Source organism: Vitis riparia, chromosome 10 (assembly GCF_004353265.1).
Source record: "Vitis riparia cultivar Riparia Gloire de Montpellier isolate 1030 chromosome 10, EGFV_Vit.rip_1.0, whole genome shotgun sequence".
Classification (NCBI taxonomy): Eukaryota; Viridiplantae; Streptophyta; class Magnoliopsida; order Vitales; family Vitaceae; genus Vitis; species Vitis riparia.
In genome coordinates this window covers 9842117-9914205 of record NC_048440.1, presented here as the reverse complement: position 1 = coordinate 9914205, position 72089 = coordinate 9842117, and the positions used below count along the sequence as shown (strand labels likewise).

General features: G+C 32.2%; 8 protein-coding genes across 8 annotated transcripts; 4 read left to right on the top strand and 4 right to left on the bottom strand.

Moving 5' to 3' along the window:
- The first annotated feature begins 8723 nt into the window (after positions 1–8723).
- On the top strand, positions 8724–13572 carry LOC117923395. The gene is made up of 5 exons (XM_034841656.1): positions 8724–9040; positions 9971–10183; positions 10731–10879; positions 10955–11023; positions 11113–13572. Exons 1-5 carry the CDS (start codon positions 8843–8845, stop codon positions 13328–13330), a joined length of 2847 nt encoding a protein of 948 aa, XP_034697547.1. The 5' UTR covers positions 8724–8842; the 3' UTR covers positions 13331–13572.
- A 3276-nt stretch (positions 13573–16848) lies between these two features.
- On the top strand, positions 16849–19448 carry LOC117923076 (probable protein phosphatase 2C 28). The gene is given in 6 exon segments (XM_034841324.1): positions 16849–16864; positions 17410–17624; positions 17702–17975; positions 18900–18937; positions 18940–19056; positions 19311–19448. Coding segments are annotated over 6 exon segments (798 nt in total).
- Positions 19449–19565: 117 nt separating this feature from the next.
- LOC117924104 (putative germin-like protein 2-1) lies at positions 19566–20855 on the bottom strand. Its single transcript, XM_034842663.1, has 2 exons — positions 20739–20855; positions 19566–20389 (listed from the first exon to the last, which is right to left on the bottom strand). Exons 1-2 carry the CDS (start codon positions 20848–20850, stop codon positions 19854–19856), a joined length of 648 nt encoding a protein of 215 aa, XP_034698554.1. The 5' UTR covers positions 20851–20855; the 3' UTR covers positions 19566–19853.
- A 3550-nt stretch (positions 20856–24405) lies between these two features.
- On the bottom strand, positions 24406–25753 carry LOC117924049 (putative germin-like protein 2-1). Its single transcript, XM_034842600.1, has 2 exons — positions 25546–25753; positions 24406–25263 (listed from the first exon to the last, which is right to left on the bottom strand). Exons 1-2 carry the CDS (start codon positions 25658–25660, stop codon positions 24728–24730), a joined length of 651 nt encoding a protein of 216 aa, XP_034698491.1. The 5' UTR covers positions 25661–25753; the 3' UTR covers positions 24406–24727.
- Positions 25754–32420: 6667 nt separating this feature from the next.
- Positions 32421–32834, top strand: LOC117923075 (uncharacterized mitochondrial protein AtMg00820-like). Its single transcript, XM_034841323.1, has one exon. It carries the CDS (start codon positions 32421–32423, stop codon positions 32832–32834), a length of 414 nt encoding a protein of 137 aa, XP_034697214.1.
- Positions 32835–43270: 10436 nt separating this feature from the next.
- Positions 43271–44180, top strand: LOC117924300 (putative germin-like protein 2-2). Its single transcript, XM_034842902.1, has 2 exons — positions 43271–43382; positions 43455–44180. Exons 1-2 carry the CDS (start codon positions 43271–43273, stop codon positions 43988–43990), a joined length of 648 nt encoding a protein of 215 aa, XP_034698793.1. The 3' UTR covers positions 43991–44180.
- A 2437-nt stretch (positions 44181–46617) lies between these two features.
- LOC117924103 (putative germin-like protein 2-1) lies at positions 46618–47774 on the bottom strand. The gene is made up of 2 exons (XM_034842662.1): positions 47520–47774; positions 46618–47435 (listed from the first exon to the last, which is right to left on the bottom strand). The coding sequence occupies exons 1-2, from the start codon at positions 47629–47631 to the stop codon at positions 46900–46902; spliced, it is 648 nt and encodes a 215-aa protein (XP_034698553.1). The 5' UTR covers positions 47632–47774; the 3' UTR covers positions 46618–46899.
- A 16121-nt stretch (positions 47775–63895) lies between these two features.
- LOC117923795 (tubulin beta chain) lies at positions 63896–68422 on the bottom strand. Its single transcript, XM_034842249.1, has 3 exons — positions 67934–68422; positions 65704–65973; positions 63896–64840 (listed from the first exon to the last, which is right to left on the bottom strand). The coding sequence occupies exons 1-3, from the start codon at positions 68325–68327 to the stop codon at positions 64167–64169; spliced, it is 1338 nt and encodes a 445-aa protein (XP_034698140.1). The 5' UTR covers positions 68328–68422; the 3' UTR covers positions 63896–64166.
- Positions 68423–72089: the final 3667 nt, after the last annotated feature.

Sequence of the window (72089 nt, the reverse complement as noted above, 5' to 3'; positions counted from 1 at the left end):
AGATCATAAGATTTAAGATATTATCTTAAAAAATATAAATAGTAAAATATTTTATGAAATTAAAATTCATAAATATATTATATTTTGAGAAAAAGACTAAGATAAATAATTATTTGATTTATATTCATTTATTTTGAATATACCATCTTTCTAAAAATTAAGATAAATAATAAAATCAATTATAATTAGTTTTATTTGTGTATAATCTTAAATAAATTATTGTATATTGGTTATTATAATATATCAGCATGATGGATTTTCAACACCCATATTGTTATGAGAGATGATTTAGGGTAAAAATAAATTCTCAAATTCAAATTCTTGAACCAAATAAGAGAATTAGTAGGATGAAAATACAACACAACATTGTTAAGATCTTATTAGGTGAACAAAACTTGATTAATAAGATAAATATGAACATCATTTAAAGATAAGGGGACTAGGTGTGTTTACGTAAATATAATTTTTAACTTCTGCTTTTAAAAGTATAAAAAATAAAAATTGAGAGAACATTTAACCTTTGGTTTCTTTGCATGAATACATTCTTATATTAGCAAATTTATCGTGCAGGAGTTGAAGCTAGAGGATTCATGTTTGGTCCATCAATTGCCTTAGCCAGATGAAGCTAAAGCTTCTAAAATTCTTATTTCTAAAAGGTAACCCACCACTACATTAGAAATTTCTCTCTCAAAGATATAATAGCTTGAAATGAAGACTAAATAGAAGAAAGAATTTTATTTCTATTATTACTTTACAATTTAATTATTTATTTTTATAATTGCATAAGTGTTTTATGATATCTTAAACAAGGCAATGCTACATTTCAATAAAATATAAAGATAAGTTTATACTTCCTATCCCTGGATTTTTGTCATACACTGGCCTAATAATTTATATTTTCAAAAACTTTGAAGAACCCCTTCTTATCAACTCAAGAAAAAAAAAAAAAAAAAAAAAACAAACAAACAAACAAAGGAACTAGAACAAAAGTAAAAACTATTCAAATACATAATATATATATATATATAATAAATTAAAAATAAAAATTAATATTAACATAGTGATAATAATATGGCTTTCATCTTATCTAGACTTGAGTTTTTTTTTTTCTTTAAATTATGCATTGTAAGTCTTATGTTATTCTTTTATTTGATAATGTTTTAAGAGTTCACTATTAAAAGTCTATAAGGAGTTGGCCCAACTCCTACACTTCATTAATTAGCTTTTGAGATTTATATTTTCTAATATTGATAGAAACTAACTTTGTTTCTTTCTTGTGGAGTAGACTACTATTATCATTGCTATTCTTGGAATTGATGTTTTTCATATTGTTTGTTGGGAACATGCAAGCATGGTCGAAAATATCGGTTTTTTTCGTCGAAATTTCGCCGAAATTTCTTGTTTCGGGTGTCGATGAAATGTCAACGGAAGAAATATCCATAAATTTCACCAAAAATCGGAGAAATATCAACTGGAAGAGAAATGTCAACGGTTTTTTAAAAAAATCGCCTCCAGTTGGAAAAAGTTGGAGATTTCGGTTTATTTCAGCGTTTTTTCATCGATTTTTTAAAAAAATCAGCGCCCTCCACTTGCTTTTGATCCGATAGCTCCCAGCTTTCTCTCGTTGATCTGATAGTCCAGATTTGGTCCAAGCTCCAACGATCAATTTCATGTGCATCTAATGGTCCAAATTAAAGTTGGATGTGATCCAACGGCTAGAATTGAACCTCAATAGCTATGTGCTAATCCAATGGTCAAATTTCACCCAAATTTCAATCCAACGGCCAATTTTGTTTTCCAACGGTAAAATGAGATTCCAACAGCTATTTTGGCCTAACTTTTTTCTATTAATAGCTCATTTTTCACCAATTTCATCCACATTTCATATTTGATATCTCATTGCTCCCAAGGTTACTCATTTTGTTTTTAGGGTATGTTTGTTTTAAATTTTAATTATTTTGTATTGAAGTGTAATTAATTAATATATTATTTAATTCTTCAATTTTATTTATTTTCTTTTCAATTGTCATTAATTAGTACATCAATTTTTTTTTCTTTTCAATCATTTGTAATTAATTAGTACATTTGAATTAATTAGTAGATTTTCATAGAATTAATTTAGCGTCATTAATTTATTAACTTAATTAACAATATTAGTAGCTTCCCAATTTCTTCAATTTTTCTTTTCTTTTCAATCGTAATTAATTAGTACATTTTTTAACTCTTGAATGAATTAGTAGATTTTCATCAAATTAATTTAGCTTAGTTAATTTATTAACTTAATTAACAATATTAGTAGCTTCCTAATTTCTTTTCAATTGTAATTAATTAGTACATTTTTTTAACTCTTGAATGAATTAATAAATTTTCATCAAATTAATTTAGCTTAGTTAATTTATTAACTTAATTAACAATATTAGTAGCTTCCCAATTTCTTCATTTTTTTTCTTTTCAATTGTAATTAATTAGTAAATTTGCAATAAGTTTGATTGACATGATTACTAGATTTGCAATAAGTTTATTTTTAATTACTTGTTTAATTTAAATTTTTATTCAATTGTCATGAAATAGTATATGTTCAATAGATTGGCAATGGCTAGTGGAAGTGGAAGTGGAGGTGGAGCTAGAGATGGAGGTGGTGGGAGTGGCATATTCGACCGAGATATAGCTTGGAAGTATTGTTCACCATTAGAGGGAGACCGAAATGGGACAATTTGTAATTTTTGTGGGTTGGTGATGAAGAGTGGAGGCATTAGTCGATTCAAGTGTCATTTAGCGCATAGAGACCCGAATAACAACACTAAAAAGTGTCTTTCAGTGCCACCCAAAGTGAAAGAAGAGATACGAGAGATATTACATGAAAAAAAGTAAAGCAAAAGCAAATAAAACTGCACAAATTGAAGAGATCAGAGATCAATTACATGGCACTATGGCGGCTAGGCATACACATGTCATGGACAAGGATGATGATGATGATGATGAAGATGAAGAGGTGTACATGTATCCAGCAGATATGGACCTAGATGAGCAGGATGCTTATCAAGAAGCGGTTCGTGCATTGAAGGCAACAAAATGGGAGCGACGACAATATGAAACTCTTGTAGGAAGCAAGCATAAAACAGGGGAGTCGTCACGCCCTAGTGGTACACCGATAATGCAGTAATCTCAAAGTATGCGACATTCAAATCCATAACCGCCTATTGCACCCTCATTCTACAAGTCTCCTAAAGCAAAGCAAAAAAATAGTAAAGATATATTAAAGGGTGGTTCAATTAAAGAAACGATGGGACGCTTAATAAGCAAATTTGATGATAAATTCTTAATAAAAACGATGGGACGCTTAATAAAAACAATGGGACACTTAATAAATTCTTCATTTATGATAGCATCGCGCCCTATAAAGCAAACTCTCACCACTTCAAGAATATGATTATTGGTGCACAACAAGCAGGTAATTTTTAAGTTCTCAAATTTTATATTGTTTCATACCTTGAATAGGTGTCGTCTTTGGTGTCATGTTTTAAATATTTCTTACATATGATTTGTAGGAATGGGAATCAAACCTCCATCTCCATATTAAATAAAGAATAAGTACTTGGAAATAGAGTACAAAGATATGGAAGCTTATGTTACAAAAAGAAAAATGGAAGACATATGGTTGCACCATAATGTCAGATGGATGGATAGGGCCCACGAGATTGAGCATAATTAATTTTATGGTCTATTCAAAAGGGAGTACGGTGTTCCTTAAGTCAATAGATGCATCCAACAATATCAAAGACCATAAATACATATACAAGCTTTTGAAGAATGTTATCAAAGAAGTCGAGGTAGATAATGTGGTCCAAATTGTCACAGATAAGGGGTCAGCGTTCGTGAAAGTAAGGAAGTTCTTGATGACGAAGTTTAACTTATATTAGACCCCATGTGCAGCACACTGCATCGACTTAATATTTGAAGACATTGAGAAAAGACCTAGTGTTTTGTAGAGGTGATACACAATGCCCACAAGATAACTAACTTCATTTACAATCATGATTGGTTACTTGTAGAAATGAGAAAGCATTGTGGTGGAGACATTGTTTGACCAGGAGCTACAAGGTTTGCTACAAACTATATTGCTCTTGAAAGTCTTCTTAAAAAAAGGGTTGATTTAAAGAAATTGTTAATGAATGATGAATGAGCACTACACAAACTTAGTCAGACAAACATTGAACGAGATATAGAGAAACTAATGTTTGACCATCCATATTGGGATAGAGTGAAACATGTTGTTTCATACTTTGAGCCACTATATGTGGTGCTTTGAATCATGGATTCAGAAGTTGTTCCAACAATGTCATTTGTGTACAAATTTATGCAAGTGATGAAAGAAAATCTCATTCGTCAACATGTTGGCGATTGAATCTTCAAAATACTCAAATATCGTTGGGAGAAAAACACTAAAACATCCACTTCATGCAGCAGGTACTTAATTTTCATCAATTGTTACTTTGATTTTCTTTCATTTTCTCTTACACAATACCAAATCTACATAATTTTATTATAGCATACTTTTTGAATCCAAGGTTTCAATATAGGCATGGAGTTGGTGGTGATCCATATTTAATTCAAGCAGTTCATGACGTATTTGCTAAATTAGACCCAAATACTGAATCGATTAGTCAATTTGGAAATGAGGTAAATAAGAAACTCTTATTTCACTCAAATCTCTTATTTCATTCATCATTTTATTTGAACATTTACTAACAAATATGATATTAACAATTTAAATTATGAATACATAGTTTGTGCTTTTTCGAGATGCAAAGAAAGGATTCAGTGATCGAGCGACAGTTGCATCAAGGTCAACCATGGTGCCCGGTGAGTACTATTTCTTAATGGAAAAAAATTGATTATCATTATTGTAAATTCATCACATAAGTATTTATATAATTATGAATTCCCTTGTAGCTGAATGGTGGTTCATGTATGGGAACCAAACACCGACATTGAGAAATTTGGCCATTAAAGTTCTCCCACAAATTGCATCATCTTTTGCTTATGAGAGAAATTGGAGCACGTTTGCTCTAATCCACACAAAGCAATGCAATCGTTTGGCTTACTCCCAACTGCAACAATTAGTTTTTTGTTACTACAATATGAAGCTAAAGTTACGTGATATGGAGGCAGAAAATGATCGAGTTGCTAAGAAAAATTACCTTGATCTTCTTGACATTTCAGCCAAGATGGGTGAAGAAAAAAAGAATCAGTTATTCCAATGTGTCAAGCCTATACACTTAGATGATGAAGTTGGTAATCCTGATCTACAAATTGCTGCTCATGCTAGAGAATTTGGAGTTGATGTTGAACGTGTCTTGTCTGAAGAAGTTCATAGTGAAAGTTTTAGCAAAGATGTTGAGGATTCATTTCAAGGGGCATTGAATTCCACCAAGAGGTTGACTCCACAAGTATTGGCCAAGGTAGTAGACCTAGTGCTGCTGGTACTTCTGCTTCTAGTTACAATGGTTCAAGAGGTGGAACTGATGATGGAAGTGATCATGCGGGAGGAGATATTGGGGAACACCAACAAAGTCAATATCCAATTAGTCAATTCACTTGTGAAAATGATTTCATGTATTGCACAGAAGATGAAGACCATGGATCTAGAAGAGCTAGTCTAGGTATAGAAGCTATTGGAAAGCCATATAGAGGAAGAGAACGAACGAGACTCCATATAATGATGAGTTACTTTCAGGGAGTTTTAAATCTATGAGTATAGGAACTCAATTTAGTGACTCCTCGAATGAGGTTAACGTTTACCCTCCTTATGTGATGGGTTATGGTCAACCTTCAAGTTCAACTAATGAAGAGTATGGTATGTCGAGCTACCCCTCTACTGCACAAATGTCATACCAAGTTCCATATCAAATGCAAGGATGATTTGACATGAACACATAGGTCAATCTCAAGTATCCTATCCATGTAGAGGCAGTGGACAAGACTCAAGAGATATATGCATGACATGTTAGAATTTTTAACCAATATTATCAAGGCTCAATGAGTTGGTACCAATATTGTTTCCAATAACAAGACGGGGTTCCTTCATCTACCAATTCCATTGAACCACATTGATCCTCATTTTGGTACTAAAGGGTCATTGCAATGTAATATGTACAAATTATTGATATTTAATGAAATCAAGTCTTTCATGAAGCTTCATAATGAGTGTACAGTTACAAAATCCACATTTCTTATCGACCGACATGATATAATTACATCTAATATCGCAGATCATATCATACATATACCAAATTCTTCAACAAAACAACTTTAAATTGTCTATTATACTTTTAATTACATTGCTATGAGGTTTTTCTTACATTTCCATGAGTTTTGATCAATTTTTGGCCTACCAAAATTTTTTTCCAAAATATCTGCCGATATATCTTATATATCCATAAAATCAAGTTACCGATATATTCGTAATTACCGATATTTTCATCAATGCATGCAAGTATGCAAGCCAGTTGAATGATACTCATGTTAATCCACTAGGAACATATTTGGGCGCATTTTATTTTATTTTATTTTATTTTTGCTTCTATTTATTTTCTCTCATGAACTCTATATCAATAGATCAACATTAAAATAAATGAGAGTTCATTGCATTCCTTTTTAGATATATAACTTAATTCATTCAATATCCTTCATTTGCTTCAATTTCTAAAGATATTTATTACAAATGAGTTCTGATTTTTCAAAATGAATCTTTGATTAATTCTTATTTTGTTTTATAAGTAAAATTTAAACTTAATGATGAATCAATTCTCAAATCTTATATATGATTGTTTGTGCATTCACTAGTTAGTATGATTATGTAAATTTGTTGAATTTTGATTTTCATCTATGGGTTAAATTTGGTTAAAACTCTTCATAATATAAATTATGTTTTCTTGTAAATTATTTTGAATTTTTTTCTTATAATTTTCTCCTATTCACTTTAGTATTTAAGAGGCTAAGGGGATTTAGGGTGGTGAGCAAACTTGAATATTTTACATTAATTTTTTTGAAAGTTATAATTTTAATTATACTTATTGATTGATATATGCATAATTTAGAGATTTTATATTCTTCTTATCTTTGTTTATAGGTTGGAAAAGAAACTAGTTAACCAAAAGAAGATAAATCGTTATGTTAAAGGAGAGGATATTGAAAACCATGATAGATTACATCAATGACTCATTGGACGTTGAACCATGTTTTCATAGATTGTGGTTTATCTCAACTGGTTGAAATATTTTGATATAATTAAAATTTTGGTATGTAATTTGAACTAGGTTACCGTATATAAATATTTGGAGATATTTTAATAAATAAAATTCAATTTGATTTTATGACTTGTAATAGTTTTTTCTTTTATTTAATTATATGATAAATTCATTATTTTAATAATATGATATAAATACTATTTTTAATAGAAAATTTGCAAAGATGACGCTTGTACAAGCGTCATTAATTAAATTAATTAAAGATGATGCTCACATAAGTGTCAATGTAGGTGATTTTGTACAAAATATTCAATGAAAGAAAAGTTCAAAGATGGTGATTTTTACAAGTGTCATTGTTAATATTATTCAATAATGACAATTTTTAAAGCACCATTGAAAGCATTGACAGAAGATGACACTTCTTAAAAGCATCATTGTTGATTAAAACATACAATGACGGAGCAAAAATGACATTTTAGGGAATAATCATCTTTTATCTTTCTTGACACTTAAAAAGTTGTCATTGTTTGCCTTTTTTTTTTTTTCTTGTAGTGTAGTTTTAAAGAAAAATTGTCTTATCATGCTCTTATGGAATTTAGATCCATCAAATAGACTTTGCATTGAGACTAAAATGGTATAGACATAATTACGATAAATCTTTTATCTTTTCTAATTTACTTTATTTTTCTATGCATTTAAATGATCTCCCAAACATAAGCATTCTAATTAAATTTATAGCTAATCAAAATTTAATTTAATATCTAAGCTTATGTTCGATTTGTTTTATTAATTGAACTTTAAGTATATAATGGAAATTTTCAAGAAATTAATTACTTAAGCAGTTAGTATAATTTTATTCAATAATTAATTCTTTGTAACATAAAAACTCCAAAATAAATCATATAACAGACTTTATAATACTTGGAAGCATTTTCTATATTAAATAAATAAAAGAGAGAGAGAGAGAAGTGAAGAGTTGGGTAAAAAATTTTAAATTAACTTTTGAAAAATTAGAAAATCATTTCAAGCGAATTTTGGATACTTCTTCCAAAAACCATTTATAATTGAGTAATCCATTTAAAATATTATCAAAAAAAAATTTATATTTAAATATTAAGAACTTATTTGATGGTGATTTTAATTTTTAACAATTAATTACATGAACCTTTAGTTTCTTTAACCAAATGAAAATCCTATAAAAAAAAAAAAAAACCTCGTTATTTTTAGTAATTTAAAAATGATTAAATTATTATTATTAAATTTACACACGAACAGCTCAATAAATAAATAAATAAACAAATAATAAAAAATACCTTCATAACTAATGATCAGTTGGGATCCACTTTGCTTTATATCCAAACGTCGCGCCAAATATAACCGAAAAGTCTCAAATCCCAACGGCTATTTTATAAAACGGCTAGTTTTCATGTCTCACTTTTTCACATTTTCTCTCTCGCTTATCTCACCACCCCACTCAGCATTCATCTTTCTCACCTTTTCTTACCCATTTTCCTGGAAAATACCTGAAACCTTCCGGGAAAATATAAGTAGGATTCCGACCGTCGTGAACGACCAAGACCGTGTCTCACCAGATGTGGTCCCACAACAACAATTTTCCTGCGAAGGGGTTCTCGACGCCTCCGCCGACCTGGAAGTCAAAGGCGTCGTTCTCTCCGGCGGCGCCGGTGTCGGAGAAGACGCGATCGATGGCAAATAAAGATGATCTTTTCCATGTGGTGCATAAAGTCCCCGCTGGTGATTCGCCGTACGTCAGGGCCAAACAGGTTCAGGTATGTGAGGTTTCTTTATACGACGTCGTTTTAGAATAATGGCTTTTGTTTCGTTTTCTCTCTTAATGGGTTTGAGTAGGGTTTTCGTGCTCGATTTGGTTCTTGTTTTTCAAGAATTGATGTACCGCAGTTCATCTGTTTGGTTCCCGGGAAATGTAGGAGAAGAGAAGAAACTAAGACTGAGGCTAATGTCGCTGTTTGGTTTGGTCGAGTACAGTTCTATTATTTTCTTGGAATTAAACATAAAAGAAACCATGAATCCAGGAATTTTCTTTCTATTTTCTAGTCATTTCCTTAGTTTTCTAGACAAAGATCTTCATTCTCTTTTTATTTTTCTTTTTCTACTTCTTTGAATATGTTTAAGCTGTGCATGCTCTTTTTTTGTTCTGGGTTTGTATGTCTTTAATTCACATTTGGGCATTGGTTAATATTGCTGGCAAGAATTCTTTTCATTTTCCCGGTAAAAGAAGCCAGACGAGTTGAGAACTACTTGAATTATTTTTGGTTTTCCTGGTATGGTTAGATAAAATTTGTTACATCTCTTAGGTCAAAATTTTATGGAAATCCATCATCTGATATGTTTTTTCCATTTTAGATGTGTGGTTAATCTTTAATTATTGTTTATATTTGGTTAACCTTTTGACTGACCATCTAAGTTGAAAAGAAGTTACTGGTTTTTCATGACCCCTGTTTGGGTACTCAGAAAATTGAGGAAAAGAAATGAGGCTTGGGTTTAACATTGGTTCCAAGTCTCAGTTGAGCAGAGCCTTTTTCTTTCTCAGGTCTCCAAGCAGTTGAAAAGGAAGTCTCAGATTCAATAATTTAGATTTTTGTTTTTCTTCACTCTTTTGTCAAATTGATCTGGTCTATCATTTCTAATTATGTTTCTGCTTATGTTTGTGGTTTGAATCTTGAATTCTTGAACTGTAGTTGATAGACAAGGATCCAAACAGGGCCATCTCCCTGTTCTGGGCAGCAATAAATTCCGGGGACCGAGTTGATAGTGCCTTGAAAGACATGGCAGTTGTGATGAAACAACTTAATCGTTCTGACGAGGCAATAGAAGCAATTAAATCCTTTCGCCACCTCTGCCCCCAAGAATCTCAGGAATCTCTTGACAACGTACTGGTTGAACTATACAAGGTTAACCACAGTTTCTTTGAAACTACAAATTATATTTCACTTGCTCTTTTCTGCAACTTTCTATTTTGCTTAGTCAGTAATGTTGTAGCTTGTGGTCTTGGTAAAGTCAACTGTTTTAGGCGGATATGCATATCCATCGTTCTCAATTAGTTCAAGATTTTAGGTAAAATGTGCCTAACTTTGTAGAAAGGGGCTTAGTGAAGGCATGAATTTTCAAGTAAATAAAGATGGGCGAAGGCCTTGATGAGAAAGATTGTCAGCTGAAATTTTTGAAACAAATAGCTGGGTAGAACTAAAGCTATAATTTTGTACTGCAGTCTATGAAGGCAGTGGAGAATGAACAGCATAAGAGATGATGAGTTTAACTTTACGCTTAGAAGATAATGTCTTTATGATAAAAATGAAAACGTATTGATGGCTGTCGGTTTCTCTTGGAGGAAATTAGCGACAACCCTTAATGTGCAAGAATCATCCCGATAATGGTTTTCATTTGATCAACTTTGGGAACTAATGCATATATTTGTATGTTCATTTGCATCGTTTGCAGAGGTCTGGTAGGTTAGATGAGCAGATTGAAATGCTTCAATACAAATTGAAAAACATTGATGAAGGCTCAGCTTTTGGTGGGAAAAGGACAAAGATAGCAAGATCTCAAGGGAAGAAGATTCAAATTAGTATTGAGCAAGAGAAATCAAGGTGAACATCAGATATACTTTCCTCTCTTTGGTTCTTTTTAGTTCATGTTTATCTGATTTCCTCCTCTTAGTGCAGGTTACTAGGCAATTTAGCCTGGGCTTACTTGCAGCAAGGTAATTATAAAACTGCTGGAGAACTTTATAAGTAAGTTTTTTCACTTCAACATATATTTGCTTCAAATATATTTCCAAGAAAAAGGGAGCATTAGTTTCACCAAAGAGATTTTGATGCAGGCAAGCACTAGCTCTGGATCCAGATAGGAATAAGGAATGCAATCTAGCAATCTGCTTGATGTACATGAACAAAATAAAAGAAGCTAAAGCAATGCTTTATGCCATACAAGTTTCATCTCAAAATGGAAGGATGGTTGATTCCTATGTCAAGTCTTTTGAACGTGCTTCTCAGATACTAACTGAACTAGAGGCAAATTCAGTCATTGACCCAAATGAACAGGAAGGTCATGAGGAAATGAGAAGGCATTTGAGATCTCTGGTTTCTAGAAACTCGATAGAAGTTAATAGCTGTATTAATGAGGAGAACGACCATCTTTCTGGCTTGGTTGCCTCTAGAAGGCGGGCAGGAAGACAACAAGAAGAAACCATGCTCTTGGAGAAACCAAATAGAAGACCTTATTGTCAAAACCAGTTTGAGAATAAGGATAATTTCTCTCAACCTGACGAAGAAAGTTCAAAATGCATGAGTCTTGGATTAAGCAGTGCACAGTCTCCACAGAATCTGTATGCTGATAAATGGAAAAAGGGAGCTCAGCTTGAAAACCCATTTGAGAAGTCTGATTTTTCCAGTAGAAGGAAGGGAAATTGGGTGAGTGCAACCGATAAAGTAGGATCTGTACAACGAAGGACTTATGGTTCTCCACTTCCAGTTAGAGGAAATTCAAAATTCCCATCCACTGAACAGAGAAGAGGTCCATGCTTGCTCAGTAAGGCAGATCAGAGAAAGAGTACCTGGGGAGAGAACACAGCAGACAGCCCAGGTCGTAAGCTATCATTTGAGGACCCCATAGCCAAGGAAGCAGGAGCAATGGCACCCCAAAATCCTGATGGACGCCTACAAGCTTCCAGTAATGCAAAGTTGAAAATCGCATTGCAAACATCAGAAAAGAGTTTACCATCTCCTGGGGGGTCATGGGGAGGTATTACTCGAGTGGAAAGTGAAGTAGTGACTGAACCCATCTCCTATTCTACCCTCAATGGATACTGGAAATGGAATTCTTGGGGGAGTGATGAGTACTCCCAACTGAAAAATGAAGCAGTTATAGAATCGAAATCACAACCTGTTGCAAATGGAAACAGGGAAAGGAATTATTGGGGAAATGTTGAACTGAAGAAATTCCAAATGAATGACAATAACTCGAGTCCCAGTATGCAGCAGATTTCACCAATAGCTAGGGCAGCAACACCAATAACTTTCAATGATGGCCAACCTGTTGCGGATGGAGACAAGCAAAGGAATTACTGGGAAAATGTTGAGCAGAAGAAATTTCCAGTGAAAGAAAGCAATTTGAGTCCCAGTATGCAGTCGAGATCACCAGCAGCTTTCAGTAAAGCAGTAGCACCTGCAAGCTTCAATGATGGGCAACCTACTGCAGATGGAGACAGTAAAAGGTATTATTGGGAAAATGGTGAGAAGAACAATTTTGCGATGAAAGGAAGTAATTCAAGTCCCAGTATGCAGTTGAAATCACCAACAGCTCTTGATAAAGCAATAGCACCAGCAACTATCACTGATGGAGAATGTTGGGAACAGAGCTCTGATATCCATGTCATGAGGGATATGAGATTGAGATATAGTTTTGATGGCAAATGTTTTAGAGAGAACTCTGGAAAACTGATGAGCCTCCAACAAGTTGAGGGAAATCCACAGCTGCCAATCCAGGATTCCTCTACAAGTAAAAACAAAATGAGCTGGGCAGATATGGTTGAAGAAGAAGAGCAAGAATTACTAGTTGGAAGAACTGTCTTCCTGGAAAGTAAGTTGGATTACTGCTATCAGAAACCCTCGTTTTCTTTCCAAACTCCAAACAAGTGGTATGATGGTTGGAGCCATGGAGAAGATTTTAATGATGAAAATCTCAATTCCAACATATTCCATCAGACTCCTCCTTCAGTGCACGAGATAGATAATGTAAGCTACAAGCTGGAAGCTTTTGATCTAAAGGATGGATACAATACACCTGGAAGTGATGTTTCATCAAGGAATAATCCAACTGCACGGCGTTCTTTGTGTTTTGACCAGCAGCAGAAACCAGACCCTGCAGAGCACTGCCGTCCATCACCATTGCCAAAGAAGGCCTTGAACTTTGAAGGCTATAAATTTGTTCCAGCAAATGATACCATGTCTACTTCTGGAAGCACCATAAGACCAAAAAGAAGGAACAGGCTGCAGGTTTTCCGGGACATAACTCTTCATACTGAAAGTCCACGAACATGACTTAAATGTTGTTTCGAAGAAAGAATCAAAGCAGGTCTTTACTGAGGCGGCAGGGTTTGATAATGGGGTCTGTGTTCTAGTTTTAGTTTGATATGAGGTCTTTGTTTGATCCATTTTCCTTTTTCCATGTTACATGATCAATGTGTTATTTTTTGCATGAAGTTCAGTATATCTGCTCTACATTTATATAGATACTGTAAAAAAAGTTTGCGAACACCCAGATGTGGCCTTCTGATTTTTCATCTACAGATGCTCCTGCTGTTCTTGAGACTTGCATATGAAGGGGAGGCACTAACCCATCAGTCTCCATAAGTATTTTCTTTTCAGAAAGTTCAAGGGCTTTCAATCTAACATCAGATGGCTTTAGATGGATTGAACCCATCTAATGCAAATATTCTCCCAAAACCTATGGCTAAATATCCTCCCAAGATTTTTATGCTCTTCTACAATCTGCTTTTGAATGCCCTTACTTGTTTGTCTGATCAGGTGTGGCTTTGGCTACTTCAGATTTTTAAAGGTTGAATCAATCAATCAATTCAATTAAGTTAAATTTCAATTAACCTAAGTGAGATATTTCTGTACTCAAATGAGCCCGAGTTCAACAACTTAATCTGATTGATCATCAGATACAAGTCCTCATTCTCATCATTTTGATGCTCCAATAAATCTTCAGTTGATTCCAGTCTGATCTGAGAAGAAGTGGATCGACACTCGGATCCCTGCAGCAAATTCAACAAACAATGATCTCAACTCTTCAAATCTGGATTGTGCAAATCTTCAACCCAGAAGCAGAGTTTCATTTCTCCATGGTGAAAACTATTTGCAACAAGGGCTAGTTATAATATTCAATGACATTAAATAAAATTTCTTTATACTATTTTCAAAATTATAAAATGTTCAAAATGTTTTTACGATGCACAACCACCAATTGAACATTTAATTAGATATAATTTCAATTATAATCCCCCACATTAAATTATTTAATATATCATTTAATTTTCTATTTAGTTACTTTATTACGAGACAAGAGTTTTTCTTATATTCAAAATTGGAAATTGTAAGGCTATATTTTTGTTATGAGGATTAGGCTTAGCTGCATATTAATTAATATAAAAATTCTTTTATTAAACTTATTTATTTTAAATAGTATTTAATTGGATTTATAATTATTTATTACCAAAATAATAAATAAAATAATACAAAAATCACATTTCATCTTAGATCTTGAAATATATAAAAGTTGAAAAACTTAACTAGTTTAGGATAATCTAGAATGTTAACTAAACCACACATACGAGTACAAAATAAAGAAAAAGACAAGATTTTTAACGTAGTTCCACGATCAATGTAATTCTCATATCCATTAAGTATACCAACACAAAAAAGAGTTATAATGGAGAAACTTTTGAAAATATCTCTCAATTGCGATGCACTCTTTAAAAACAAAACCTTAAACATAAAATGGTTAAATATGTAATAGGGGTAAACTCGTTAATTAACATATAAAAAAATTTCTCCAAAGCAACTCGACCTTCGACATCCCCAATGAAGTATAACAAAACTAATTCACACTTCATAATCCAAATAGAGTAATAATTAAATAATGGGAAAATATAACCAATATTATAAAAACAATTAATAACTTTTGAAATGTTATATACCAATCAAAGCAATATTGAATCAATATTTCTTTAAATTTTCAACATCAAATTTTCGTAATTATTTATAATTTTAATAATATATAAATTATAAAATTTAATATATTTTGATATTATTATTTCCACTCCACCACAATTGAAATAAAAATGATCCAAAAAAATGATTGGAATTACCAATTTTGAAAACATTGATATGATATCACAAACAATAGAACCATTTCCTTATATAATATTATTGTCATTTAATTAAACTGAGGAGCTAGCTAGGCCTGAGCCACAACGGGATTTTTGGGCTGATTCTTATCAATTTCTTGCCTGGATTGAGACCAAAATAAATACTTAGGCTATGTTTGGTTCTCAGAAAATTTGAGGAAAAATGCAAAGGAAAGAAAATACAAAGGAAAAATAGAAGGAAAGAAAAAGTGAAGGAAAATAAAAAATGGATTAAAAGTTGATAAGTTATTATTATTTTTTACTTCAAACTCATTTTATTTATTTTAACTCATTAATATAAAGATTAAATAATTTTAAAATACATAAGTTTTTAATTAGTTTTAATTATATTTGATTTTCTTTTATATTTTTCATAAGACAACCAAACATGAAAAAATCATTTTCCTTTACATTTTTTTTCTTTCCTTAGTATTTTCCAAGAACCAAACATAACTTTAAATACTAAACGGGCTCCATACCTTCAACATTTTGTCAAGGGTAGGTCTGGCCCAAATTAGAAATGGAACTGAAGTTGGATGCCAAACGGAGAGAGTGAGGGTCTTTTGGGCTCCCAAGAGAATTCTACTTCTCTGCTTTGAGCCTTAGAACAAAGGTAGTAGTCATGGAGAAGGCTTCGGGTTCCCTGACTTTCCTCAAATGAATGTAGGCTAAAACGCCTTCTAGAATACATTTCATCTTAGATCTTAAAACATATGAAAGTTGGAAAACTCAACTAGTTTAGGATAATCTAGAATGTTAACTAAGCCATGCATACAAGTACAAAATGAAGAAAAAGACGTGGTTTTATAATCAATATAATCTCTATATCCACTAAGTATACCAACACAAAGAAGAGTGATAATGGTGAAATTTTTTAAAATATCTCTTAATTGTGATGTACTCTCTAAACATAAAACCCTAAACATAAAAGGGTTAAATATGTAATAAGGGTAAACTCGTTAATCAACATATAAAAATGATTTCTCCAGAGCAATTCGACCTTCGACATCCCTAGTGAAAAACAACAAAACTAATTCAAATTTCATAATTCAAATAGATTAATTATTAAATAATGGGAAAATATAACCAATATTATAAAAACAATTAATAACTTTTGAAATGTTATATACCAATCGAAGCAATATTGAATCAATATTTCTTTAAATTTTCAACATCTATTTTTGGATCTTGAAAAATTCTATATTTTTTATAATTATTTATAATTTTAATAATATATAAATTATAAAATTTAATATATTTTGATATTATTATTTCCACTCCATCACAATTGAAATAAAAATGATCCAAAAAAATTATTGGAATTACCAATTTTGAAAACATTGATATGATATCACAAAGAATCGAACCATTTCCTTATTTAATATTATTGTCATTTAATTAAACTGAGGAGCTAGCTAGGCCTGAGCCACAACGGGATTTTTGGGTTGATTCTTATCAATTTCTTGCCTGGATTGAGACCAAAATAAATACTTAAAGACTGAACGCGCTCCATACCTTCAACATTCTGTCAAGGGTAGGTCTGGCCCAAATTAGTAATGGAACTGAAGTTGGATGCCAAACGGAGAGAGTGAGGGTCTTTTGGGCTCCCAAGAGAATTCTACTTCTCTGCTAACAAAGGTAGTAGTCATGGAGAAGGCTTCGGGTTCCCTGACTTTCCTCAAATGAATGTAGGCTAAAACGCCTTCTAGAATACATTGGAAACTGTCGTATGACACATCTAGCAGAGACCTTATGTAATGAATTCTTTTGCAACTGTATAACCCAAATGTTCCTGATTGATCTTATATGCACATAAATAATTCTATGGTTTCAGCAAATAGTTGAATTTTAGATTAAATAGAAGCTAACATCAACAAGTTATACAATTTTTATTTTTTAAATAAAGAAGTGCATCCAAATGGTACCTTTGCGAATAAATTTAAAATTGTATACTGTGACCCAGACCAATGAGTCGTGTAAGCTAGCCCATATTGAGCCCGTAATTGGCCTTCCAACAAAGGCCCAAGTCTGGTCTAGCCAGGCCCATGTTTACACCCAGCCTTGTTAATCATATCACGAATAAGTCAGAAATATTGCTAAATATGCAAATGGCCTGATTTTCATATGCTTTGCATGTACGACCCTTGTCTATTTTGCCATGAGAATGATATTACTTCTGATGGTCATCACTCCTTACACAACACATAGAAGATGATAAGAAGCTTTCAAGTCGTCGGCTTGTCACCCATGGGTTCCACTTAGTGAGAGGAAAACTGGATCATGGAATGGAAGACTACATTGTTGCAGAGAAGAGGCAAATCAACGGCAATGAGTTGGGGTTATATGCAATTTTTGATGGGCACTCTGGTAAACAAGTTGCAGAATACTTGCACAGCCATCTATTAGATAACATATTACAGAAGGCATGGGCGCATCTGATTTCAGCATTTTGTGTACGAATATCATCTCTTTTGTCCAAATCCTAATTATGCTGTAATAGTCTGATTTCTGGACCAACCCAAAACGAGCTATCCAGAGAGCATACGAAGTTACGGATGATGAGATTTTGGAAAGAGTAGTTGGTTCTCGAGGAGGTTCAACAGCAGTTACAGCAATATTAATCAATGGAGAGAAGCTAATTGTAGGCAGTGTTGGCGATTCTCGTGCAATAATATTTAGAGAAGACTCAGTGGAAGAGATAACAGTAGATCATGAGCCACTGAAAGAGGGAAGCCTGGTTGAGAGCAGAGGAGGATTTGTGTCCAAAATTTCAGGTATTCTAGCTATAATTTGTAAGCCACACGTTCACATTTCCAGTTGTAGGAGAAAATCTTGCACTTGACTAATAACATATGTTGCTTGAATAAAATTATTCAGATTTTTTTTTGGGCATGTTACAAGATAATGAAGCCTGATTGGTGTCAATATTGTTTCTAGTACTTCACTTTTTTGGCTTTATAAATTGATTTATGCTTCATATTGTTTCAGAGTTGTTGGCCAATTCTTATGAAATAAATCACTTGCTACAATGGGAATAACATTGAGGACCATATAAGTGATTAATAACAACCACAAATTGTTAGAGTTTGGTGACTAGAATTCTTTTTGGTTCGACTTGAAAAGCTTGTGGTGCAACATATATAGCAAAACTAAAATTATGAGAGTTTTTGGGGGGTTTGCGGTAGTAGCAGAGGGATCATGATGATTATACTTATATGCGATGATGTATAGTTTTTGAGTTATAATAATTATATTTTTACTGTAACTGCTCTAAACGTACCAATTTTTGATATAGTGAAACTTCTTCTCTCTGCTCGTAATTTTTCTCGTTTAGATTTTTTACATAAATTCTTTGTGTTCTTATTTTGTTTTTCTTATTGTTTATTCTTGTTATTTCGTAACATAAATTATACTATAATTTAATGTATTAGTACATTCTAAAAGAAGTACGTACAAAGCACTATAACGTCTAAAACTAATGGACGTCATAATCTGGATATGCCTATGAAGTACCAGCTACAGAATAATTGACACGAAATGTGTTATTCAATATAAATAAATAAATAAATAAAACTCCATCTGAATATGTGATACTAAGAAGAATGTTCTCCGTTGAAGTTAATACTAGATAGTTCTTATGGTTCTTCGGTTATATATGTTCGTTTAGCATTTACTAACAGATTCTGTGATATACTATAGGAGTGTTCCCCGGGTGGACGGGCAGTTAGCTATGGCTAGAGAGCATTCGGAGATGAGAAGCTAAAGGAGCACATAACTTCAGAACCAGATGTAGCAATTGTGATGATGGACACTGATGTAAAATTCATTATCTTGGCAGGTGATGGCCTGTGGAACGTAAGATTTTTTAGATTTCACTTTAATAAATGAATAGTATTTCTCTGTGAGCCTTAGTGCAACTATTAGGCTCATGTTTATTACTTGATACGTCACTCGCAATTTCGAGGGGATTTTACAACTGGCGCTGCATCTGAGGCCATGCTAAGAGATGTCATTCACTGCTGGCCTTGCAGTTTAAACAAATACAATTAAAACCAAGTTGATTTTTCTGAGGCTACTGTGTTAATAATTAATTTGTGTATAAAAAGCAGGTAATGTCAAACCAAGAAGCGGCTGACTGCATTAGAGAGTTGAGGGATGCTCAAGAAACTTCTGAGGAGTTGATTAAGGAGGCCTTGTCTAGGGGAAGCCATGATGATATCTCATGCGTTGTGGTCGCCGTCCATTGACAACCATCACTGCATGTTTTCTTTACCACTGCAACTTCTTGTTTCGATTTACATGTTTGCTTTATAAATTCTCTAGTGTGGCCAATTATAGTGTACGAACATCCATAAACAAGAAAATTTGAAAAAAAGAAAAGAAAAAACACAAGAGGCTTTTATTCCAAATCGGGTTGCAAGTCCTATAATGTCAGGAGGCAAAGCCCCTCTCAGGCATTTTAGGATTAAATTATTTGGGGATCATGGCGAACTTTCCAACATTCAAAGGAAGGATAATTATGGAACAGTACATAAAAAATTAAACAAAGGGTAAGCAAACTCGCTCAAACTGTTAATCAAAGACTCAAACAGACACAGAACTAATTGGTTGGACAGGCACTTCCTTATTCCGGCAAGCCTTCAAGCTTTTCTCTAGAACTTTGATTGGATGTCATTCACAATTTTATTGTCTGTCTGGAAAGCCTTGGCAAGAATGTCACTTGAAATGGCTGGATTAGATCCAAACACTGCATTAGCGATTGTGATGACACCAGGATTTTGGCTGCTGAGAGCAGCTAGGGCAACTGCATTGTGTTGTCCTGCATTTCTTTGGAAGTGGATAAGACCCACCGGGAAGACAAAAACATCCCCCTTTTGAAGTACCTTTGTAATGAGACGGTTATCAGGGTTGGACGTGACAAACCCGACTTCAAGGCAACCTTTCAGAACAGTTAAAATTTCTGAGGCTCGAGGGTGCAAGTGGGGAGGGTTAATACCCCCAGGTGCATAGTCCACGCGGGCAAATGAGATGCCAAGAGTGTTGAGTCCTGATAGCTGGGCTACTGTGACAGGAGTCACCCTGGATCCAACAGCGTTGGATGTGTTACCTGCTATGTGAAGGCCACTGAAGGAGAAATCATTGGCCTGAGCCAGCTTGGGATCCTTGCAGGCCAGACCATTCAATATCACTGCATGCACCATAAAGCAAAAACACAAGATATGAAAAATATCTACATATACATAAGTAGTTAATCTCTTCAAGAGCCAATCTTAAGCCACCTGATTAACATTAGAATAAAGTTAAAGAGAGAATATATATTTGTCATATTAGGTATGCCCGTGGTGTGGTAAATAAATAGAAACCAAAAGTTTTATTTATCCAGCTATGTTTATCAAGAACATGAGACAACCCAGTTAAGACCAAACAGTACTACAGTGCAGTCTTACTTGGGCCAACACTCCAAGTTTTATTCCTAGTTTCAAATCCGCAATTTACATATAACCGTAAGGCAGAAATATGCATAAGGCTGATCATACCTGGACTAGTGGAGTCTGCGATACAGAAATCTTGAAGAGGACTATTATCGGTTGCTATAGCGATAGTGAAACATAAAGCTAGGAGACCTAAAAAGAAAATGTGAGTGGCCATTGGAGTGTTCTAGATTTGGGTTATAGAAAGAATTGAGTTTTAGATGAACTATAAATGCATGCAGCCTCCTTTATATAGGAAGAGGTCTGGGAAATAGGAAGGCTTTACATTCAATAAAAGCTTGCCGTCCTACGTGCCAATGCACCGTGAATACCGTGTGAGGAAATAGTACGTGCCAATGCAGTTTGCTCATTCAATCATACGCATGCAATCTTTCCCTGAGACTTTTTTTTTCGGTGGTCCTACAATTAGGGGTTGTATATTAATGGGGTTGCTTGTCATCTTCATTTTTAATTCATAGAATTTAAGATGTTTGTTAATGCTTGAATACAATCTTATTAATATTAAATGATCAGTGTTCTTTCGCAGAAAGGGGGCAAGGTGTTCTCTTGTGCTTCTTTGCAGTGAAAGGGTCCTCTCAGTGACATGTACGTGTGGCAACCGCAAGAATAATGCAAGTTGTTAATTAGCAAAAATTAATATCCCACCATTATCTCTTTTGTTAAGAATTAAAATTCGGTTTGTCCCAATCTGTGACTGAGAGACTCCATTCCAAAATGAAGACGAGTCACTATTTTTTGCTCATTTTTGCGTTTTTCATTTGTTTTTTTCTGGATATATTGAAGATTGGATTTGGATGGTTCAGTTGATCAAACACCATATATGGAATGAATGGAAGAGGAATTTATGAATGAGGCAGGAACTATACCGTTTTGCTTGATTTGATCTGATATTTCATCAATGTATATTGTTTGTACTCACTTATAGTTAGGCTGGTAATTCTTGCTCAAACCAAGAATCAAGGTTCCTTATTAGTATTTTGGGACTTAATTCGAATTTAGAGTGCATTTAGCAATGATTGTGGGAAGAGTTTTTAGCCTTTTTAACCTTTTAAAATATTTACTTTTCAAGAATTAGAAATACTAGAAACACTTTTCAGAATCATTGTCAATCACACTCTTAAAACATGCGTATAATATTGAGATCCACTCAAATTTTAAGTGAATACATGTGAAGACCCAAATTTTAGGTATTGAGAACTGAACCTGTGACCTCATATCAAAGGTTTGATCATAAGGTTTACTCATATCCAAGCTAGTAATCAACTTGATAGCACGATTCTTCTAAAATAAATTAAAATCTAATTTTAAATAAGTTTATTAAATTAGAATTTATGCAAGGTGATTATCTAAATTTCTACCATAATATAATTCCTATGATAAAATATTTTCAAAGATTCTTTATATATATATAATTCAAGTTAGTATATGTTAAAAAATTTAATATAAATTTAAAACAATTATTTAGGTTGTTACTTCACTTCTTGGAACTTGTTGAAACTCTGCCTGATTTTCTTATGGTTCTCATAAACTATATTTGTATCTAAAAATTTTAAGAAAAAAGATGTGAGCATTTTCATATTGCTTAGTAGGTGCGTTGCACTTAAACAAGTTAAAAATTCTAGATGAATATAATACCATCATATATTAAAGTCTATTTGGCTTTATATTAAAAAACAATTTAGGGCACAATTATTTTGTTTTTAAGGCTCCAAATTGTTTTTAAAAATTCATAATACTATTTGGTCATTATTTTATGTTTCTAGTTTTTAGAAACAAAATGAAATAAAGAATAGGTTTTAGAGAAAGTCTTTTTTTTACCAATTTTTTTTTGAAAAGGAAAACATAGAAAAAAAAAATAAAAAATCATAAAAAAATCAAATAAAATTGAACATGATATCACTTTTTTTTCTCTCCACGATTCAATATTGATATTAAAAATCTTCAAATATGACTTTTCATGATACAACAAATAATTTGTGGTTAAAATGGTAATGATTCCCACCATATGTTGCATGTGAATTATTCCCACCATATTTTTATCAATGAAAAGTAACTTTGTGGTTTGAAGTAACATTTTATATAACATTTAGTTATAACAAAAAAAAAAAAATCATGCCAAAAAGTAATATTTGTTGTAGTGAGTGTATTTTTTTAATACACTTATTACATCTTAAAAAGTAAAAACAATGAAATGACTAAATAGTTTAAATTTGTGGAGATATAATAGAAGCAAATAAGGTGGTGCACAACAAGATTGTAGTGCACAAAGGGGATTGTGGCATATGAGGAGAGTAGGCACACAAGGTAGGCATGGTATAGAGTAAAGATTTAATTCAAACGAGTTTCAAGGTAAAGCGTGTTCACCACAATAAAGGCATAAGTGGAAAAGGTAAGTATACGGTACAAACATGTATTACAAAGAGAAAAGATTTACTAGATCAAATTTGTTTTAAGGTGAAGATTGTTATAAAATGTTTCAAATACCTAATTAGTATATATTCTTTTTAGTAGAGAATATTGTATAAAATATCATTTCCTAATATATCATCACAATAATGATTTTCTTTTTATAGAATAAAGAAATTTATTAAAAATATTTTTATAAATATCATATGTCAAGGAGAGGAAAAATAATTATGAGATGAGATGAGTTTGTGAAAACTATATATGATAGAACTATATAGAAAGTTTTTGACACTTTCAAGTACTCATGATTGTTCAAGTTGTAGATATAAAGAGCAAAAAAACATAGCATGTTTCAAGACTAAACGGTTATATTGGTACATCTGTTTTTTGGTCTTCTATAATGTTTTTTATTATATAGTGAAATGATTTTCTCATCTATGAATATTGGCATGGTTGCTTACACTAATATATTGGCTATGAAGCTTCTACCTACATATTATATGATATAAGAGCTTACATTAGCGCACTAGATATTCTAAAAAGAAAGAACGAAAGAAATAATTTATTAAACAATGAGTTGGGAAAGAGTATAAAAATACAATGATGGAATATAAATATTTTTATGAAACAAATCTAGAAGTTTCGCTTAGAGCTGCTGAATAGTTTTCAGTATAATCCTGTCACCTACAATGGTCATATCCGAACAAATTTGTAGTTTATCGGTCATGATTTGCACGTATTTTATCACCCATGATTTGAGCTAGAGTGTCTGTTGCCTGATAAAATTAAGCTTCAATGAAAGGACTGTAATTTCCACTGTCAGCCTAGTTGTAAGTTGTCTATATATATATATATAAAGATATATACAAGCTAATGTGCTAAAGCTGTCCTTTTAGTAAAGCTTCTATAACAAGGGCAATGGACACTCCAGTCCAAATCATGAGCTGTAAAATATTGGCCAATTAGTATTCGGATATGACCATTGTGGGTGACTTAATAGGATTAAAGGAATAAGCATTCTGTTTGCTCTTTCGTACTTATGAAAATGGATGCGTCCCATCTCCCCCCCTAAAATTTTGTTTCTCTTATTTCTCATACTATCAAGAGAGCAAGAGACACAAAACTTGTTAATATATCACTAATGCTATTATTTGATCAGTAGATTTTCATCTGATTGATGGTTGCCACGCTCTTCAATGATTCTTGTTTGCAATTTTCACTTTAAAACGCATCTACCTTCTGATCCATTAAATTTTGTTCTCAAACTCATCAGCACAATGTATTGACATATCCATAAAGAAGTATATGCATCAAATTAGAAACGAGTTTATTAACATTTTAAACAAGAAAAAACCAAAAAGGCACCACATAGAAAGAGGCTTTTGTTCCATAAACGATTGCCAATCTTATAATGTCCACAAGCAAAGCCCCCTAAGCTTTTTGGAATTACATGATTTCGGGATCATGGTGAACTTCTTGGCATGAAATTACACACTGATTTTGGAATACTACATAGAAAAGCAAAACGTAAGCAAACTCACTCAAACCGCTAATGAAAAACAAAGACAGACAGAAGACTGATTGGTTGAACAGGCCCTTTCTTGTTCCAGCAATCCTTGACCTTGTCTCTAAAACTTTGATTGGATGTCTTTCACAATGGCCTCATCTGTCTGGAAAGCTTTTGCAAGAATGTCACTCGAAATATCAGGTTTAGATCCAAACACTGCATTAGCAATTGTGATGACGCCAGGATTCTGGCTGCTCAGAGCAGCTAGGGCAATAGCACTGCCGGGTCTCACGTTTCTTTGGAAGTGGATGAGGCCAATGGGGAAGACAAAAACATCACCCTTTTGAAGTATCTTCGTAATGAGACGGTTGTCTGGGTTGGAGGTGACAAACCCGACTTCAAGGCAACCTTTCAGGACAGTTAAGATTTCAGAGGCCCGAGGGTGCGTGTGGGGAGGGTTGATACCCCAAGGTGCATAGTCTACCCGGGCAAATGAGATGCCAAGAGTGTTAAGTCCTGGAAGCTGGGCTACTGTAACAGGAGTTACCCTAGATCCAACCGCGTTTGATGTGTTGCCCGCCATTTGAAGACCACTGAAAGAGAAATCACTGGCCTGAGCCAGCTTGGGATCCTTGCAGGCCAGACCATTCAATAGAACTGCACCACAAAGTAAAAACTTAGCTTAGGCAACTTTGTTAATGCAAGTGTCAACTTAGCTTAGACGTACAAAATATATTTAGAAGTTAATCTCCAAGAGTAGAGCTCAAGGCAGTTGATTAACATTAGAATAAGGTAAGGGGAGGGGGGGTAAGAATCTACTGGGTGAATTAGGAATGTGCTGCCAGTGTGGAAAATAAATAGAAGTGAAGGTTATTATCCAGCTCAGTATTTCAAGACCATTCAAGCATAACGCATAAACATGCACAAAGGTTATGATACCTGTACTGTTGGCGTCTGCAACACAGAAATCCTGAAGAGGACTAGGATCTGATGCAATAGCAATGATACTAAAACATAAAACTAGGAGACCAGAAACGAAAATGGGAATGGCCATTGGAAAATTCTACCTCAGTTTATCACAGGAATTGAGTTGTAGGTGAAGCTAAGATAATTGAGATTTCAATTGTGGATGAACTACAAATGCATGCAGCTAGCTTTCTTTATATAGAAGAGATTTCAGAACTAGGGAAAGGTTCACAGATTAATAAAAGCTTGCTGTCCGATCCTATATGCATGCTATCATTACCTAAAGACTTTGTCTTTTTCCTAGTGGTCCTACGAGGGGTTCAATTAATGGGTTTGATAAGGCTTATAATCATTGTGCTTTTGCAGAAAGGGGGCAAAGTGTACCCTGGTGCCCCTAAGAACTGAAAGGGTACACTCATCCTAATACCCCAGTGGAAACTGTAAGAACAGTGCAATTTGTTTGCAAAATATGCTACCTTCTCCCTTCAATTTGCTTCTAGGTGCTGCTTAGGATAGAGGTTAATAGAAATGGTAAGAGGCAACCCACCATATGTTAAGAATGAGATTTTATTTTTATTTTTATTTTTATTTTTGCTTCTGCTTAGATTAGATCTGTATGGCTTGGTCAACCAAACAGCATACATGTAATGAATTGAAAAGGAGATAGAGATTGACATAGGAAGCTTACCATTTTGTTTTATTTAATGAATATTTCATGGATGATTGTAGTGACTTCCACAAGTTATTTTTATACAAAATAGACACCTCAACAACATTCATTTTTATATATACATATGTACATATGTGGTTGCCATAGGCTTATTACCACCTTAGACTCGAGTGATTCAAGAATAGTACATTGGTGGATTAAGAATACAAGTTTTCCGGATGTCATTAGTTTAACGAAAGCAAATGCCTATATGATTTCTGATATTTCCCAACTCGGGCTTGGGTTCCTTTGGGAAAGAACAGCGAAAGGGACAGCCGGCTACCTGCAATCCATGCATTTAAACAGTTTAGTTAGTGCACTCCTACTTGTGATTCCTTCAATAGTTTGTTGTATCATTTTGTCTAGAGAATGTTCTCAACCCAGACAAAACATAGGAAACATAAACAAATAGGTTAAATCATCATTTATACCAAACTTTTAAGATAATTAATATGAGCCCCACAATTGGACCATATCCATCTATATATAATTCATATGAAAAAAGATAAGTTTAACAAATTTATATACCCTTCCATTTTCTGTGAAGCAACAGCATTATCCCTTAGCAATATGAGGTGTTGCAACCTGGTTGGTGGTTCAGAGCTGAAGAAAGTACAACTGAAAGCAATTGAACAGAAAAGACCAATTCAGCTATTTATTAATTAGCAGCTGCGTGTCAGCCATTACTAGAGGAGCCCTATATCTAAGGTTATAAGATGGTTCATTATAGTATACAGACCATCGAAATAAAACATGACTAGATTAAAAACTTTTGACACGGGCTATAAAAGCAATTGCCATATGTACCTCCACTATTCACCATCGTGGTCATAAGATGAATAATTGCTATCAAAAGTGGCTGATTTGTTAGAATATGAAAATAAATTTTCCTGGTGATAAAATTAAAGACCGTTGTCAGATGATTTCTTTTAATAATAGTTCTTTTACTACCTTAAATTTCCTTAATATAAACCATATTATAATCCATTAGAAGATAATTAAAATATAACATTTTCAATTTCACATTTAAGCTATGTTGCACCATTATGTAAACCAGTTAATGTCAACTGATCTTAGATCAGACTTTGATCACTTCTTCTAAAAATCAATGGGTATTTAGTGAGGATAGGTCAAACTTTTTATGACATTCGATATCACACTTTGTAGACCTATTTTAAGAGTCATTGTTTTAGTGACCCATCCCCGAGCTTAAGAGGGGCTTTATTGCATCCCAACATCTACATTGACAAATAATTATGCCAATAGGTAAACATATATAAATGTTATAGACACAAACTTGTATGGTACGTACTTATCAATGTAAGAAACCATGGATGAACAAAATTAGGCACAAAAGAAAAAAAGAAAAAGGTATAGAGTAGTGTGCTTCCAGTGTCCTGGCGCGGCAGCAACTAGGTTAAAAAAATGGACATAGAATAAACAACATCCAGTTTGGAGGACGCATAAAAATCAAATTCAACCTCAGCAGCAATTATTGTGAAGTCATTTCACTCATAACAAAAATTTCGTTAGAAGTTCGATCATCCAATCTAGACATGTCTAGTAGAAGGGCATATCTGGTGGGAGAATATTCGCTTCATATGCCAGAGTGTAGTGGGAGAATAAAAATGATATGTCTAGTAGAAGGGCCACCTTTTGCTAATTTAAAGCATATGAAAATGGAGTTGAAATTTGAATATTTACCAATGGAATAAGGACTTCACACTAGGAGAAAATGATGAGATAGTCACACAACTTTAGTAGGGGTCCCATGACTAAAGAGTGTGTATATTAGTGTTCAAGAGAGAGGAGAGTTTCGCCTCTGCTAACCATTACCATACTTGCTGCTAGCGCCAAATTAAGTGGAAAAATTTTCTGTGGTATGGGCCTACAGTTGGGGTGCTATTATGTCGATAGCAACAATACAATGGTTTTAGACTTGGTGTTTCATGGGCCGCAGAAATAGGCCCAATGTGCCAAAGGTGCGTTTAACCGCAGATAGGGTCTGTATGTAACCCAATTCTTTGCAGTCCCATCTCCTTCATGTTCAATCTTTTGCACATCTGCTCTCTTTACCATGTGTTGCTTTCTTATCTTTCCTTCTACTGCATTGACTGTGTTGTTAAAGTGCCTAAACATGATATGCTTTCTTAGTTTTCCTTCTACTCTATTAATTATGTCATTTAGGTGCTTTGCTATCAAATTAATTGGATGTTTTGAGGTAGTGAAGAAGTGGAACATTGCATGAATGCTGAGTGTAGTGATAATACAAGAGAAATTTTAATTTACTATTTCATGGGTCCCAAATTTATATTTTTATTTTTATTTTTTATTGTTGGAATATCTAGGGTAGTAATTCTATATGCAATAACCTACTAGTGATGATATATATATATGAATAGGTAACGAATTGCGTTTAGTTTTGTTACAGAGCAGTTAAAAGAAAAGGAAGAAAAACATTTTAACACAATCCGAGAACTTATTTCCAACATCTGAAATGAACCGGGACAAGGAGAAATCACGTGCATAGATATATTTGGCATTAAATGTCAAATTCTCTCCCCGGGTGATAGATATCCATTGTCTCTATAGTTAAGAAAAGAATCAGAACTTGAAGCAAGTTGCAGATGTCAACTTGGTTACTCACATCTAAGGTAGCACTCTATTGGAGAACACGATCTTTACACTTAAGCGCACTAGATATCCTGAACTTATTTCCTAGTGAGAAGGATATCTGCTATCTCTAACATTGATTTCATGCAAGAAAAGAATCAGAAGTTCAGGCTAGATGCAAGTATCAATTTGATTATTTGCTTTGAAGATAAAACCCTTCTTGGAGAATATGCATAGATTCATGGAAATTTACATCTCCCATAACCTTTTTTGTTGTAATCCTATATATGTAACTTATATATTGTAATCCCATAAGGTAATACATAGATTTATCACATGATTGCATGGCTTAAAAATGAGAATCATTTTGACTGGGAGAACCTACTCTTCATGGTTCTAGTACCCGGCTTGATTTCTAGTTAAGATTCTTAATTACACTAATTAAAATCTAATAGAAACATGTTAGGATAGACCAAAATCCTTACTATTTAAGGAGAAATGCGAAAACAAAATATCCATACTCATTCCCCATTCCCATATACCAAACATGCCCTAAAAATAATTTATATTGAATAGCCATTCTCCTAGTAACAACATAATGAAAAAGCAAAAGTAAATAGACTTTAAAACTAACATTTGAAGACACGGACAAAAATAGGGTTAGTTGGTTGGATAGGCCTTTTCCTCTCTCTAGAACTTGGATTAGATGTGGTACACATTGTTCTTATCTATCCAGAAAGTATTCACAAGAAAGTCACTTGAAATATTTGGTTAATTTAGATCCAAACACTCAATTAGAAATTGTGATGACCCTAGGATTTTGGCTACTTAAGAGTTGCGAGGTCTACCACAATGCCATGTCTTTCTTTGGAGGTGGATGAGACCAACAGGGAACATAAAAACATCACCCTTTTGAAGTACTTCTATGTTGAAGACGTGCTTAGGACTGCTGGTTTTTAGTTATTTTGAATGTTTCAAAGTTGTTGTTGCTAGTTTTTAGGTGTTGGTTGTTTTTCAGTTTTTGCATGTTTGTTCGTGACTTAATCCTTTGTCCACGTTTATAGTGGGTAGTTGTTGATTAAGTTTTTTTATTTATTTATAATTTATAATGATTAATGAATTGATGTCGTTCAAGTTTATTCTTTTTCTGCAATATCTTTCCACTTTTCTTTATCCTTGTTTTTGAAAAAACTACAATTGGTATCAGAGCCTCTACTCTTAAGGGACCAGTGGTGTTTAGGTTGAGTTCTCAAAGACGCCATGGAAGTCAAATCAAACTTTTCTTCAATCGCCCCTCTAGTCTTTGATGGTGACAATTATCACTTCTGGGCTATTAGGATGGAGACGTACCTTGATGCTATGGATCTCTGGGAAGCTGTAGAAGAGGATTATGAAATCATTCCTCTTCCAAACAATCCGACGATGGCTTAGATTAAGCATCACAAGGAAAGAAAAACAAAGAAGTCCAAGGCAAAAACCTACTTGTATGTTGTCATTTCTTCCACAATCTTCACTCGTATCATGTCATTAAGATCAGCAAAGGCGATCTGGGATTATCTCAAGACAGAATACGAGGGAGATGAAAGAATAAGAGGAATGCAAGTTTTGAATCTGATTCGGGACTTTGATTTGCAGAAGATGAAGGAGACATAATCCATCAAAGAGTATTCTGACATGTTGCTTAACATTGCAAACCGAGTTAGATTACTTGGTTCTTCCTTGCCAGACTCAAGGATAGTTGAACAAATCCTTGTGACGGTGCCTAAAAGATTTGAGGCCTCCATTACAGCCTTAGAAAACACTAAGGACTTGTTAATGATCACACTCGCGGAGCTTTTAAATGCACTGCAAGCATAGGAGCAAAAAAGAGTTATGAAGCAGGACAGTGCTATCGAGGGTGCTTTACCAGTTAAGCATCACGTGAATGCAAGAAATAACAAAAACAAGAAGGGTAAAAAACATCAAGGCGCAAATGGAGAATATACAACCAACAACAACAAGAGCAAAGTTGGAAACAAAAAGAAGCCCCATCATCCCTAGCAACATTGTGGTGGAAAATCTCATCCGTATTTCAAATGTTGGAGAAGACTTGACGCCAAGTGCATAAAATGCAACCAGATGGGGCATGAAGTTGTCATATGCAAAAACAAAAATCAGCAACGTGGTGAAGAGGCACAGGTTGCTAATCAAGAGGAGGATCAACTGTTCGTGGCTACATGTTTCTCTGGCATGGAATCAAGTGAGAGTTGGTTCATTGACAGTGGTTGCACTAACCACATGATACATGACAAGCATCTATTCAGGGAACTAAGAAGCACAAACACATCAAAGGTTCAAATTGGAAATAGGCAGTATATAACTGTGGAAGGAAATGGAACAATTGCAATTTCAAGTTGTTCAGGTACAAAGCTCATTTCTGATGTGTTGTATGTCCCTGAAAGTGTTGGACAATAAATTGAAAAGGATTATAAAGTTGTGTTTGAAGACAAAAGTTGTTTGATTAAAAATGCGGATGGCCAAGATATTTTCAAGGTAAAAATGAGAGAGAAAAGCTTTGCTCTAAATCCATTGGAGGATGAGCAAATCGCTTTCCCAATCAAAGAAAATATCACAGAGGTGTGACACAAAAGGCTTGGGCACTATCATCATTAAGGGCTATTACAAATGAAATCCAAGATGATGGCGAATGACCTTCTAGACCTTGATGATCACATTCCAAATTGCAAATCATGCCAGTTTGGTAATCAAAATAGAAAACCATTCCCCAAGGCGACATGGAGAGCATCAAAGAAGCTGCAATTGATTCATTCAGACATTGCAGGCCCTCAAAGAACACCTTCTTTAAAAAATAGTCTTTATTATGTTGTATTTATTGATGATTTTACTCCGATGTGTTGGATTTTCTTTTTGAAGCACAAATCTGAGGTAACACAAGTCTTCTGGAAATTTAAGTCAAAGTTGAAAATGAGAGTGGTTGTAGAGTTCAAACTCTCAGATCAGACAATAGCAAGGAATACACATCTGAATCATTCAATCGATTCTGCAAAGAGGCGGGCATTCAACATCAATTTACTACTCCATATACTCCGCAACAAAATGGAGTAAGTGAGAGACGGAATAGATATATTTTGGAGATGACAAGATGTATGTTACATGATAAGAATCTACCTAAGCAGTTCTGGGCAGAAGCAACACACACAACTATTTTCTTGCAAAACAAGCTTCCCATAAGAGCAGTAAAGGATCAAATACCCGTTGAGGCGTGGTATGGCTATAAACCATCATTGCACTTCCTTAAAATATTTGGTTGTTTGTGTTTCACTCACGTTCCATAGGTCAACAGAGATAAGCTAGAGAAAGAGCACTTCCAGGCATCTTCATTGGCTACAGCTCAATTATAAAAGCTTATAAAGCTTTTCGATCACAAACTAGAAATATTGTTATAAGCAAGGATGTGCACTTTGTGGAAGATGAAAAATGGAACTGGGAAGATGCAAAACAGAATAATAGAGATTGGAAAAATGACATGGTAGATGATGTTCCAGTCAAAGGCACGAGGTTGCTTTCTGATGTATATAAGAGATGCAATATTGCTATATGTGAACCTGCAGACTATGAAGAAGCAATGAAGAATCAAAATTGGATGATTGCAATGAAGGATGATCTATCAATGATAGAGAAAAAAAAAACATGGGTTCTTGTTGAAAGGCCTAGAGACAGGAAGGTGATTGGAGTTAAATGGGTGTATAGAACTAAGCTTAATGTTGATGGTTCTATTAACAAAAACAAAGCAAGACTTGTTGTGAAAGGTTATAATCAAATTTTTAGTGTGGACTACTCAGATACGTTCGCTCCAGTTGCTCGATTAGATACCATCAGGCTACTGATTTTTGTAGCTGCTCAAAATGATTGGAGAGTGTATCTACTCGATGTCAAATGAGCCTTCTTAAACGGTTACTTACAAGAAGAAATCTATGTTGAGAAACCTAAGGGCTTTGTGAAAGAATGAAAAGAAGAAAAGGTTTATCTTCAAGAAGGCTCTTTATGGCTTGAAACAAGCTTGAAGAGCTTGGTACAAAAAAATCGATGAACATTTGTTGAATTTGGGATTTGCTAAAAGCTTATCTGAATCAACATTGTATGTCAAGCACAATGGAGCTGGCATTCTTATCATCTTATTGTACGTGGATGATCTACTTGTAACTAGGAACCACACTAGTCTTGTGGAGAAGTTTAAGCTAGAGATGATGGAAGTTTTTTAGATGACGGATCTAGGTTTGATGACTTTTTTCCTTGGAATGGAAATCAAACAAAGTGAACATGAAGTTTTTATTTGTCAGAAGAAATATGCCAAATAGATACTCAAGAAGTTCAAATTAGATGAATGCAAAGAGATAAGAACTCCTATGAATCAAAAGGAGAAGCTCAGTAAAGATGATGGAACTGACAAGATTGATCAGGCATATTTCAGAAGCATGATTGGTTGCTTGATGTATCTCACAACAAGAAGGCCTAACATCTTGAATGATGTAAGCATTGTGTCTCGGTTTATACATTGTGTAAGTGAAATGCATCTCAAGGGAGCAAAAAGGGTGATTAGATATGTTAAAGGCACTTATGATTTTAGCATCAAATTTACGATAAGAAAAGAGTTCGAGCTGGTTGGTTTTTCAAATAGTGATTGGGAAGGCTCCATTGATGATATGAGGAGTACTTCAGGCTACTATTTTACTTTTGGTTCTGGTTTTTTCTGCTGGTGCTAAAAAAAACAAAAAATTGTAGCCCAATCTACAGCTGAAATAGAGTTTATTGCTGCCACAACTGCGGTAAATCCAGCTATTTGGCTAAGGAAGATCTTAAATGATCTTAACATGGAGCAAAAAGAAAGCACGAAGATACTTATTGACAACCAAGCTGCCATTGCTATCTCTCATAATCTTGTGTTTCATGGGAAAACTAAGCATTTTAATATTAAGTTATTCTTTTTAAGAGAAGTGCAAAAAAATGGAGATGTGATTCTTCTCTATTGCAAAACAGAAGATCAACTTGCAGATGTTTTCACCAAGCCACTGCAAGTTAACAAATTTGAAATTCTAAGGACAAAACTTGGTGTTTGTAGTTCCTAAAGCAAGAAGGAGTTTTTAAGATGTGCTTAGGACAGCTAATTTTTAGTTGTTTTGAATGTTTCAAAGTTGTTGTTGCTAGTTTTTAGGTTGGTTGTTCTTCAGTTTTTGCATGTTTGTTCATGACTTAATCCTTTGTCCACGTTTATAGTGGGTAGTTGTTGATTAAGTTTTTTTATTTATAATTTCTGATGATTAATGGATTGATGTCGTTCAAGTTTTTTTTTCTTCTACAATATCTTTCTATTTTTCTTTATCCTTGTTTTTGAAAAACCTACATTCTATGAGATGTTTTCTAGAGTTGGATGTGACAAACTCGAGAGCTGTTAGGATTTCAGTAGCTTGAGGGTAGGTGTGCAGAGGGCTGATACACTAGGGTGCATAATCCACATCGGCATGAAATTGAGATATTAAGAGTGTTAAATCCTAGTAACTAGGTCATAGGAACCGAGGTCACCCTCAAACCACCAAAATTTGATGTGTTGCCTACTAAGTAAAGATGGTTGAAAAAAACATCATTGGCCTGAAAAAGCTTGGGATCCCTATATTCGACACCATTCAATATCACTGCCTTGCTTTTATTTCTTTAGGCCGACATAATTGCTCTTGAAAATGAAAGTATTTTGAGAACCATTCCAACTCGCAAAATTGAAATTGAATTAGACAACCATAAAGTAGAAACATTCAGAATTAAGGGTCATCATACCTAGATTGCAAATCCAGGAGAGAACACTATGATTTGACGCAGTAGCACTAGCAAAACATAAAACTAGGGGACCAAAATGAAACTGGGAATGACCAATGGAATATTCTAAACTCTTGTAGAAAAAGCTAGGGTAGTTTTGTTTTAAGTTGTGAGTGAACTATAAATGCATGCGACTTTGCTTCTATAGAAATAGATTTAAGCCACTACTTTGCTTACAATTAATAAAAGCTTGATCCAATATGTATTTGCACCTTGAATGGCTAGTCCTCCATTGCAAAGCAAGGTCAAGTGAGGAAATAGTAGAAGTATTGTAGGTTAATCATTCCATCAATGCATGCAAATCGAACTTTGAGAAATCTTGCTAATCAAACCTAGGCAATTACCTAAGGAAGAGTGAATTGGTTGATGGCTCTTTTAAAAAAATTTTATCTAAATTTAGCACAATCAATATATGCACACAAACAAAGAAACTAGAATGTTGAAAAAAATAATAATAAAAAAGTAAGCAAAGAAAAACTATTTAAACAAAAAAAAAAGGAAAGAAAAAGAAAAACAAGAAAAATGGGGGAGAGATTTTATCATCATTCGGCAACCCACCTAACTCTATGCCCTCTTGCTCCTCCATGAGCCTTAAGGTATATATCCCACTATTCCAATGGTCTTCTCAACCAAGACTCTTCTTGTTCTTCTTAATTTACACTTAGACATCTTATGTTCCAATGTACCTTTACAACTTCAAGTTTTATCTACATGCCTTTCTTCAACTTTACAAAGGTTACACTTAATTGACAATATATATATATATAAAGAAACTCTCTCAAACTCTAGGTAGGCAGATTAATATTTAAGTATGAGCGCTTTAAATGAAGGTTCTAACAAATAAACATTCAAAACACTCTCAAATGTCTTATAAATGACTCTTAATAGAGTTGTAAATACTTGTAAGTTTTAAATCTTCATTTAACGTGTCTAAAGCATACCATTTATAGCTTTTGGAATCAAGCTAGACATTAGATATAAAATTCCTAAAATTGGACATTTGTGTGGTTATTCACTTACTAGTCATCGGGGAGTTAAATGCACTGCAAGTAGCCTTACATAGGCTAAATTACATATGTGAATGTCCACTTGAACAACCACATGGCCATGTGTAGGCCTACTTGGACATTTTCATGACAATGTGTAGATAAAAATTCATGTTTTCAAAACTCAGCACAAGGAATAGGACAAGTGCACATCTCGCTTGGATAGTCACATGTTTTATTCCTCTTACATTTCAAAACTTCAATGACTCATTTTAGGGGTTTTGTCTATCCTTTAATATTCTCTAAGAATTTAGTCCCCTTAAAATGTCGTAACCAATGTTTTGGGTATTTCTAAGTATAAAACATCTCGGTTAAATCATCAAGAGTTTTGAATAACCTTGAAGCTTTCGTGTAAAACTTAAGATTCAAAGTGATCTCCTAAGTTAGGTAAGGTCCCATTATCCTCATGTAATGTACCCTTAACTTACAAGAATAAATAAATAAAACATAACCTAACTAATGTCTTCACCATAATCTTCAAACTCCTTGGTAAGAATCATCTCCTTCTTGAATTGCATTTTGTCTTGCTTCAAATAGATGAATAAGGCATTTGAATTTTGTGACTGATAGATATATCGTAAAATCAAATAGATTGGCATACAAATCCTTTTAGCCTATGAACTTAGACTGTAAAATCATTAGTCATTTACTTTATTATCAAAACTTTACCTAAGACTTCGATTGATATGAGTTAAATTAAGGGTTATGTGTTGCTATAATTTTGCAATTTAACTAATAAGGAATTATGTCATCCATTATGTCATATGCGAAGAAAATTATGGTAAGTTATAGAAAGTAGTCCTCACAAAGGACATGAGAAGCTATTTATGTATCAAATTTCCACCATCAACCGTGTAAGTGTGTTAAAACCGCCAGCTTAATATATACTACAATTGATTTTCAAAAGCATGAAATGGCTATTGCTATCATGTTTTGGGCACTGGTGATTATGGAGTCTGCTCTTGTATTTTATAATTAGAATAAAAAGAGGCAAGCCAATATGTGGCTATTGACACTTACAATTCTTTTTGTCCTAGATGTCATTTGGTTTTGAGAGGCAGCGCTCCATATATAATTTGTGTCCATAGATTGGGCTTGAATGTAATTAATTGGTCATGAGCTTAAATGTAAAAAAAAAAAAAAAAAAAAACAAAGGATCATAGGTAAAAAAATGTAATTAATTGGTCATGAGCTTAATATTTAGTAGTGATTTTTATAATTTTGTTAACTAAAAATGTTAAGAAATTATTTTTAAATTTAGTTAGGGTCCTTTCCTCGTAGTGAAAATCTGTGGGAAAGTGTTATATGTTGTAAAAAGATAAATGTTATAAATATACAAAACAATTTAATTTTGAAATTTCTTTTTGTGACCCATTACTTCACACTACTACAAAAAACACAATTTATGGCGCTTGATTCCTTGGCGCTTTCAAACAAGCATCATTACTTGGCTTTTAAAGGGGCGGTTGAGTAAATAAGTGGTCAAAGTTGGGGGTTAAAAGGAAAATGTTAGACCATGGCGCTTTATGCTGAAGGATGATGGTGCTTCCTATAGCACGACGTTTTATATAAGCATCTTCATTTATTAATTTTTACCTTGGCGCTCTATAAAAGTGACATTAAAATAACACCTTTATATATGGCTCAAATATTTCCCATTCTCACCCATGACCTCATAGTGCCAAACATTCCCTCCATTTTCGCAAAACCCTGGCAAACCCTTGGAGCCCAGTTAATTGCAATCGATATCGATCAATGACTCCATATGATGCTCTTGACATTGGAGATCTAGTCAGACGGTGTGTTTCCAAGCCCTAGTGTGAGATCTTGAGTATTAAAAACTAGAGATCATTTTTGAATCTCCATTTTGTGACTCTCATAACAGAGAATAAACATTGAAACCCCATTCTTCTCTTACAAATTCCACCAACGAGCGACAAATCAAGTGATTCTCCACTCTTTCAACTCCATATTCATCATTTATTGCAAGTGTTCTGATGTTGGTCGAGTTTCCTCTTGCAAATCGTGCCCTAATTTTATGGGATGTAGTGGAGAAGAAACACAATTCACTCTAAGATCTTCAACATGCAACAACTTCATGCATAAAATCAATGGGGGAGCCTTCCAAGTAAGATCACTATGAATTTCATTTCTTCCTCGTTTTCAATATTGTTTTATTTTATTTGTTGTAGATTTATGAGTGTTATCTTGTTGATTTGGTGTGGACATCAGAAATTATTTGGTTGCTTTGACTAAATCTAATTGTTTGCACACATGCTCTATTCTGGTCACATTTTGGATTATTTGATTTCCCCTTGTAAATAGATGAATTTATCTTTAGGTTTGGTATTTGATAATCATATTACTTCTCTCAGTTTGTATTACATGTTCTTGATTTGTTGATTAGGCATGAAATGTGGCTTTTGTTCATTTTGTTTTACCCATTCGTGCCCTGTTCTGGTCATATTTTTTTTTTTTTTTTTCTTGTGGTTGGTAGTGGAGAGTTCCCGCTGTGTGTTTTCTTCACCCTCAAAGACATCCTCCTTCTCGACTGTGTCTTCTCACCCCTTGTCTTTCTCATTTTCTTTTTTCTTTTTATTCCCCCCTCCCCCCCCTCTTTCTGTGCGTGTTGAAAGTCCCTTTTAAAAGAAATTCTTCCACTCTCCAAAACTACCAGCCCCCATTTTCCATTACAATTGGTAGTTGCGTCAATTAGTAGTTGTGTATCTTTGGAGGAGTCCTCCTTTCTTAGAATTCCATATCCCCTCCACCAGAAAGTATCCCAAATTTTCAAAACTTCCTTTTCACAGTTTAAAATTTATCATTTCCATTTTTTTTTAAAATTATGATTTTCTAATCTAAAAACTTAATATTTTATTTTCAAAAAAAAATTCAAGTGTCAACTCCCCCGTTTAAAAAATATCTTGATTTTTCGATTTAAAACTTAATCTCTCCATTTAAAAAAATGATTTTTCAATAAATAAATAAATAAATTGATTTTTCAATAAATAAAAAAAATTAAATAATAATAATAATAATAACAATAAAGCTAAATCTCTTTTTTTTATTAAAAAATAAAATATCCCGGCATCAATATTTCAAACTTTTATTAAAAAAAAATAAAAATCTCCTTTTTTATTAAAAAAAAAAAATATGATTTTCCAATCTAAAAACTTAATAATTTATTTTCAAAAAAAAAATCAAGTGTCTACTCCTTTGTTTAAAAAATATCCTGATTTTTCGATTTAAAACTTAATCTATCCATTTAAAAAAAAAATCATTTTCCAATAAATAAATAAATAAAATAAAATAATAATAATAATAATAACAATAAAGCTAATTCTCCTTTTGTTATTAAAAAAATAAAATATTCTGGCATCAATTTTGAAATCTTTTATTAAAAAATTGATTTTATTAAAAAAAATCCTGATTTCTTAATATCAAATTTAAGAAAAACCTATTTGACTACCCATTTATGTAAGATAGAGAGAGAACTATAAGTATGTCCATGTTTGCATGCGGATGCATGAGAGAAAAAACAAATTAGCAGTTAGCATTTTATGGGTGATATATGAAGTTTAGTTGGAAAACTAGTTAACTACTTTTTTTTTTTTTTGCGCACGTGGTGCACAAGAGAAAGACATAATTTTGGATGTGCATGTGAGAGAAAAAGAGTAAATTCTAGTGTCATCTATTTTGGGGCAAAATATAAGATTTATGATGTCAACTTGTAGGAACCTATTTGACTAACTATTTGTACATGCACATTCATGTATACATTCATGTGTGTGAGAGAGAAAGAGAGAGATAGAGAGAGAGCTATTTGTGTGCGCATGTGCAATGAACGTATGTGAGAGACAAAGCAAGTTCTATTGTCATCTTTTTTTGGTCAAGAACTAGAAAACCTATTTGACTGCCTATTTCTAAGCATTTGCTTTTGTGCGCATGTATGCAAGAGAAAGAGAGCATGTTCTACTATCATCTCTTTTAGGCGATATATAAAATTTGTGATGTTAAATTGGTGGAAGATATGTTTGACTACATATTTGTGTGAGCACATGCATCTTAGAGAGAGCACTTGTGTGTGTCCTTTTGGTGTGTGTGAGTGAGTAAGAGAGAGAAAGGGGGAGGGAGAATTTATTGTTCAACTTTATTAGGTGCTCACTTGAGAACATTTTGTAATATTCATTCAGCCCTTGTTAAGAGGGAGAGAGGGAGAGAGAATTTACTGTTCAACCCTTTTTAGGAGCTCACTTGAGAACATTTTGTAATATTCATTCACCCCTTGTTAGGAACTGACTTTAGGATGTTTTATACCACTCATAATATTTTTTATACTCTATTGATGGCTTGAAAGTGTCATTGATATCCATTTCTATCACATGATCATCTGATATTTTGGTTATTTTGTGGCAAAATTTTTTAAACTAGCTCATTGTGCCTGCACATTGTGTTTGAATAGTTATGGATTGAATCAAAGGACAATATAGGGAATTTAGATAGATGGTTCAAACTATGATATGCCGACCTCTTTCTTTATTCAGTAATTACATTATGTTTTAGAGAATACAACTATTGTCCAACCTTATATCGAGTAAGAACTACTAACACTTAATATTTATCTGTTATACTTAAATTAACTATAGGACAATAACTTTGAACTTTTTATAAATAATTGCATAGAGAGCACATGGAATGGTTGAAATTGAAAAATCCTTGTTAAGCTAAAAGACAAAAGTGGCTCCAAGATGAACACATGCGAACATTTACTTATTGGTTTCGAAAAAAGGTATCGAATTGTAGCTAAAAATTGAACTATTCTTTTTACTAATGTTGAACATACATAGTAATTATTATTTATAATTGCAAATTGAAGCTGCAATTGGTAACAATGAACCTATATCCGAAACCCTTAAGTGGATAGCTCATGGTCCTAGCCACTATGTCTCAAAATATCATGGATATGTCATTAATGGATGTCGATACCATAGCAAGGAGCGTGATGACTTATGAGCTACCCAAAATAGCAGAGTTAGTATTGCAGCTTTAACAATGCAAACTGCAAGTGCCAAGGATCAAAAGCCAGTGTTTGGTGAGCTTTGTTTCTACGAGATTATTAACGAGATCTGGGACCTTGATTATACCATGTTCAGGATACCAATTTTCAAGTGTGATTGGGTTGATAATAAGAATGGCATAAAAGTTGATGATCTTGGCTTTACATTAGTTGACTTTAACAAAATTGCTCATAAATCAGATCCTTTCATTTTGGCATCTCAAGCTAAGCAAGTATTAAAATTCGATGTACTAAGGCAAATATCAAGTATGATTCTTGTAAAATTGTTGTTTGTATAAAATAAAATGTAATCATTCAGTTATATGTAATTTTTAGTTTAGATAAGAACAAGTTAACAATTCAGTAAGTTAAATATGCAATTCTAAAAGGTTCTCATAGGAAAATGCAAAAGAAAATGACAATGGATTAGCAAAAATAATAAGAGAAACACATACTAGAATATACAAGTTCATAAAATAAAACAAATTTAAATTGAAATAAATCAAATGAGCAAGAAAGAGGGAGAAAAAATAGCTAAACTGAAATGTCAACTTCGTTATGTGATGAACCATTCCAAAAAAAGGTCCATGAAATTTATGATCTGAATACATACAATTCACTAAAAAAAAAGTATTTGAAACAACAAAAAGGTCTAAATAACTAAAGCACACAACTAAATGGAGCTAATTAAAGACTGTCTTTGTCTCACTTTTATGGCACAGATGAATAAGAAACTGAGAATAGATTAGGCCATTTCATTGGTGGCATTTCATTGTGCAATGATGAGGGATTGTTTTGTCTAAAATTTTCTTTTTACAACTCTTCTCTAACAAGGTTATATCTAATATAATGTTAACTAATCTTTATTAGTTTTGTTTTGTTTTGGTTTGGTTTTTTTTATTTTTATTTTTTATTTTTATTTTTTTTGTTACAAGAATGGATCCAGAGAAATGAGAAAAACCCACAAAAAGGAAGTACAGAGGAATGACACGAGTCCATGATTACCAATAACAGGAGCAAAGGGATCAAGTTGCAGGTTAAGTACAATCTTGATGGCATTTTCATAGGAGAAACTGCTACAAGTCAGACATGTTTAAGTCCTTAAAACCATCTTGCTATAATTAAATACAGCTTATAATTTAATGGAAATAGCTTTCTAGTGTTATAAAAGTTGCATTTTTTGACATTTGGCATGTTCTTGATCCAATTAATGTCATGGAAGCTGGTTAACGTTGGATTATTGCCTCATTTGATTTGAGTGATTCAGCAGCAATATATTGGTGAATTAAGAATAGAAATTTTTTAAAGGAGTGTTTGGTAAAACTTAATACTTATTATTTAATGACTTAAGTTAACTTCAAGTTAAATTATATTTAAATTATCGACTTAAAATTTATTACTTAATTCTTATTTTAAATATTAAAGTTATTTGATAAGATTAACTTAAAATTTATTCTAAATTATCAAATTAACATATTTATCTTCATAAATTATAATTAGGACAAATGAGGTTGACTAACAATAAAAGTCGTGAAGTAACAACAGAGATTATGAAGGTAATTATGGAAAATGGAGATAAAAATGTAAAATGAATATGTGGACTTAAAAATAAGTTAATCATTTTTACTTATTATTTATAATTATTTTTTACTTTAAATTATACCATTAAGTCACTTTATCAAATATGCTTAATTTACTTAATGATTTAAATTAAGTTATTAAGTCAATTTAAGTTATTAAGTTGGTTTATCAAACACCCATTAAACTATTGTGTATTTACCAAAAGGGGAAAGACTACTGGAATTTGAGATTCCTACATAACTATATATCTTCTTGAGTTCTTTTGATAAAGAACAGCCAAGAGGATAGCCGGCCACCTGAAATCCCCGCATTCACACAGTTTCCTTATTCCACCCTTATATCATATTCCTTTGATATTTTGTCCTATCATTTTGTTTGAGAATGTTCTCAAACTGGGAAAAACATAAAAATAACATAAACAAATACGATCAATAATTTAATACCAAAATAATATGAGCCTACCATTTGACCATATCCATCTGTATTATGTTTATATGGAAAGGGTGGTTTTGATAATTCTCCATTTTCTGTGGAAAAACAGCATTATACCTGTTCAACGTGCAGCCCCCTGGTTGATAAATCACAACTGAAGAGAGTCCAAAAGCAAAAGGAACACAAAAGACCAATTCAACTCTATAATTTGATGCTAAGAGCGCCAGCTTTTTTGGCACTATATATGGAATATTGATGGGCGGCAGCTCTGTCTCTATAAAAAGGAGAATTGCTTAGCATGCATCTCAAATATCAAAACACATAGCTAGCATCTTTTCTGCTTCTAGTTTTCACATTGTTGGCTATCTTTTAGCTCAGAAATATTGATTTCAAATGGGTACTAAAATTGTTTTGCTGGGACTCCTTACTTTAACATGCTCACTTGCCTTAGCTTCTGATCATAGTCCTCTTCAAGATTTCTGTGTGGCAGACCCCAATGCTCAAGGTACTAAAATTTCATATCCCAACTAGCTTTTGAGTTTATCATATTAATAGCATGTTTCTGTTCTTTGTGCAGTGAAAGTGAATGGTTTGGCTTGTAAGGATGCGAAGATCGTTCAAGCTAATGATTTCTTCTTTGCGGGACTTCACTTGATGGGCAATACTTCAAACCCAGTTGGTTCGAGGGTGACCCCAGTTACAGTAGCCCAATTACCAGGCCTTAACACTGTTGGCATCTCAATGGCTCGCATAGACTATGCGCCAAAGGGTATCAACCCTCCCCATACTCATCCAAGGGCCAGTGAAATCCTCACTGTTTTGGATGGCAGCCTTGAAGTGGGGTTTGTGACATCTAACCCAGATAATCTTCTCATCACAAAAGTTCTTCAGAAGGGAGACGTGTTTGTGTTTCCAGTGAATTTAATCCACTTTCAGCGCAATGTTGGACAGGGAAATGCCATTGCCATCGCAGCTCTTAGTAGCCAAAATCCAGGCGTCATTACAATTGCTAATGCAGTGTTTGGCTCCAAACCTGACATCTCAGCTGATATTCTGTCCAAGGCTTTCCAAATTGATCAGAATATAATATATCAAATTCAGAGCAAGTTTTAAACAATCAATTGGTTGAAGAGGAGTGATTCAATGGAGTGTTTTTGAAGGAGTGCTATGTTTATGCTCGATAGCAATTTAGCCTGTTATTTTTCGTGTATTTCTGATTTGTACTTTCAAGAGGATAAAACAAATAAGATCCGCAGATTACAGCGGCAGTCATTTTCGTGGTTGTTAATTAATTTCATAGAAGTTTGTCATATTTCTACTGCCTGTTGCACTTTCGTCTGTTTGCATAATACATTCGTACCTGTCAGTGAGCACCAGTTGGTAACTTACCATTTCATTTACCACTTTTATATATATGAGATAGATAGATATGTTCTCTATCTAATGAATGGGAAGCCCTCTTTGGAATCGTTTGCTTTAAACCCACCTCCCGAGAATATGCTTCAACAAGAATCACACAAAGGTGGATTGATGCGATAAAAACCTTTGGTAAAATGTCTGTCCGTAGCCCAACACAAAGTCCATTATAAAGTCCATTTTATGGATTGGTTATTTACCAATTCAGTTACTTTAGCACTAGACGTTTACCAAAATAAATAACACTTGTCTTTAAGTGCTAATCATATATCAAGATTTCAATAAAATTAAAAAATAAAGAAATAAATTGAATCCTTCACAAAATTAATTCAATATTCATATTTTTTTAATGGGTTCAATACACTTTACCCACTCAATCTATCATACACATCGCCCCCTTAAGTTTAAAATTGAACAAATTGCCCTCCAAGTTTCTTAAGCATTAGCACTATGCCTTTTTTGTTGGACAGTATTAGTTTAATTGGATGGAAATGTCATGTGCTATGCACATGACTTAATAAACGAGGGTAAAATTGTCATTTGAAATATGAAATCCTAAAACATCTTCTTCATTTTTCTTTCTCAAAGAACCCTAAATCCCCAAGCCCTAAAATACTGTTTTAGTTTTCTACACACCATATCATCCAGATTTCCTCAATTGGATTCTCTCTTTTGTTAATCGCCAATTCTAAATCATGTGCTCAACAACTATAACTAAAAAATAAATACACAAAATGAAAGTCCACAACTTCTGTTTGGTTGCACCAAAAAATCAAGTGACACTACTTATAGCATTTTCCTTTTTCTTTTTCTTTTCTCTTTTTCATCTCTTTCCCAACACCAAATGGAGTTTAAAAACACTCAATTTAGGGAAGAAAAAAAAAATGCTTCTTTCCTAGACCATTTTCTTTCCCTTTCTCTCCCACATTCTAGAAAACCAAACAAAAGAGAAAACTTCCTACATAATAAGCACATCTACGATTATTTGTAAAATTAAAGTCTAACCAATGCATCAAAATTCATTTTCCCCCATAAAAAAATAAGGAGAAATATCAAATCAAAGTAACAAAACTTCAATTCAAATCAAAACTCTCTTTTGCTTTCGCAATCCATCTTTAAATCAAAACTTCAATCAAAAACCTTCTAGTGCTTTATATTTTGTGAGGAGTGCTCAAGGTTCGGGTTAGGGTGTCAGCGGCGTTTCCATAGAGGAAAAAATTAGGTTTCTGGGAGGGTAATAATCTTTGATAGAATCTTGAGGACTGAGAATTGCAATCACCATTAACAAAAAAGAGATGAAACTATGAAGAATTTGCAATAGTCGAATTTTAGAATGGGGGATTTAGGGCTTTGGAAGGAAGAATAACGAAGATGAGGGGTTTTAGGGCTTTAGGTATTTTAATGACATTCTTACCCTCGCTTATTAAATTATGTGCACAATACATGACATTTCCATCCAATCAAACTAACACCGTTCAATAAAAAGAGCATAGTGTTGGTCTTTAAGAAGCTTAGAAGGCAATTTATTCGATTTTAAACCCAATAGGGTAATGTGCAAAACAAATGATAAGTTAAGGGGTAAAGTGTATTTAACCATTTTTTTTAAATTTATTTTGGTCTTTTTTCTTCATATGCACCAATTTATCATCATTTATTTTTCATTAAATTTTAGTAATTTTTATTTGATATTTTATTAAATAAATTTCTTATGTGTGGTTGTCTTCTTATGAATAATATCAATAGGCATTGCATATATAATGTAGTTGCAATATACACAGTGTAGTTAATTAGTATAGGTACATATACTTATAATAAAATGAAATTAATTTAAAAATTATGCCTGCCCAAATCAAGAAATACCATACCTACCATTTAAATATCATTTAATAAATTTGGTTTTAAAAATATAAAATTTTCTATAAAAGACTTTAGTTTTTTTTAAATTATTATTTAATATTGGATAAATTATACAAAATTAAACATATAAACTTACGGTTAAATTTCGTTTTTTCTTTTAAAAAGTCATCATATAAATAAAAAATATTAAAATATATATAAAAATATAAATAAATAAATAAATCTATCATATATTCAAATCAATTGTGGAAAAGGAAATGATTGATGGATATTTATAACATATCGCATTGTTCAAGTCTTGTAACATCGATACACTATCTTATTAAGTCAAATATCAAATGTCTTAAAGATATTAACATTAAGTATTGTACAAGATTTTTATCATCAATACAACTACCTTGATAAAAACCCATAAGAATACTATGCTAATTAGCGACCACGCTGACAGAATGCTAAAACAATTGATGTGACAAAAGTACTAGAATCTTATTAATCGAAAGGAACGCTCACAAGCCGTGTGCATGACGGTGTAGACGATATTTCACAACAGCGCGTGAAAACGCTCAAAATACAAAAATACAACAAACGTCCATTACAGAATGAATTTGCAGAACCGATTCCTCTCTTGGAAGCAACCAATAAAAACAACACAAGAAGCACACTTCTTCAGCCCCAAAACAATATTAATATATAAACAGTACCAAGTACTAAGAAACACTCGGCGGAATCATTCTTCTGCAAATTATTGCCTAGAACTTGGCCTGAAGTTTAGCAATGACGCTATTATCAACTTGGAAAGCCTTGCCGAGAATATCGGTGGAGATATCAGGCTTGGAACCAAACAATGCATTAGCAATTGTTATGACTCCTGGATTTTGGCTACTAAGAGCTGCAATGGCAATGGCACTTCCCTTTCCGACGTTGCGCTGGAAGTGAATGAGGCCCACAGGGAACACAAACACGTCACCCTTCTGAAGAACTGTTGCAATGAGACGGTTGTCAGGGTTGGAAGTGACAAACCCTACTTCAAGGCTGCCATCCACGACAGTGAGGATTTCGCTGGCCCTTGGGTGAGTATGAGGAGGGTTGATACCCTTTGGCGCATAGTCTATGCGAGCCAATGAGATGCCAAGAGTGTTAAGTCCCGCTACTTGGGCTACTGTAACTGGGGTTACCCTCGAGCCAACGGGATTGCTTGTATTGCCGGTTATGTGAAGACCACCAAAGGAGAAGTCGGAGGCTTGAACAGCCATGACATTCTTACAAGCGAAACCATTCACTTTCACTGCCACACACCACAAAAATAAAGTAATTAACAAACGAATTCAAGAGTATCCTAGAGAGCAATAGGCATCTGAAATTTTAGTACCTGGGCCATTGGGGTCTGCCACACAGAAATCTTGTAGAGGACTGCTATCAGATGCAGAGGCAAGTGAGCATGTTAAAGCAAGGAACCCTAACAAAAGAATTTTAGTAGCCATTTGAAAGAATACTAAAACTTTACACTGTTAAATAGAGTAATTCTTCAGTGATTAAAATGCATTATGGGGGTTCTCCTTTTATAGAGGAAGAGGGACTGTTGCCGCCCAGTGATGAAAGATTGATCATCTTTCTTCAGCCAATCCGATTTATGATTGAATTGGTCTTTCCTTTTTCCACCATTTCCCAACTGGACTCTATATAGCTGTTCACAGAAAACAAAAAATATCACAAATTTAGTATTGTCCCTTGGAACATGTACATGTGTTTGATAATTAAATAATAAAGGGATAGGGATGGAGATGCTATGGGATCGTATGGGATGTTTTACTCAATTTTATACTGAGTATTATATTTGGTACCAAACTATAATGTAGGAAGAATAATTTAATCATACACATTTGTTTAGATTCCCTGTATTTCATTCAATTTGAGAACATCTTTGGACATGCCAAGTGGTTGAAACGAAGTATAAATAATAAGATGCTATAGAATCCTGGATGGCTACAATGACAAAATTATGGAATTTTAGGCAGCCGGCTGGCCTTTTTGATGTTCCTTTCCATGAAGAATCCCGGGTTTAAATTAGGCAAGAGTCACATGAACCATATAGACAAGTTATTCATATTTAGGAATAAGCATGCATTTGATTTCTGTAATGTCAGTAAAAAAATTTATACATACAATTATCTTATTCTGGCAAGTTAACAAGGAGAGCTCACCTTGAGGAGCCTTTAACTTGATTATCTGAAAGAGGACAAAAATTGGATGGGCCTTTGAGCAAAGATAATCCTAAGTTCCCATATTAAACCAATCTCAAGGCAAAAAACCTAACTATTAATTCCTAGATCAACAAAAGATATATAGCAAATTAATTTGTTACCCAATTAGACCTAGAAACACTAACTTAAATGAAAATCTAAGGGTGCGATAACACCGCTCCCAATAAATGATAGCTTAAGAAATGTTCCGTGATGAGTTTTTAAATCTCATAATGCTCTGGATCGGCTATGAGCCTCAGGATGAGGTAGACCATGGCATAGGCATGCGAAAGTCCCAATAATAAGCCTCAAATTGAGACCAAAATATTCCATGATGACGAGTGTATCATAGAATGATTACTATAAACCTTAAGATGGTTAAAGCACCAAGATAAATGTAATGTAGCATCATATAAAGAGGTCTAGTAGGTCATTGATTTTTAAATGAAATAGTTAATGTCTTGATCCTCATAATTAATATTATAGCAAAGTCATGAGTTTGAGTCATTGGAGCTATCATGTTGAAAGATGGATTGTTAGATATACAATGCCAAAATAATTCTAAATTAGTTTCTATGCTAGCTCTGAAATCCTAGGATAGCTAGGCTCTATTATGGGATGATTTATCTCCACCATGAGTTCCGATGAGTGTACTGTAAGTCACATGTTTGGAAAGTTAATTTATTAGAAAGTTTTTAAAAACTATAATTAGATTTTGTTTCTAAAAGTTGAAGAGAATATTTCATTTTTAGTGGTTATTGATTTACTTTCTATATTTAAGCAATTGAGTCCTAGAAAGCTTTTATATTTCATTATTAGAATTTTCTATATTTTATTATTAGAAATTTCTATATTGCTAAGTGATAGTATCTACAAATAACAAATGATGTAATATTTGAATAAGAGTGATGAAAGATAGTGGATTTTTAGTTCTTCCCAATTATTTATCTTCCTTTATGTTATTATTTGTGTAATTCTTTCAACCTTGTAACTCCAACAAATCTTAAGGTTTCGAATTGGTTAGACCCCATTGTGGAATGATTAATATCAACAATGAGCTTGACATTGTTAGAAGTTATTAATATATTTAGTTACTATATTAGAATTATATATTTAGTTACTATATATTTATTTAGTTATATATATTTAGTTACTATATATATTAGAACTATTTTCTTTTTTTTTAGAAGTAGGGGTAAATTAGTCTTTATTTCTTTTCATTGTTAACCAAACCACAAACACATGAGTAGAAAATAAAGAAAAAGACAAGATTTTTAACATGGTTCAGCGATCAATGTAATCCGTACGTCCACAAAGTGTACTAATACTCAACAATCCACTAATCAAAAGGAACAAGAATAGTTACAATGATGAAGCTTTTGAGAAAAACCTCTCAATTGCAACTGCTCACTCTAGAAAAAATAAAACCTTAGACATAAAAGGATTAAATATATAATAAGGGCAAACTCGTCAATCATCACATAAAAATAATATTAAGTCAACCCCTGTGAGCTTATCAAACATATTGACCCTCGACATCCCGAACGAAGCACAACAATGCTAATTCATGTTTCACAATCCATCATTTATTAGGTCTATTTAAATTCTAATGGTATTGTACCTATTTTAAAGAGAATTCATAATAAGAAATCATAGATTTTTTATCCTCTCTTTTTTTCTTTGAATCTTTTTTGGATTTCAACACGGTATCAAAGTAAAATTGATCTTTAATGTGACTTTTGATTTGTGGTCTCATGGAAAAGTGTTTAATCTCATACAATGCTTTTGTATATGTTTGATCATGGATTTTTTTTTTTTTCGTGTTTGATAATGGGATATCGAAATGGGTGATCGCATCATTCTTTTCCTATTTGATCCTGGTATTTGATTTTTTTTATTCATTTTCTTCAATTTGTATCTTCTTTATTTTATTTGATGGTTATTTTTTGTTTATTCATCATGGTTGAGATGATTCCCTTCAATCTTGTAGTGTGAGATTGGATTAAAAAAAATTATTTGTATTGGAGTTATTGATGAAAAAATTTCCCAATGGCAAAAGGATGCAGGGTTATATTATTGGCACTCTACGTAAACCTATAAATAAAAATGATGAAAAATATGTAGAATAGTTAGATGTTTGGGAAGTAAGCAATTCAAAAATTATCACTTGGATCAACAACTCTATTGATAATTCAATAGACATACAGTTGACGAAGTATGAAACTGCTAAGGAGATCTAGGAACATTTCTAAAGATTGAATGAAATTGTTAGGGAGATTGGGAACATTTGGAAAGATTATATACACAATCTAATTTTGCATTTCCTTTATTTGTTTGTTGGATATGAATCCAAATCCTATTTATCTCTATTTGTTGGATATGAATCTTAATTTTGTATGTCTCTATTTGTTATATATGAATCCAAATTATATTTATCTCTATCTGTTGGATATGAATTAAAATTTTGTCTCTCCTTTTTCTATGGTTTTGTGTCTTCTTCTATCTCTTTTTCTTGATCTATTGTTTTGTTTATGTCTTCTTCTTCTTCTCTCTTTCCTTAATAGTTTTAATTTTATGTCTCCTACTACTTCTTCTTTGAGCCTATACTTTTTCTATTCCTACTAAGTCTCATAATGTCTCTAAGAATGAATTTGTTCGCATTAATCTTTTCTTACATGATACAGATGGTTTTCATGTAGATATTGGTACTTTGGGTTTTAATTTTCATACTTCTCCTCCTCCTACAGCTACTCCTAGAAGTTGGTCTTGATCCTCTTTGGCAATAGGCTATGATTGAGGAACTTTCTATTTTGCATAAGACTGATACTTGGTATTTGGTATTTCAATTAAACAATACAAAGCTCAATTGGTTGCTAAGGGATTTTCTCAACAATATGATTGCGAAGTTGTTTACCAAGTCACATCCGCTTCCATGTTTTCAGTTTTTGGTTAGCGAACTCTTAATGCTTCTTACAACTCCATCGTGAGTTTGTGGAGGGATGTTAGAAGTTATTAATATATTTAATTACTATATTAGAATTATATTTTAGTTACTATATATTTATTTAGTTATTATATATTTAGTTACTATATTAGAACTATTTTCTTTCTTTTTAGAAATAAGGGTAAATTAGTCTTTATTTCCTTTTATTAAGTCTATTTAAATTCTAATGGTATTGTACCTATTTTAAAGAGAATTCATAATAAAGAATTATAGATTTTCTATTCTCTTTTTTTTCTTTGAATCTTTTTTGGATTTCAACAGACATTAGCTAATTGGTTTTCTTCCACATATCCTATAAATAGAAGAGAGAGAGAGAAAGAGTAGCTTCTTAGAAGTGTTATCTCAACACTTCAAAAGAATTCTTATATATATATATATATATATAGATATAATTGTATAAGAAATTTTTGCCTCTTTTGAATTGAAGCCATGAACTTGTTACTAGCTACATAAATGGAAATTTCAACACCACAATAATTTTTTGTTTGTTGATAGAAAAAAATTGTTATAATTTGATTTTATTTTTTTTTTCATGTTTTTCGAATGATGGATAATCATCATGGTCTCATGATCTTGAAGGAGAAGAATAATCGTTTGTATCAAGGATCAATTGATTGCTTTAACATTGTCGTGATGAAGTATAACATCCAGTCCAACTATCCCTTATAATTCAAAAACCTTGGGCTCAATCATTTATGGGTGCATTTGTTATCTATAGTAAATATTTTTTACTGTATGAATATTTAGATATCATATAATCAACCTTGTTAGGATTTTCTTATTGCGAACAAAAGCCCCATTCTTAGGTGTAGGCATCAACTAAAACTCTCTAACCATCAAAGAAGAAATTTTTGTTAGTAAATAATTAGCTATTTCATCAAAGTGCAGGAGTAAATGTACGTATCTTTTTGTCTAGGTCTTTTCTAACTAGTTTGAATGTTCATTTATATTCTCAATGCCTTGGAATCTTGATGTCTAGAGAGTCTCATATTATTAGTAAAAATATCTTGTTGAAAAGCAAGGGTGTGAAGAAGCCAAAAGTCACATAGCAACTCTCAACTTTCTGCTATTGATATGTACTTAGCCCTATTTGAATGAATTGTAAGACATAGTCCTTCTAAACTAGTCATAAAACTTTTATCCATTTTTTTCTATTCATCTCCAATAAAATTGGTATCAACGCCAGCTCCATTCATCATAGCTTTGACAAATTACAACTTGTTTGCATATTCTCCAAACTAGATTCCTATCTTTGGTGGAGAACCTTATGATTATTGAAGTTCACAGATAAAAAAAAAAGTCTTATTTCAAAAGACTTATGGAGTTTTGTATGAGAAGGATATGAAAGAAATTTAATGTCTAGTCTTAATATAATGAAACTATCTAGAAGGAGATAAATAGGCAATCTCTAAATTATTCTCCCAATCAATACTATAGTACCAATTTTTAGTTTGCCCCTTAAGATTACTTATTTATTGAGAGGAATCAATTTAATGCAAATACAAATAAAATAGATCACACATGAACATGAGGATATAAATTGAAAGTTTATAGATTTAAATTATGATACACCTAGAAAGGGGTGAATAGGTATTTATTAATTTAAGCCCAAAATTATTTTACTTTTCACTTTCTCATTTGATATAAGTGGAAAAAAAAATAAATGATGTACGAGACATAAAGGATTTTTTCATGAAAAAACATCCACATAGTCTCCTAGAGATAACACAAATGTAAAAACCATGAGTGGTATCTCGATCGCCAAATAATCCACTGATTATAAGAAAATGATACATGGATTTACCTGATCAAATATACCAACTCCCTAGGATCTTATACCATCAACACTTATACTCCTTTTCCACATCCTAATGCAGCACTTCCCTATCCTCCTTAGTGGATCCCTCAAAGCTCTTATTAAAGTTTCGCAATGAGATTCTTATCCTTTGTTGAAGTCAAAAGGTATTTTCAAGAAAGATCTTAAATGTTTGAGAGTTGAATAATCAAGCTTTGATGAATGGTTATGCTCTCTTAGGGTTCATGAAAATCCATTACTTTTCAATAAAATACATCTTTGTTTATATTTGTAAAACCTTTTTTAAAATTATGGAGAGTTTCCTAATTCTAAAACATTCCAAAAATCCCTTTTACGAGTCAAATATCAATTTAGAAATAAACACAATTTTAAAACTTATTAAAAATATTTCAAAAATCATTTTTAGAATCAAATGCTAATTTAGAAATAAATATAATTTTAAAAATTATCAAAAATTATTTTTGGAATTAAAACATAGTAGAAACTAAATTAGGAAATACAAAGTATTCTTTTCCTAATTTATTATATTAGTTATATAAATAGTATGTTTCATTAAAAATGTTATTTTAAAAAACAATTTTCTTATACTTGGAAGTTGTTTGTTCAAGAAACATTAAGAGAACTTTTTTTTCTTTTAAGTTTACATCATTTTTACTTTAAGAGACAACTTCCTTACCCTTGGAAGTTGTTTGTTCAAGAAAAAACTTTAGAACATATGAAAGTTGTTGGTTGAAGAAACAACTTTTTTGAAAATAATTTTTTTTGTTTGAGAGTTTCAGTTGTTCCTCCATTTTCTTTCAAGTTACCATTTTAAAAAAACATCTATATAAATGTAGGAAATTATTTAAATTTACAAATGATTTATTTGTTATTGAAGATAAAAATTTGTATAAAAATACAATAGAAGTTGTTACTTGAGAAGATAACTTTAGTTTATAAAAAAATAAAAAATAAAAAAATAAAAAAATAAAAAGCAAACAAACAAACAAACAAATTCAAATCTTGTACATCAAAAACAATGAATTTTCAACAACAAAATTTATCTAAAGTTTTATCTTGAATACAACCAAATGTCTAAAATTTATCATCTGTATACATCATAATCAAATAATTTAGCCTTACAATCCAATATCAATCAAATAGAATAAACCAAATGCCCTTGCAATCCAATATCAATCAAAATTAGTAAACCAAATGCCAATTGAGTCGACATCTTCCAAAATAGTAGCAATATTATTTTATCTTAAATAATTCCAAAATAGGCACAATACTATAGAACTCATGTAAGTCAATAATTACTAAATCAAAAATATAACAAGTAATAAATAAACATCATGACTATTTGTCTAAAATAATGACATGCAAAATACGAAAAATATCTAAAATACAAGTCATATATAGTAACTTCTTCAATGTGTACCTGATTACTACTCAAAAAGAGCATATTTTAGATAGTAATTCTCATGAGTTTCACATCTTTTGAGTAGTAATTACGCCTAAAATGCTCAATTAACAACTCAATTAACAAGTTGTTATCTTTCCAAGAGTTACTAACAAGTCTTATGAAGTTTTGGAGTCATTTCAAGGTATGATTTTGATAAATTGGTGATGAAAGAGATGAATTGAATTGAAGAGGGCAAATAATGTGGATGATGAAGAAGTAATGCAATTGGTTTGGATCGGGATTTAGGCTTATTAGAGGTAACTAACTTGGAGTCAAAAGAAGAAAATTGAAGAATTGACAAAGAAAAACTCAAAAACCAAATATTGCAAATTCCCATGATCATGTGAAAAATTAGCATGACTGTGTGAATTAGACCAAAAGAGTAATTTTTGGTGCGGGTTGAGGAGGATGTGTAAGTTGATTTCACATGAATATGCGAAAATTTCACACGATTGTGTGAAATGGTCTAAAAAGTTCTCTGATGCTGCTACAACTCCACTAAATTTCGCACGACCATGCAAAATTGATTTTCTTCATGCCAAATGGCCAAAGCTCATGTGAAATCATGATTTTGATGTTAAACTCTAGATTTGTGAATTTGAAAGGCTCTAGAAGACTAGTGAAAGGTTGCCAAGTGTCAACTTAACCTTAGCCTATGAATAAAAATTTGAATTTCTCATGTAAAAGCTTTTAGATACTTTTGATTGTAGATTTTTCTAAAAACTCTTTCTCTCAATAGAATTCTCTATTTTCATTCATTTTCCCTCATTTTCTCATTAGCCAAACATGCCTTGTGAGACCAAATATCCAAGCATGAGTGGATAAATCTTGTTTCTCTCGGAGGAAAGAAGATCTAGAAGCAAGATCTATGATGAATTAGAGAAATGAGTTTTAATTGCAAAGGTAATTTGATCCAATTGATTGATTAATTGAATTTTGGATATTTTTCTCTTCAAATTGTCTTGGATGACTACTACAATGCAAATTAGGTAAATTCATTAAATTCTTAAAGGTAGATTTGATGAGATTGAATAGTTGCATTATGTGAATCATTGGAAGATAATTTAAGATAAATTGAATATATGGTTTAAATTGATCTTTTGGATTAAATAACCTAATTTGAAGAGAAATTATATCTAAACCTAAAGCTAAATCAAAAATCGGTTTAGATGAGAATTTAGATTTTCAATCTAACTTAATGAAAAATAGATCTCAACATTTATTCACCATAGAGATTGTTTTCTAAAAAATCCTAACTTCGAGAGTTTCTTTTCCTTATTAATTTCCTTTTATTTTACATTTTATTGTTCATCTCAATTTAAAATCATTGTTATTTTAAATTTTTATCATGAATTGTCAATTCAATTTCACTTAATCACAATCATTTCTTTTTCCCCTCATTCAAGCCTTAATTACCATAAATAATCCATCCCACTGAACAACATTTAAGACCGCTATACTACCATAACTTTTGCTAAAAACCCTTTTTGATCGAGCAAGTAGAGTTACTTTTGCATAATTGAATTAGATTATAAATTTTGTTTTGATATGATAAACGACGAAAAATCAATCGATCAGTACAGTACAAAGGAGTTTTCCTCTTTTGTTGTGGATGTCGATAATATGCATGTTCCACTATTGGCTCTATGGAGTTGACATGTACTCGCCCTGTTAAGATAGAACCCTTAAAAGTACGACATGATGTAATATATTTGGAATACATTATTCATTTCATGATATTCCAAGTTCATTTTTATTTATCCTTTATTCATCCATTATACTTTATAAGCTTTCTAACCTAGCATATCTTACACTGTTCATGACTTGGGTGCATTAGGAGTTGTACAAAAGATCCAAGTCATGGGTTCCTTGTAAATAGATGATTTGTTCATAGTTGATTCATGGACTTAGGCATTCTATTTGAGATTATAGTACACCACCTCCTACTTAGAGGGATGGGTGGTTTTGGCCATTGAGATGGAGTTCTCATGGTGATTGCACTAGGAGTTGTAACACATTGGACATGACCTAAGGTGAGTCATGACATAAGGTTATTGAGTAATCATGACTTTACCAAGTTGTTATATTGTATAGTTTCTCAACCTTGAGAGAATATTGAGTTTGTGCAAAAGTTAGCAGTGGCTTTGACCAACAGATGAGATCATAAGCTAATCATTTATTCCCTATGGATTGCATCATTGTTAATGGAAGCCAGTAACAATAGGTATTCTCAATAAAGACATCATGATATCTCATGGACTTTAAGACAGTGTGTCCCTTTGTGTGATCCTAAGGAGGTGTGGTTATGAAATCTGTGAGCCCACAGTAATTCATTTAGTGGAATTTGACATATGTTCTTAGTGAGCTAGAGTATGTCATTTGATTAAATGATAGAAATATTTATAACTCAAGGATTGTAAAGGTAGTCTTGAAAGACTGATAGTTTTCACCTTGTTAAACTATGGACAACCAATTCATAGGAAAATTATATACAACAGATGATAGGTCACGAAGCACTCGATGTCTCATTGTAATATACATAAGGTATTGGAGTGTAGTTAACTCTCTGTAATAGGATGTTGAGTCAACTTCATAATTGAATTCTGAGAGAGCCAATACATCCTACGGGTCTCAATGGTCCCCATTCAAGCTCATATCCCTTGATGGCATCATTTATAAGGGTTAGATGGGTTTTTAATTCATTTTTATGCATAAAAGTGTTTTGGTAACTAAGCAAGGTTGCATAGGGGTAAGTGAATGATATATCTAAACTAAGCTATTTGATTAATTAGAGCATGTTGGGTTAATTAATCAATTAGCAATCTTTTTAGGTTAAATTAAGTGGCCCAAGCTTATGATGGGCTTAAGTCACTTAAACCCAATAAGAAGCCTATAAATGCCCCTTCAAGGGTTGGGTTTTCTAACTTTTGTCATTCTCTGCCTACAATCCAAAGAGAGAACCCTAGCCTCCAACCTTGAAATCCCCACCATCTTAATGCCTAAACTCAAGGAGGAGTCATCGAGTGGAAGATCGTGGTTTTTATGAGATTAGTTATGACTTTGGAGTATTCTACACCAATTGAAATTGATTCGAGAACATCTGGATCAAAAGTGTGTGGCATTTTTCTCTAGATCTATGTTATCTATGATATCAATATTAGTTTTTAAATACCAAGTTTTCCACTATGATAGATTTAGAGAGTCTAGAATACATTTTCATGCACCCTAACGATCCAAGGCTTGGTAACAAAGAAATTTGGGATTTCCTAGCACACCCATGTCCTCGACCATGTCTCCTACCACGTCCTCAACCATGTTCTTAACCAGGATAATCTTATATCCTTTTTTTATCATCATATATTATAGGAACTATCTCCTCATCACCAAATATAGCCTCCAATGTTTATGGTGATGATGCAACAATTGGTACTATAGGTAGGGTGGATGACAACTTCACATGTGTAATTAAGAGTCTCCTCCACAGGTAATGGGCTAATGTCAATTGATGGTACATCTCTAAGAACAAGTTTATGCTTAGTCTCCCTCTCATGGGCCCCTCTTTCTCTAGTCCATACGTCTCCGGATCGAGGCTGGAGCTCTATGGTAGCAACAACACTAAATGAAGTTTGATTAAATCATACACCTCCCGATGAAGGCAAGTTATTGGTTCCAAAACCACCAGCCACATTCAGGTGCTATGTTACCAATTGCTTTTAAGCTTTACATTGTCCTCAAAATTGGACTTCAAATTTCCATTTGATGATACATAAAATCATTTCCAAACATGCATCGTAATCAACATACATGTTAAAATATGACATTTGAAACAATGACAAGTGTCAAATACCATTGAGCACACCTGTGTGATGACCAAGACATCCATGGGGCCTTTGTCCTCATAGAGAGTGCGTGGGATGAAGCCATACCTGTCGGGGTACACAACCGAAGAGTAAAGTACATGGTCAACCTGCACATTGATGTAAAATTTAGCAATCAATTGTTGATCTACAAAGAGTACCTAGACAAATGGATTAGAACGCCTAATTACCTTGATCAATCTAGTTTTGTTGTCAAGTTTATATTTCACCTTGCTCTTTCCCTATTTCAACTACCTGCAAAAATTAGACAAACCTTGGTCGATTGAGAAGGCAAGGTTTATAACAATTTATTTATGAAGATTTTGTCAAATTTCACAAGTTAATTATTCTAAAATACAACAAACACAGTGTTAACAAATAAAAGATTGCCCAAATATTATCCTGATTATTAATTTCCTTTTAAGCTTGCTCTCCATTCAGAGGCATGACAGTTAACAAAATTTTAAGAACCAGAACAAATGACTATTATTAATTTGTAGCCACAAGATTAAGTATTTATAAGCATGGAAATCACATCACAATGATCAATTATGCAAGCAAGAAGAACAATAGATATCATTAATTAAAAAATATAGATAGGCATGGGGATGAGGGTGGGGAAAGGAACATATTTGCCTAGGCATCACTGAATTCCAAAAAATTCAGTCATTTAGAAAGCAACAAAGAAATGCAATTGACCAAGCTACTGAAATACCCTAGCCCCTAAAAATTAGATTACATCTTACTCACCAATTGGAAGAACCATAATTGGAGAGATAATGATTACTTTTCTGTTTCATGTAAGCATTGCTAACATGAGTAATAGCCAAAGTTCTCCTAGTTTACATGTTATTGAACTATATCATAAATATTAAGTGCATGATCACATAAGAAATTTGGTAAAATGAAAGTTCCATCAAAAGTCATATCCATTTTGGTTGCACATTAAACATTTTATCTCTAACTAACAATGCAGGAGAATAGGAGAGAAAATATGGATTGAGATGAACTCTAAAGTTCCATTATAAGAATTGTGAAAACAAGATTTAAGTATGATCACTAAGGCTTAATTCATTGCCAAGTTTGGTATTATACAAAATTTCAAAGAAGATGGCAAAAGCAAACCCACATAAATTTTGAGCCAACTTCTGTTTTAGAGAGTAAATTCTCTAGAACACCTTATCAAAAAGTTAACATGTTGAGATTCAACTGAGTCCCTATGCTGTTTGCCTAATATTTCATAATTTTTAATATTCTCAGTGCTTTTATTTCTATCAGAAAAATGTAATCTCAATTCTAATCATCATAAAGAGAGAAAATATTAGTTAGACACCTAACCAACCAACTTGTACTTCAAATATTCTTTTGTCATATAGAGAGATATTATGGAGCAATCTTTTTGTGCTTGAACACTTTGTTACTATTCTTGAGGTCTTTTCCATGGCATCAATTGCTTCTTTGTCCAGGATATAATATAAAGACAATTTGATTTATTCCCATTATTTGAAAAGCAATCTTTTAGTTGTACTATTTCCTCAAAACTGGCTGTGGCATATCCAAGTTGGTTACCAAGTGGTTTACTAAGCCATAGGCTGATAACATCTCGGTGAAGATTGCACACTCCCAAAAAGCCTCACAGATTGTGAAGCAAATTAGAAATTTAAGTAACTCAGGTACAGGAGATTTGTTTTTTTACCTTTTTATCAAAAGTAATTTACTTTCAAATTTTAGGTTATTTGTTTTTTATTTTTTTATAATTTATTATAATTTTTTTACTGAATAAAAAAAATCAAAATATTTAATTTTTAAAAAAATAAAAATAATAATTTTTTAATACTTAATAAAAATAAAATATTACGAAAGCAAATAACCTAATAACACTTTATTTTTGCTTCTGCCCGGAATAGTCAAAATACTATCACACTTCCATTTTATTATAGAAAAAGAGGGGTTAAAAAGTAAATATATAAAAAAACGTTGGCCGATTTGTATATGGTGAAAACTTTTGGATAAACATCTGTGAGCATGTGGCTCCCAGGTTGAAAACCCGATCAAAATAGAAAGATGGGGAAGAGGAAGCAAGTGGGTGAAGAAGAATTGATTCTCTTTATGGAATTGAATATTTCTAGCATTATTTTATTTATTTCTAAGTTGATTTAGAGTGATTAACCTTTGATTAATAGGCCTTGACTTTGCATACAATGGATTGCCGACATATTAATTGATTTATGACATCATTTAATTTTAGATTTACCCAAGAAAATAATGGTAAACTTGCATATAATCTCAATTCTTGTTAGTCATATATAGGAAATATTAAATATATATTTTCACTTTTGAGACTCATATAAGTTCTATTTGAAAACAATTTTTAAAAATTATTTTTTAATATTTTGTAGAAAAGTTTGTTTAAGAATTTGAAATATTTTTAACCTATTTTATACGATTTTAAATATATTTTAAAAATAACTCTTATATACAATATTTTATTTTTAATCATTTTTTATATTTGTATAATTATTTTTTATAATAATCCTAAAAAATGGTCAAAACAACTTAGAACAATTTAAAAAAATGTACTCTAAAATATCATATTTTTTATTTTTAATAACAAAAAAATAAATTTTTAATTATCAATCATTTTTTTTTTTTTGAAAAAATAGAAAACTTTTTTAAAAAACAATCACCAAATTGAGTATAGTCTTTTATTCACAATTAAAAGGCATAATTAAATTTGGGAGCTATTTAACCATATTTAGAATGTGTTTAATGATGATTTTATGAAGTATTTATAATTTTTTGAAAAATAAAATAATTTTAAATATTACAGATATTATAAATGTTTTTTAAAAATCTCGAACACATATAATCTAATAATATTTTGTGGGTATAACCATGGAATAAGTGGTAGAAGGTTGCTTACTTTTTCTTATTTTCCTCATTGTTTGGTGGATTGTCAAGGTTTGGAAGACAGAATGAAATAATTTAATCATAGATTAAAACAATTTGGAGTGTAGTGATGTTTAAGATATGATTGTAATTTGTAATATTCTTAGTTTCCTCGTCCAGAAGTGAGTTCTTCAGTTTGGAATAGTCCCCGCTACAATGGGGTCCGTCCCTTTGGAATTCCATGTGACTAAACTACATTTTTCTGCCATCATTACCATCTAGGAAAATTCCAAGCTATTCATTCAATGCTATATTGAATTACTCAGCTATGTAGCCGAATTTGATCCGTGCAATTGAAGTACCAAAAAAAAAGATAAAAAAACTAATATAAATAAATTAGACTTTTTGTAAATAAATAAAATATAAATATAAATATATAAAATTAAGATATAAATCAATAAGAGTATTTTTATTTTTGATGTCATAGATTGATTATTTATTCTAACAAGCTTAGGTTTAGTTACTTTTTTATACCATTAAAAATAAATAAATAAAAGTGATAATCAATAAGAAAATGACCACATTGTAAAAATTGTCCCATTCATTTGATTCTTACACTAGGTCTCGTTTACTTAAGTCCCATTTTTAATTTATTTTTATTTCTTTGTATCTTTATTCAAAGATGACTTGATTTTTCTTACACACTTTAAAAGCTCAAATTGAGAGTTCCTTTGTCGATTTATTACGTGATAATTTTATTGAAAAAAGATTGAAATTGTAATATTTATTTCACTCAAAATTGGGTCTCTCTATCAAGTGTTCTATCAATGGCTTTTAGGGGTATTCACATTTGGTGTATGCTTCCTCTAACCGAGATCTTTGGAGATGATTTCGTATTATAGCTCAACGGATGAAATTTAGGACACCCATGGAGAAATGAACGAGGTGTCATAGCTAATTGAGTAGCTCCTAAAGTCGTAATGAGGGACATGATCTTGCTCATGAGGGTAATGAAATTATTTGTGCAACTAACAAATGGAATATGTTTACCTATTGCATACCTTATAAGTTTGGGTTTTGGTTACATACATTCCAATTGTGGACCTCAATTTTAAACTCTTAGAACTCAAGGAGGACTTTGATGCACATGTATGAAGTTCTATCTTTAGGGTGTGAAGGGGGTGGTTCTTAAGTACGGTTTTTTGTTTGAGAAAAACCAAAAAAAAAAAACATATTTAATAATCAAAAAATATTTTTTTATTCTTAAAAATAAAAAATAAAATGTTTTGAATAACATTTTTTTAATAGGCTTTAGTCAACTTTTTATAATTGTTTCAAAAAATAATTATATAAATATAAAAAATGATTTTTACGAATTACAATGATCTTTAAAAACAAATAAAACAAGCTAAAAATATTTAGAGTGTGAAGGGGATTCTTCCCAAAAACAGTTTTTTTTTGTTTATGAGAAAAACAAAATAAATAACTAAATAACTTATTTGATAATTAAAAAAATAATTTTTTATTCTTAAAAATAAAAAATAAAGTATTTTTAAAAATATTTTTTTAATAGATTTTAGTTGTTCTTTGATGGTTGTTTTAAAAAATAATTATATAAATATAAAAAAAAATGATTATTTCATATTACAATGATTTTAAAAAACAAATAAAACAAGCCAAAAATATTTCAAAATTTTAAATAAATTTTTATTCTACAAAATAAAACATTTCACAACAATTCTCAAAGCTATATTTTAGAAATATTATGAAAAACACTCCCTAGACATAGTGAAAATTATATGAGTTGTCAAAAATGATAGACCATTGATTGCATGGTTGTGAAGTGGACAAAGAAGTTATTATTTGTACAGGGACATGGCATCTGTTGTCAGATTGGGGAATAAATTGCATATCATTGAGTAATATTTGTTTGTTGAACTGTCTTCTTTTCATAAATCATAGCACTTATTGCCTGATGATCAATTGTAAACCCAATTCCATACAAGGGTGCCTAGTTACCCCTTTATTACAAAGAACATCAAATAATTTTATTAATCTTTATTTGATTGCATATTAATTTTAAGAAATTCAATAATTTTATTAGAATATTTTGATGTTAAATTATACATAAAGCTTAAAAAAAAGAAAAGAAAGGGGGAGTTAGATAGATCTACATTTGTAGTTCCATTCTCAGAATGTGAAATTGGGAGCATGACATGTTACCTAACCATCAGCATACCAGGGCCCACAAGGGCCACATCAAGAGATCTGTTCTCATATTTCCTCATGTTAGGTGGGGTCAAGTGCCTCAGCAATGCCCTTGGTGCATTTTCAATTTCATTTTTGTAGTTATGGTTTGATCCCTGCAACCACTATTTCCTTTGGATTTTGTGGTAAATTTGCAGACACAGATGGAGAAACTTTCTAATATTTTCTAGAGAAACACACAGAGGTCAATTTTCCAACCAATTTACTGGCCAAGAAGGATTAGAGTGAGTCCATGATTGAAGTGATCATATTGACAGCACCAATTTTATCCACATTGGATGAAATTTTCAATACAAGCCCATTATGATTCAAATTGAGAACACAAAAACAGTCACAAAAACCCAACTCTAATACAATACAAAGTCAACTTGTCAACCTATCTAAGCCTTCAATAATCACAAAACATAACACTCATCTGAAAGGTGGCAACATAAGACTAATTTCCAGACAAGATGAAGGATTGCATAGATGACAAGCTATGAGAATAGCAGAGAGGCCTCATGCAGTAATCTCCTCTTCTTCTTCCTCCTCCTCGTACTCCTCATCTGCAGTTGCATCCTGGTATTGCTGGTACTCGGCCACCAGATCATTCATGTTACTCTCGGCCTCAGTGAACTCCATCTCATCCATTCCCTCACCGGTGTACCAGTGTAAGAAAGCCTTGCGCCTGAACATTGCTGTGAACTGCTCACTCACCCTCCTGAACATCTCCTGAATTGAAGTCGAATTCCCAATGAAAGTAGATGCCATCTTCAGGCCCTTTGGTGGGATATCACACACACTGGACTTGACGTTGTTGGGTATCCACTCAACAAAGTATGAGGAGTTCTTGTTCTGAACGTTGATCATCTGTTCATCCACCTCTTTAGTGCTCATCTTACCACGGAACATGGCTGAAGCGGTTAAGTAGCGACCATGGCGTGGATCAGCAGCACACATCATGTTCTTAGCATCCCACATCTGCTGGGTCAGTTCAGGCACAGTTAGGGCCCGGTACTGCTGGGAGCCTCTTGATGTTAAGGGTGCAAACCCAACCATAAAGAAATGGAGACGTGGGAATGGGATAAGGTTAACTGCCAGCTTCCGAAGGTCAGAGTTTAGCTGTCCAGGGAACCGAAGACAGCATGTGACACCACTCATGGTAGCAGAGATAAGGTGGTTGAGATCACCAACTGAGACAAGGAAAACAAGAGAAATTGACACAAGGATCGGTAAATGTCGCATCTAAACGTCATGAAAGCAAAGAACTCATGGATCATATAAAATGAAGAAACATTTAAAAAAAAATGATAAATAACAGGTGTACACATCAGTCTTTATTCATAGATGTGAGAGTGAGAAAGAGAGCACTTTTTTCATTTTCAAAGGTTAACTATCAACAATGAGAAAGTTAACCATCAATAATGCGATAGACTCACAAATCACATACCAGCAATTAGAGAGACTTGTTATAAGCTATAGGATATATGAGTTAACTTCCATTTACAGAAAAATAAAACTATGTTTGGAAACTGTTCTCAAAAGAACAGTTTTTGTTTTTGAGAACAAAAAAATATAAACAAAAGTTCAATTGCCAATTGTTTCCAATACAAGTTTTTAAGGATTGTTTGAAACAGTGCATTTTCTAAAAGCATATTTTAATTGTTTTTAGTTTTCATTATTTTCCTGAGATTGTTTTAAAAAATAATTGTACAAATATAGAAAATGATTGAAATAAAGCACTACAAAGTTATTTTTCAAAAACCCTTGGAAACAGAAAATACAGATTAAGAATATTGCAAGTTCCCCACAAGACTTTTGTTATAGAAAAAATCATATTACTGTTTTTGAAAACTATTCCCAAAATCTGTTTTTTAAAAACTGATTAGAAAACATTCCCAAACAGACCCTTAACCTTCTAAAGTATGAGTTAATCCTCATGAAAGAAATTTAAAGGAAAACTACATTATCAGATTATAGTCAAACCTAAAGAAGCAAAGATACTACTGAGGAATTCAATATTGAAATTAAGCATTTACAACAAACTTGAACTTACAAGTGGGCGTGGCAAGCTTGAGAGTACGGAAGCAGATGTCATACAGAGCCTCATTGTCAAGAACCATGCATTCATCTGCATTCTCAACAAGCTGATGTACAGAAAGTGTGGCATTGTATGGCTCAACAACAGTGTCAGATACCTTGGGAGAAGGAAATACAGAAAATGTTAACATCATGCGATCTGGATACTCCTCCCTGATCTTGGAAATTAGAAGGGTGCCCATTCCAGAGCCCGTGCCTCCACCCAAAGAATGGCAAACTTGGAATCCTGTTGGATAATAAATTCAGTGAAATTTAAGCAAACAAAGAATTCCCAAGTCATTCACATACAACAACAAACAAGAGCTCATGATGTATAAGATGTGTGCATGCAGATGAATATGTGTGTGAAAGAGAGAACTCTTCAAGATGATACACAGTAAAAAACCAAAATAAATTATGAAAATAAACTTCCAGATTGCCCACAAAAATGCTTAAGGTTTAAAAACTTTCATATTGTGACAGAAAAATTGCTTCATGGGTCAGAAATAATTGACTCACATAATCACTGAGGTTAACTTCCACAAGCACTTAAACAATATAGAAAATTGAGAGCACGAAAAAAAAAACAAAAAACAAACAAATAAAAAAACAGAAAATAATAATAATAATAATAATAATAACAAAATAAACAAGTAGCACAAAAACCGAGAACACAAAAAAAAAAAAAAAACAAAGATTATTTGATCCAAAAAAGAATTAAAAATTGCATAAAAATGACTAAATAATGAAAAATGAAAGCAGTCCCTAGGTGTGAAAAGTGAAGGCAACAGTTCTCAACTTCCAAAAATTACAAAACAAAACCATGTTCCTAAGTGAGTTCATCAAATTGGTTCAACAAGTTCACCGAGATTCAGTTTCTGATCATGCTCAAAAGTCAAATCACACAGAAGCAAACATATAAGTCATGAATTTCAAACAAAAAGATAAGCCAGTCCTTAGTTTACTCTTTTCTTCTACTCGGTTTATGGGTGGGCCCAATGAACTTGATGTACTGAGAAGAAGATTAAAAGGCGAATTGGTGCAATGAGAGGTTGACATATGAACATTACTCATTCTGAATCTGACAACAATATGATGCAGACTAAAAAACGAGAATGAACTTAACATTAAAACCCATGAATTGGGAAGCTATCTGCCAAGAGAAGCAAATTTTAGAATTATATTTATAACCTATACAGTTCAAACTTCCAACTAAAAATTCCACATATCATAATTAAAACCATGAGCCACATGTGCTTGCCAATACATATAGTGAAACAATGACAAATAGAAAGAATCCAACACAAGATCACAGCATTACCGAACTGTTGGCATGCTTCCAACAAAGCTGACAAGGAGAGAAAAATGATGGGAAAGTACAAATCTAAAAGCACAAGAAAATCCAAAATGCTATAAGCAAGGCTAAACCTGATATCAGCAAAGACCAAATAGAAGGACTTCAAACAGGAAAATGACAAATTAGAATGAAACACATTCCAATGTAAAAGAAAAGACCAAGAATCCAATGGTAATGCAGAAATTGCAGTAACTAGTCATACATTTTTGCCATCTGGAATGGAAGATTAGAATGAAGAACAGAAATTCCACATCCAAGATTAGATCAATATCAAACCCAACAATAAAACCATGAAACTTCTGCAACACGTACAAAAGAATCTCTAATATGCATAGAATGCAGCATCACATCAAATCCAAACACACTTTAATCAAATTAAACACAAAAAAAAAGCTTCAAAATTTTAAGTAAAAGACAACAAATCCACATTAAGAACAGAGTCAAATTCAATATCAGATGAAATCCCAATACCTTGAATCACATTCAACAACAAAAATTTCGATTTTTGAATAAAAAGCAACAAACTCACACATAAAACAAACCCAAATGCAATGTCAAACCAGACCCTAACAGCCCGAAATCAAAATCGACATCAACAGCTTCAATCTTTGAATGAAAAGGTAACATACCCACATAGAAAATAAAAACTACATGCAGCATCCAATCAAAACCTAAAAGCCTTAAATTAAAATCAACAATAAAATCTTCACCTTTTTTCTCTTAATAAAACCCAACATACCCACATGAAAAAGGCAAAACCAATTGAAACCTAACCCAAAAAGAACATAGAATATCTTTAACTATCATACAAAAACAATATGAAACTTCAATCCTATTCTCGATTACTCACCCTGCAAGCAATCACAATTCTCAGCCTCTTTTCTCACAACATCGAGAACAGAATCAATCAGCTCAGCTCCCTCTGTGTAATGCCCTTTGGCCCAGTTGTTTCCGGCACCGGACTGGCCAAAAACGAAGTTATCGGGTCGGAAGATTTGGCCAAAGAGGCCGGATCTGACCGAATCCATGGTGCCGGGTTCCAAATCCATGAGGACAGCGCGCGGGACGTACCTTCCACCACTGGCTTCGTTGTAGTAGACATTGATGCGTTCCAGCTGCAGATCTGAGTCGCCACTATACTTGCCGGTGTTGTCGATGCCGTGCTCGTCGCAGATCACTTCCCAGAACTTGGCTCCGATCTGGTTACCGCATTGACCACCTTGGATGTGGAGGATTTCTCTCATTTTCCTGGGAAAGTGTGGAGGGAAAACAAAGAGATCTACAGAAAAGGAAGGAAGATTCAGGAGTGGCTACAACAAGTTACAAACGTACAACAGAAGCTAGAAAGTCGTTCATTATTTAAGGGTGAGTTTGTGCAAAAATATTGGAAGCCCTTTTGTTTTCCCATATTTGCACTTTGACCCCTACATTTGTGTTCCTTTCAAAGTTTAATGGCTGAAGAAAAAGCCAAATGTGCCCAAATTAGGGCAAAATAAAAGAACATACTGATGATTAGGACTATGGTAAAAATATTTTTACCGTTAGCACTTCCATTTCTTCTATACATGGTTTTGTGGAGAATTAGTAAATATTTAGGCCCTGTTTCTTCCTGTTATCAAGAACCGTTTTCTAGAAAATAAAAAATACAAAAAACTTATTTAGGGAAAAAGGATATGTTTTTATTTTTTATATTTTTCATATTCTCAAAAACCATTTTTTTTAGAATAATAAAAAAATATTTTCAAGAATAAATTATTTTTCATATTTTCTCTTTCTTCTTTTTGTGTTTACTTATATGTTTTTTGTATTTTCACAAAGATGAATTCCACCCAACCACCATACCCCCACCTGCAAACCATTTCTTCTTTCTTAAATTATTGAAATTAATATACTTACATATGGTTACAAAGTCATCTTTTGTTTAAAAAAAAAAAGTTATAACTATTATAAAAATTTCAAAATGAAATATTTTTTTTAATTTAAATGAATTATGCAAATAAAAATTATTTATATATTTATAATATCAAATTAATGGAAGAAAATAATTTATTAATTAAAAAAATAACTTTCAAACATGTTTTTTTTTATTCTAAAAAAACTTTTTTATTAACTCAACCAAACATGTTTTTTTTTTATTTTTAAGAACAAAAATTGTTTTCTAAAATTCAATTCCCAAACAATTTTTTTTTTTTTTTCTAAAAACACCAAAAAAAAAAAATTCTTAAAAATTATTTTTTAAAATAGTTTTCAAAAACAGCATACCTTTATATTTATAAGGTTTTTTTTTTTTTTTAATGATCACATAATGAAAAGATGGTTCAACAAAAAGGTATTTGGAGGTGTTAATTCAATATTCATTCAAATTAATTCATTTGTACTTGCTTGGTCACTTCCATTAAGATAAAAATTAGCCTTGGAAGAAAAGGAGTTCATCACAAACTTGGATAGGGTTGGTGGTTTGCTTTATTTGAAGCGGTGATAGAAATGACTTCATTTATTGGTTTTATTCATTTATAATATAAAATTATCTTTGAAATTAAATTCTATATTTTTTAAAATTTATATATATGGATATAGATATGGATATGGTGTCATCCATTCACCACCAATATGAACATCTTACAATGAAAGAGCAAACCAATGAAATCATGCATGTAGTTTGATAGCCAGAGCGTTGTCATATGTTAGCAAGCGTCTAGACTCTATTTCAATTGATTCCACATAACAAAGTTTCATTTAGCTTATTAACTTTGGTTACTTGGACAATTAAGGTTTTATCTTATGTGTGGTACTTTTAACTTAATATATGAATTAAATTATCAATTTGATTAGAAAACTTAAATTAGCTTAGGTTTGCTATTAACTAAGATCACATTTTAGTGTTTTTATTTGAAATATTCAATAGAAGTGTTTTCTTTGAAAATGTTTTTTTTAAAAGTTTCTTATCATGTTTTTCTTTAGAAAATATTATAAATGATTTTTTATATTTTTAAAAGTGTTTTTTAAATTTTATCTTTTAAGCATGTCTGATAGTAATTTAAAAAAATATTTCTGACCTTGTAATATTTGAATGGTAAAAATTTTCAAGTATTAAAAAGTTTAGAATACTTCTAAAATTACTGTCAAATAGGTTATTTTTTTCTTTTCTTTTTTTCAAAAACATTTTTTAAACTAAGAGTTTGTTTGGTAGTGATTCTGAAAAGTCTTTCTAACATTTCTAATATTTGAAAATTGTTATCATTCAAGTGTTAAAAATGTTATAAATTTTTATAATATTTTAGTGTTTTTTTTTAAGTATTCAATAGAAGTGTTTTCTTTGAAAATTTTTTAAAAAGTTTCGTATCATGTTTTTCTTTAAAAAAATATTATAAATAATTTTTTAGATTTTTAAAAGTGTTTTCTAAATTTTATCTTTTACGCATGTCTGGTAGTAATTTAAAAAAATATTTTTAACCTTTTTAATACTTGAATAGTAAAAATTTTCTAGTGTTAAAAAGTTTAGAATACTCCTAAAATCACTATTGAATAAAAACATTTTTTAAACTAAGAGCTCATTTGGTAGCAATTCTAAAAAGCATTTCTAATATTTCTAATATTGAAAATTATTATCATTCAAGTGTTAAAAATATTATAAACATTTCCTACAATTACTACCAAACACATTATAAAAACACTTTCTAAAATCACTATCAAACAAACTCTTAATTTAAAAAAAAAAACATTTTTTAAACTAAGAATGCATTTGAGAATGATTCTAAAATGCATTTCTAACATTTCTAACATTTGAATGATAAAAAATTTCAAGTATTAGAAATATTAAAAGTACTTTCTAAAATTACTACCACACAGACTCTAAAAGTACTTCCTATAATCACTACCAATAAACTCTAATTAATAAAGCAATAATGTGTATCAACCAATTTCAGATAGTTTGAAGTTCCTTTCTATGCTTTCGTACATGTGTTATGCTTTGATGAAATATGAAAATTAAACAAGCCAAAAGTTGGAGGTTTCACACTCGAACAAGTTAGGGCAATAAATAATGCATTATATCTATAGAAATGCATTTATACATGCTAAAATGCAACTTATATAATTGTTGAATGATGTAATACGTGGCTTTTCAAAACAACCATACACTAATGGTCCAATACACCAATATGTGACGTGTGATACAGTTGACAAGTGTATTAATCCTAACTACTAATAATAATTTTATCATTATATACAATTTTAGCGATATATGTATGTAATTACTCATCAATTATGGAACATGATTTATTTAATTTCCCACTCTCTCCCTATATTTATATTTTTGAAACTTTCTTTTTAAATCAAAATAAAAAACAATTGGTGAATAAATTAAAGTTGAGATTTTTTTTCAATGGATGTTAGGAATTTTTCTTTTTTCACCACACAAAACTTAAAATATTCTTAAGAATGCTAATTTTATTTACATGCAGTCTTAAAATCAATTATTATTAGAAAGTGTTTCAAATTCCTAATTAATATAAATTCTTTTTTGTAAATAATATTGTATAGAATATTTCTTAATTTGATATGTTATTTTAATATATTAAATTTTCTTATATAATAGGAAAAGTTATTAGAAATCTCTTTATAAATACTTTAGTTCATGAGGGAAAAAATTTATAAAATGGAGATAGGCTTGTAAATATTACATGAGGTAGACTTTGAGGAAGAATGAGAGACATCCAGTAAAGTGAAAGGATTTGTGATTAAGAGTGTAGATATAAGGAATTGATAAATATGAGATATTTCGAAAACTCAATAATTGTATATGATTTACATCATTTGTAATATTTTCTATGATATAATAGAATGATTATCTCTTATTCATGAATGTACGCATAATTGGTCAAATCACGTTAAAACCTCATATATCTTTCTATGGATTGTTTTATCTTTGTATTTTTAAATTAAAATTATTTGTCTTAAAACTGTAGTTGGTACAATAAACTAGTATCAAAGCTCGGGTTAAAGAT

What these genes read in the sequence shown, in the direction of transcription:
- LOC117924104 (XM_034842663.1), bottom strand. Translation starts at nt 20,850, where the DNA reads ATGGCCACTCACATTTTCTTTTTAGGTCTCCTAGCTTTATGTTTCACT. An exon ending in CGCAGACTCCACTAGTCCAG is followed by an intron (nt 20,390 to 20,738) that starts GTATGATCAGCC and finishes TGGTGCATGCAG; the next exon opens with TGATATTGAATGGTCTGGCC.
- LOC117923075 (XM_034841323.1), top strand. Translation starts at nt 32,421, where the DNA reads ATGGTAGATGATGTTCCAGTCAAAGGCACGAGGTTGCTTTCTGATGTA.
- LOC117924103 (XM_034842662.1), bottom strand. Translation starts at nt 47,631, where the DNA reads ATGGCTACTAAAATTCTTTTGTTAGGGTTCCTTGCTTTAACATGCTCA. An exon ending in GGCAGACCCCAATGGCCCAG is followed by an intron (nt 47,436 to 47,519) that starts GTACTAAAATTT and finishes GGTGTGTGGCAG; the next exon opens with TGAAAGTGAATGGTTTCGCT.
- LOC117923795 (XM_034842249.1), bottom strand. Translation starts at nt 68,327, where the DNA reads ATGAGAGAAATCCTCCACATCCAAGGTGGTCAATGCGGTAACCAGATC. An exon ending in GAATTGTGATTGCTTGCAGG is followed by an intron (nt 65,974 to 67,933) that starts GTGAGTAATCGA and finishes ATTATCCAACAG; the next exon opens with GATTCCAAGTTTGCCATTCT. An exon ending in CAAGCTTGCCACGCCCACTT is followed by an intron (nt 64,841 to 65,703) that starts GTAAGTTCAAGT and finishes TCCTTGTCTCAG; the next exon opens with TTGGTGATCTCAACCACCTT.
- LOC117924300 (XM_034842902.1), top strand. Translation starts at nt 43,271, where the DNA reads ATGGGTACTAAAATTGTTTTGCTGGGACTCCTTACTTTAACATGCTCA. An exon ending in GGCAGACCCCAATGCTCAAG is followed by an intron (nt 43,383 to 43,454) that starts GTACTAAAATTT and finishes TTCTTTGTGCAG; the next exon opens with TGAAAGTGAATGGTTTGGCT.
- LOC117923395 (XM_034841656.1), top strand. Translation starts at nt 8,843, where the DNA reads ATGTGGTCCCACAACAACAATTTTCCTGCGAAGGGGTTCTCGACGCCT. An exon ending in TACTGGTTGAACTATACAAG is followed by an intron (nt 10,184 to 10,730) that starts GTTAACCACAGT and finishes CATCGTTTGCAG; the next exon opens with AGGTCTGGTAGGTTAGATGA. An exon ending in ATTGAGCAAGAGAAATCAAG is followed by an intron (nt 10,880 to 10,954) that starts GTGAACATCAGA and finishes CTCTTAGTGCAG; the next exon opens with GTTACTAGGCAATTTAGCCT.
- LOC117924049 (XM_034842600.1), bottom strand. Translation starts at nt 25,660, where the DNA reads ATGGCCATTCCCATTTTCGTTTCTGGTCTCCTAGTTTTATGTTTTAGT. An exon ending in TGCAGACGCCAACAGTACAG is followed by an intron (nt 25,264 to 25,545) that starts GTATCATAACCT and finishes TTTGTGGTGCAG; the next exon opens with TTCTATTGAATGGTCTGGCC.